Below are 60,948 nucleotides of genomic sequence, written 5' to 3'. Positions count from 1 at the left end.
ATAAGATAAAGGACTAAAACTAACTAAAGCAAGGAGATAAAATAAACGATTGACAATAAGAGAAGGAAACTAGGATTTCAGGTCATCAAAAGAAACAGATAAAAGCAGTTAAGGTCACAGATAAGTCTCATAAATCAGTCTAAGGGGCAACAAATATCTCCTAACGGTCTCAATTCACCCTAAAACACTATTAGTCTAGCTTCCGCCCTTACTAAAGTATTCTATTGTTCACTGCAGGTCTCACACTTCCCAATCGTCAGATCTAGGTCAAGGCTTACGAAACTAATCAGTCGAATAGCGTTAACTCGATCAAGCGACTAATTGTAATCAAAACAGCGATGAACAACATAGAAATGATCTAATCAACAGATCTTAAACCTAATTAGCAAAAATCGTTATTCCATCAATTCCCCTAATCCTAGCAACGAATTACCTAAGCATAACGATAAATCTAATAACAATAATAATGAAACGATTAATTAAATAAAGCATAACGAAAGAAATTAACTAAACTAATTGCATAAATTAATTAAAGGAGAAAAAGAAATTAAGAATAAAACAGTAATTAAGAAGAGATTAAGAACAAGAAGTAAATTAAGAACAAGATTAAGGGAAGAAGAAGTTTACAATTGAATCTAGAAAGAAAAGAATGAGCAACGCCGAACGAAATAAGCAAAGTAACATCACCCCAAAACTGAGCAAAGGGGAATTAGTCTTTAGGTCTAAATTCGTCTCTTATTTATACTCAAGAGCTAATTATTATTAACTATTATTAATAAAAGATAAGACTAATTACTAAGTCTCGCGCAAAACAAATCTCATTGCGAAAGATAAACTCGGTCGATCGACCATAAGACCCAAATCGATCGAGCATAGCTGAACAAAGAACTAACGGAACTCGCTCTCAGTCGATCGACCAAGTAGGTCGATCGATCGACCAAGGGTGTTTATCTGAAGAGTGCATTCTGACGAATTCTCTAGCGCGCAACGATCTTAAAAGAGCTGTCATTTCTTCGTTACTTGGTCAAATCAGGTGTTATACGCGGCGTTGGAAAGCTAAGAGGATAAGCTTTCACCTCCAATTGGAATCAATCGATTATCAGCTTTAGAACTTGATATATTGCCATCTGAAGCAGGCTGCAATATCGTGAAGTGCTTCTTTGCTTGTTAAACTCGTATGCACCCATGCTTTTGCTATCTTTAGGCCTTGAAACGCGCACCAAGCTCATTCCTCGAGCATCTACTTCATGTAAAATGCAATGCTAAGCAGTTAGGGACGGATTCGGCTCGATTTCCGCTGGATTCTTCACATTTCTGCAATATTACACAAAAACACGAAAGTAGACGGAAATAGGGAAAATAGTAGCATAAACTACTTGATTGAGCTCTGAAATGCGTGTAAATGGGGTGTAAAACATCATATTTAGGACACGCATCATGCTTCATTCACTTCATGATGGTTTTGCCCTTTTCAGGGCAAATTACTACATGAATGACATGAAGAGAAGTCCTCATGAGCTACACTCACTACTCGTACAGACCGAGAATGATATGAAATTGAGTGGGAGCATGAAGCAAGATGTTCTCATTATTTCCAACAAGAATAAGGGTAAGGGCAAAGCTCCCGGCGACCTAAATGTAGGTAAGCCAAAGTTTAAGAAGCCAGGAAATGGTAAGAGTGGGCCTGGTGAGACTAGTGGTTCACAAGGCAAGGCAAAGAGCAAGGGCGGTGACATTGAGTGCCACCATTGTCACAAGACTGGACATTGGAGGAGGAATTGTCCTGTGTACCGTGAGGACATAAAAGCAGGCCGCGTCACTCCTGTTGTTATGTCATCTTATATTCATATGATTGAGATTAACCATGCAAGTTTCGGAACTTGGGTACTTGATACTGGTTGTGGTTCTCATCTGTGTAATCATTTGCAGGGCCTAAGAAACATCAAACCCCTCGCAAAGGGTGATGTGGACCTGAGAGTTGGGAATGGAGCACGTGTTGCTGCAGTCTCAATGGGAACATATGTAATCCAGCTCCCTAGTGGTTTTGAGTTATATTTATATAACTGTTACTATGTACCCATTTTATCTAAGAACATTATTTCTGTTTCCGTACTCGAAAAAGACGGTTTTGCATTTTCAATAAAGGATAATAGCTGTATTTTCTCTTTTAATGAAATGGTTTTTGGCAAAGCAGTTTCCATGAATGGAATTTACATCTTAGATCAAACCACAGATATATTACATGTGAATAATAAGAAATTAAAGGTTGGTGACAAAGATCAAACTTATCTATGGCATTGTCGAATGGGACACATAAATGAAAAACGTGTAAAGAAACTCGTCGAGAATGGGACTATTCCCGCATTCGATTTTTCTACATTTGGCACGTGTGAATCATGTCTTATCGGCAAGATGACTCGAATTTCCTTCAAAGGTGTTGGAATGTGCGCTAGTGACCTATTAGGACTTATACATACTAATGTTTGTGGACCTATGTCAATTACCGCTAGAGATGGCTATAGATATTTTATCACTTTCACGGACGATTTGAGTAGATACGGATATGTCTACTTGATGAAGCATAAAAGTGAGTCCTTTGAGAAATTCAAGAAATACCAGAATAAGGTTGAAAACCAACTGGGTAGAAAGGTTAAAGCACTCCGTTCAGATCGGGGTGGCGAATATCTTTCAAATGAGTTTGATCAACACCTTAAAGACTGTGGAATCGTTTTACAATTAACTCCACCTGGAACACCTCAATTAAATGGTGTATCCGAACGGAGAAATCGAACACTACTTGATATGGTTCAATCCATGATGAGTCACACGGTAGTACCTGATTCATTATGGGGCTTTGCTCTTTTGTCAGCTGCTCTTATACTTAACCGAAGTCCGTCTAAAGCTGTCGACAAGACTCCTTATGAAATGTGGAGGGGAACGGTCCCCAACTTGTCCTTTATTCGGGTTTGGGGCTGCGAGGCTTATGTCAAGTGGAGACACGAGGATAAGCTCGGCTCGCGATCGGTCAAGACATACTTTATTGGTTATCCAAAAGGAATGTTTGGTCATTACTTCTATTCGCCTACCGAACATCGAGTTTTTGTTGCGGCTAGTGCAAAGTTCTTAGAGAAAGAATTTCTCGAGAACAAGACAAGTAATAGAACCTTCGAGTCATCGGAGATTCCAACCAACAACCGAGGAACGGATGGAGGAAGTTGTTCCTCCAACTGATGATACGGTTAATATTCCTCAGGAACCTAGGAGGTCGGGTAGAGTCTCTAATCCTCCAGACAGATACATTGGTATGGTCGAGGAGAATGACGTTTTGCTCCTAGAGAGTAATGAACCCGCTACCTATAAAGGTGCCATGACCTGTTCCAACTCAAAGCTATGGCTTGAAGCCATGCAATCCGAAATGGACTCCATGTATGAGAATGACGTATGGGATCTAGTTGATTTACCTAATAAGGTAAAACCTCTACAGTGCAAATGGCTTTACAAAATAAAGCGTTCTGTAGACGCACAACCAGATACTTATAAGGCACGACTAGTGGCAAAAGGTTTCACTCAAGTGCACGGATTGCATTATGATGAAATTTTTGCACCCGTAGTTATGCTACGTTCCATTCGGATAATCTTAGCGATTGCCGCTTTTCATGACTATGAAATTTGGCAAATGGATGTGAAAACCGCCTTCTTAAACGGTTATTTGGAGGAAGAGTTGTACATGGTGCAACCCGAGGGTTTCATAGATCCTGAAAATCCTAAGTAAGTGTGCAAGCTTAAGCGTTCCATTTATGAACTTAAGCAAGCTTCTCGGAGTTGGAATCATCGTTTCGACCAGGTGATAAAAGAGTATGGTTTCACTCGATCGGTCGAGGAACCATGCTTATATATCAAGTCGAGTGGGAGCAAGATTGTTTTCTTGATATTGTATGTCGATGACATACTCTTGATTGGGAATGACATTCCTCTCTTATCTTCGGTTAAAGGATGGTTGAAGAACCATTTCCAGATGAAAGATTTGGGTGAGGCACAACGCATATTGGGAATCCGTATCTACCGAGATAGATCACGACGGACGTTATCACTGAGTCAGGAGTCTTATTTGGATAAGATTCTTGAAAGGTTCAGCATGACCAACTCCAAGAAGGGGAACCTTCCAATGACGTCTGGGATGCAGTTAAGCAAGTCTCAGTCACCCACGACGCCTGAAGGGATTGAGCGCACGAGTCGTGTTCCTTATGCATCAGCAAAGGATCAATCATGTATGCCATGATATGCACACGTCCAGACGTGGTATATGCATTGAGTATGACGAGTCGGTACCAAAAGAATCCAGGTGAAACACACTGGATAGCTGTTAAAAACATCCTTAAGTACCTACGGAGGACTAAGGATAGGGTATTGACTTATGGAGGAGATACTAAGCTATGCGCAATCGGTTACGCAGATGCTAGCTTCCAAACGGATCGAGATGATTCAAAATCTCAGTTCGGGTTCGTCTTTAGGCAGATGCTGCGGTCAACTGGAAGAGTTCCAAACAGAGTGTTGTAGCAGATTCTACTACTGAATCCGAGTACTATGCCGCTTCGGAAGCAGCAAAGGAAGCCATATGGATGCGTCAATTGTTACAAGGACTTACGATAGTTCCTAGTTTGAATGACCCGATCACCATCTATTGTGATAATAGAGGTTCCCTTTTCCAGGCTAAGGAGCCTAAGTCTAGCAACAAGTCTAGACATGTACATCGGAAAGCTCACCTGATCCGTGATTACGTGGAGCAAGAGGAGTGATGTGACCATTATTAGCGCACATTTAGTCCCCTAATTGAGCCTATTTTGCATACTCTTATAGCATTTCATGGCCATTTTATCCGTCAAAACCTTCCTATTTGCTTTTCTATCGCATTTCATATGTTTTGTAGAAAAGGAGATAATAAGGCGGAAATTCCCGTCTTTCGTGCATATTTGGAAGCTTATTGATGATATTAGATGGACTAGTATGAAGAGGAGGCAAGAATGATGACCAAAGATGTAGGAATAAAGTGTATGTAGAAGGACCAAAGGGTTAAAAGTAAGAATGACGAGAGGGAAGGCACTTCATGAAGAAAATGGCTCGGAACGCAAACCAAGAGTTGCTCCTTTGGCTCTGAAAATATGTTAGATGGAACGGCGTCGAAAAAACAAGCGATCTAGGCTTTTGAATCACTCCAATAGGAGTCCGGATGAGAAAATAACGTCCGTTTTACAATCCGAGGTCAAACAAAGAAGCTGTTCAGGAATCCGCCCGTCTTCGCAGGAATCCGCCCGTCTTCCCCTAATCCGCCCGGATTGTCCCCAATCCGCCCGTCTTCCCCTAATCCGCCCGGATTGTCCCCAATCCGCCCGTCTTCTGGCTGGGAAAAACAAGAAATTTCACTGGAGGAGAATCCGCCCGGATTCCCCACAATCCGCCCGGATTCCCCCTCGCCAATCCGAGCGTCTTGCCCAAGGATCCGCTCGGATTCCTCAGCCCAGATCCGGCCGTCCCGACTCCCATCCGCACGGATTGTAGCACAGCACGTTTTCATTCTTCTAGCAGCGATAAGAGAAGCCCTTCTCTCGGACAATCCCGGAGTCTCCTTGCTCAACTTAAAAAGTGTAATTACTAGTTTAGCCCTTAGTTAACCTAATGCATCCCACCTAATTTCCACTATAAATACCCCATCTTTGTAATTAATCAGGCATGAACTTTTAGGGTAGAAAATCCTTCTTTAGATTAGATTAGGAGTAGATTAGAATAGATTACTCTTTAATCTTTCCACAAATTACACATTAATCTCTCTTTAATTATTGTTCAAGCTTATTATTCAAGTTTATTATTGGGTAATTGAAGATTATTGGGTTATTATTGGGAGATTGACAACCTTCCATCAATCAATCAAGTTTCTTCTATTATTCTTGCTTTATTATTTGGATCATCTTAAGTTGGTATAATTCCTTTACTCTTTAATCTTTATTGTTCATTTCTTCATTCTATTATCATGTTTATACTTGTTGTGATGATTGACACCATTAATGACATGTTTCCCATGATAATGAGTGAGTAGTTACTTAGCTAGGATTAGTGGGTAATTGGGGGAAACAAACATGGGATTGATTCATGCTTAATCTAATATGTTCACATGATTAAATTGCTTGCTTGTTGTGATGTCAACTTTATGCACATGTTGTGTTTGATGAAATGCCAAGCCTATGAATCCTTGCATTTACAACCATCTCTTATCTACTCAACTTGACTTGTAAGATATAAACCAACTCGAGTCTTGTTAGACCATGCATAGAATTTGATTAGGAGGAAAGTAAGTCGACTTGTAGGTGTTGTACAATCTAATCGATTCGGCTCCGGGACCCAACTCTTCCTAAGAACCGTAAGACATAACCCAACTCGGTTCCTCCACAACATTAATTGCTTGCAACCTTGTAAACATGTTTGTATGATCAACACCATGAATCCCCCATGACCCCATGATATCCTAGCACTTTTAACCATTTGTTTACATCCTTCCTTTTATTGCTTGTTTTACCTTATTGCTTTTATTAGTCTAGAACACAACTACAAACCCCATCAATTGTGACACTAGCATACATTGAGATAGATGGACTTAGAACCCAAAGCACACCGTCCCATGGATCGACCTCGACTTACCGCTAACTAGTTGTTTGTTGAGTATTATAAATGTGTTTGATTGGATGAGTGACGACATCAACCGGATCAAGGAGATAGTGATTGACAAGATAGCTTCAGATGATAACATCGCGGATCCTCTCACTAAACCGTTGAATTATGATAAGCATGAAGGGCACGTTATTTCCATGGGAATTAAACGTGTTCCTGAGTTGTAGTAGTTGATTATGGATTTGATACACTATCTTTTTCATATACTATTTATAACTTCATCGTTTTATTTCATATTTTGTTTTTCATGTGGATTGTACTGACAACATTGAACGCATACAAAGTGAATCAATTACATTATATTTGTTTTGGTCCGTAATCGCCCATATGAGCTGATAACTCGGCTATTATATATTGTGCGATCGATTGATGGTGGGTTCAACGAGCCATAAGTCAATCAGTTGGCTGATCGATCACAAATACGGGTTATAACGATACCTCGTAGGACAATTTTTGTGACAACGTAATGGAGTCCTAAATGTTTAAAAACATTCGGTGACAGGTCGTGGATTGGACGTCCATTGTGTTCCTAGAGTCGATTCTTTTAACTATCGACTATCTCTTGAGATTAAGGCGCTTTTTGGGTGACTTTGGTTTCTTTCTCATGGTCTCATAGTAACAGGAGGCTAAGCAAATTTTTTTCGGGTCATTTCATACTTGTGCTTATATCTCAGGGATTCGAGTTGAAGAAAATATCCAACCTTTATCAGGTTTAGTTATTTCTCAGGGCCACTCGAGGAGTTGTAACTGAAATGCATGGCCATGCTCGAATGATGATTCGTTTATCAGTTAAGTTACTCTCTAGTCGGGGAAACCACTCTTGATATTGATCACTTGTAAAATACGACCTTTGTGAATACGGATTTTGCAAATTGTTTTACATTGAGTGGGAGAAATTTTAGGATATGAGAATCGGTTATCGCACATACACTTGTGAGGACAAGTGGGAGTTTGTTGGAGCTTGTGTCCTCCACAAATTAGTGTGATAACATTTATAAATCTCTTATAGGTTCACAAGGGTATAATTCGTATTTTATCAGTTGATTAACGATTACTTAATAACGGTTGGCTTGCTAGAAAGTTTGACGTTATTATCATACTGATGGCGGTGATCAACTGGTCCCTAAAAGTCACACCTAAAGGATGTGTTTGAGAGATGTGATTGTCTGAAAATATAATCACATTGATGCCTGACTAAAAGGTTAGTCCAAATATTTGACTAAATAGTTAGTCAATGTGATGATGAGACGATTATTTAATCTAATTAAATAATATTAGCTGAGACGAATTAACTGTGAATTCGTAAATTGAATATAATATGTTATATTTAATAAATGTATATAATGTTAGCTTAAACAAATTAAGATGTTAATTCGTAATTAAATGTAATCGGTTATATTTAATTAGCTAATTATAAATATGTGATATTTATAGTTAAAGTATATATTATACAAGATTATCATAATAAATTTATTACAGACCGGTATTTATAAATCGACTGCAAGCTGTTGTGCGTAGACTTATTAATACGGAATAAAATAAATGACAATTTATAATAATTCACATTTTTATACATTTGAGAGAACAACTTAAAATAAGGAGATTTTTCTTCTTATTTGGGCTTGGAGTCTCTCGGTCAAACCGAGTAAACAGGAAGGAAAATGATCTCCCCTTTGACTCTCTTATTTCGGTTATAATAAGGGAGAGGGATTCATTTTTCCTGGCCTAATTGATATTTGACCTAGTTTTCTCTCATCAAGAAAAACACAACAAAACCCTAAAATTAATTAGTAAATTTTTGGGGATCGATTCTAGCAAAATCAAAAGGGCATTTCTCATATCATCTTGGGTGCAACGATTAGGCGAATATCAATTTTGATATTGTTCTTATGCCATATTTGCAAGGACCAAAGGTTGATTCTTAATCCCTATTCTATTTTGTTTATGCAATTCATTTATGACTAGTTTTCATAGATTATAATTTCGTTATAATCCTTAATTTTAAGGGAAGTATACCGATATTTTCCCACAGACACACCTGAGTATCATGTCCGCCACATTAGTGATATTGACAATATTGTTCTCTGTTCCATCTTCGTCCTCGTTTGTTTGACAAAGGATCCGGAGTTGGACCAATCAGTTCGAGATTTCCTTGGGAGATAAGCCTTTGCAAGGTTGTGGTATAAGACATATTATCCAAATTAGGGAAGGATCTATGGGGTGGTTTGGTTTTGTTTGGTGGTGTATGTGTATTTAAGGGATTGACTTCAGTGATTTTGTTTGGTTTCGCCATTGGCAAGTAGTCGGCTTTCAAGGAGGTTAATTCTTTGCTCAATATCAAACTGGAAAGAAGAGGAAAGGTTCTCAGTTGCTAGCTTGTTCTCAACATCCGAGAGACGAGTGCTCAAGTTTTCCACGGTAGGTGAGCCGTAGGACGAAGTTGCTGATTTCGGCGGAAGTCATGGCGGATGCATATTGATCGGCTTCTTGAGTTTCTTATTGACGATCGATGCATTAGTAGAAAAATATTAATTTGCTGTTCCTTATTTGAGGCGTTTTTGCCAAACCGCCGCTAATACATACCCAAAGTATTTTTTTTAAATGGAAATACAAAATTATTTGTAAAAAACGCCTCAGATATGTTGACCTAAATAATTCCTCAACGATTTCATTTGAAGTAGTTAGGGCTTATGGGTAATTCGAATTTATGCCTTTAATTAGTTTCATTGAGGTGTTTTAGTATACAAAATAAAATGTGGTAGAATGGAGTTGAATGGAGGAAATAATATTCTTTTAATTAAGAAAAGTTAAGCTCAAGTTAAGTTCAGAAAAATTAAGTTCAGCTCCTAAAGATTATGTTCAACAAAATTAAGTTTAGAAAAGTTTAAGCAAATTTAAGTTCAGTTTAAAAAAATTAAATTAAATTCAGTAATTTTAAATCCAAAAGAACATGAGCTTATACAAATAAGCGCAAAAGCCCAATTCTGTACGGAACAACGGCCTTATACGAAGTTGTTCTTGTCTGTATCCATCATGAAGAGACGCGCCGATAACCTTGAAACTAAAACACGCGCTATTTTAATTGGTTAAATTACACGTGCGAGCAAGATCGCTGGCGAATGAAATACACGCACATGTCCTCTAGTTATAATATTTCTTTTATTTATTTATTTACTCCCTCCAATAGTCCAATTTACCATATTCTTCCCTATTTCCTAAAACGGTTATTCAGGGTTTCTTCCTCTTTCTATTTTTGGTAACTTTTTACTCATATTTTATTCATACCTCTCTCCTATTACCCCACCCACCCAACTCTTTTAATCCTATTTTATTATTTACTTTAATATTTGTGCCCCACAATTCATTATTTAACTCTTAATTATTTATCCATCTCTCCTATCACCAAACCCACTCAATTTTTTATCAATATAATACTTCATTTCTTAATTCTTGTGCTCAAAGTAAAGAGGAAGAAAATAGAGGATTAAAGGGAGTATTTTTTTAAAAAAAAAGAAATTATACACTCTACCTACTTATCTTCTCTTCACCCAAAAAAAAAAAAATCTACTTATCTCCTCAAAATATCTACTTTGCTTTTCTGCAAATCCCTAATTTCTTTCTTCTTAACTCACTTACTCCACTCTTCACAATATTTTTAAAAATTTAAATAAAAGTTTTTAAAAAAATCCTTCAAAATTGAAAAATGAAAAATAAATAAATTTGAAAATCCCTCTCATCTGTTATTGTTTGGAGGGAAACTTGAAAAGTTTCAACTCTTTTCAATTTGAAACCAAAAACCTAAATAAACCCCCTTTACTCCTATTCAAATCCTTCACTTCTATTAAATATTTAAATATTAATCCCCCAAAACTAAACAATTCAATTTCTAGGGTTTTGTGTTTCCCTAAAACTTCCTTTTCTCTATCTTGATTTTGTTTTATAAATTGATTGAACTAGTGCTGGGTAAAAAATTAAATCTTTGATAGCTGATAAATTAGTTAAGGTGAGCTTGTTTTTTTTGGATTATTTTAGGGTTTTGTTGAGTTGGATTGTTAGTTGATATACTCCAGTAGTTATGTGCTTTTAATTTGGTTGCATGAATTGAAGAAATAAGTTGTTGATTAATTTATTTGTTTGTGAAAATGAATACAAATGTTGGGGAAATTTGATTTAAGATTTTGTATTGGTGGAGCTGGAAATGTAGATATCTTTCATTTAGATAATTGATTTAGTTTCGGGTTGTTGTAATGCAAATATTTATGTTTGTTATGGAATTTGTGAGGTTTGATTTCTGAAATGCTCGTTCTTGCTGTGTCGTATTGATGTGAGGTCGTCAACTTGGATATGGGATGAAACACAAATTATAGAATATAAGACGTCATTTGTTATTATAATCAATAAATGGGGTATTTAGCATACGGAAGAACCATTCTACAGTTGGAACAGCCACTGTATTATACAACAATTACTGGGGATGGATATAGTGATTAAAATCCGATATGGGCTAGCTTTTGTTTTTGTGTGAGGATGATAATGGTGTTTGTGTTAATGTTGCATACCTGTCATCACTTCCTCGGTTTGCCTGCCTAAATGGAAAAATGGATGCAATTCAACAATCTTACGGTAGTCCCTGTAAGTGGGATAAGGAGTAGCCTTAACCCTATGCTATAATATACAGTATTAATATAGAGTTTCAAGTATCAACCCTTGATGAATATTGGGATGAGAATTGCTTCCACCCACTGCTACTTTGTAATGTAAGACGCGTAGATACTTTACTGAACCATTTTCCTTTGGTCCATCAGATTCCAAACTCAAAAATAGTAAGTCTTTGCCTTTTATGAAAATGGAAGCTGACATAAAACAAAAATAGGACACTGGTTAATTCTATTGTACGAAACAAAGAAGCTTGCAAAATGCTTTGCTGGTACAAAAAGTACTCGTCTAATCATCAAAGCTACATTCATACTACTTTTAGTATAGTGACACTTGCAATACAAATAGAGCGCATGTACAGGCGACTACTGACGTTGTAGACTTTCATTGCGAGATAGTTGCCAAAATTGCTTGACAGGTTTCTCTCAAGTGTTGGCTTTGAAAATGAAATGTAATTCCTACTTGCAACATTGTGAGTTGCTTCACAACTCTTGTTACATGAGTTTACAGTTATTTTGCGTTGCTAACTTGCTATGGTAAAATCCTTTGAACACGTATGCCGTGGTAGTTTGATTGTTTCGTGATAATGGTTTGTTAGAATTTGGCAAAGCTTTATATTTTACATTGTCTTGTACACTCAGATGAGGTCAGGTATTAAGATATGTGCTGAAGGTGTTAGCAGTAAAATCTGTAGTTTTTACTATTCCCCTTGCACTATTAGTTGTACTGATTCACACTCTCACAAGCATTCGTTTGTTCTGCAGTTTTTAACAATGCAGACAGCCTGTTAGTAAGGATTACTGAGGTGAGGTGACGTATAAGTTACAGGAGTCCAGTTTTCAACGATGCAGACAAAGAAAAGAGTTTCTTTTCGAAGTACTGCAAGACAAGCTGTTAGTAACAGAACACTGCGATCTCAGAAGGTATCAGGAAACGTTCAGGCCGTTGAGAAAAAAGCTGCCGGATTTATTACCTCATCTGTTAAAAAATCAACCCGCGGTCGTAAGTTATTATGTTCTCCTTCCAATTGCAATACTCTTGGTGGTGTATTCAGTCCTTTATTTGCATTGTTTTCTTACTAACCTATTATAATAGTATACAGCTATCCCTACTTGAAACACTGGCATCAATCTGCATTTGCACAATTTTTATTGAGCATCTGTATAGTTCTTACTCCTACGAACTAGAAAATAAATTGCATCTAGGGAACTTTATCTGCCTAACATTTGAATATGATGGACTAGTATTGAACCTTGTGACCCTGCTTTAGCATATTCTACCGCATAATCTTTTGTCTAAATCAAAAGATCAATGGCGCATTTTATACTCTATAGTCTTCACTGTAGGACTTTACCTAGACTATGATTCATGTTCGTTGAGTGAATCCCAATAAAATATAACTCTCCGTTCCAACCGGTACTTTACTCTTACTTTCAGACCGGAGTTTTAGGAGATGACAAACAAAAGAGGTTAAACATCTAATTGTCCATCTTTGCCCCCATATTACCCTACGAGCAAATACATCAATGTGCCCCTCCCTTGAAGTCACTCTTTCTCTTCACCCACAGCACACTACATCGCTCTTCCCCACCAGTGAGCCTTTGTCCATCCTCAGCCTGCATCAACCACCATAAGCTCTGCCTTCTTTTCCCTTTTCTCTCCTTACACCATATCGTCTTCCCAATTCTTGTTCATGTCGCTGTTCAAGTATAGGAAGGTTGCAAAGGAAGATGTGGTACAAGGTATTTTGATCATTGGCAAAGGAACCTTTAAATGTAGTTACATTTAGCTTGGGAGATAGATACTGAATAGGAGGCGGCAAATTATGGTTGGGTTGTGAGGTTCAGTGATTTTTGAATGTTTGAGGGACGTATAGGGACTTGTTTGTATGTGGATGCCTGTTGGGGATGTTGACGATGTCAGAGAGGTTTGATTTAGGTTTAGGCTACTTGGGGAAAGTCAGATATAGATATGATTACGGAGTAGCTGGGAATGTTCGACAGCTGAGGGCAATTGGGGAAGTCTGATGGTGGCTGGCAGTTAATATGTCGGTGTTTGTGGTGCTTGGTTGGCTGGTGTACAACTGTATTGGCAGCGTGGAGGGGGCGGAGAGTAAGATGAAGGTGGTTGACCGAGGGTATGATTGTACCTTTAGGTAGCTAACAGTAACCTATTGGAGCAGCCCAAGTATTTAAATATAAACACTTTGGAACATAGGGACTATCTGATTTTGGAATTTGGATTTGAGGTGGTAAGAGTGTAAGACACAATCACAAAATTTTTATGCAGTGTTGAATATTAACTGCTTACGTTCGCATCAAAAAAATTCTCGCTTAAGTGACAAGCGAAGGAGACCAATTAAGGGATTTCCATGATAGAATGGCTTTTTGGTTTCTTTCAAAGTAGGAATAAGGTTTATCATATCAAGTGAAGAAAACAGTCAATACGTGTTGGTTATGATGCCTCTAAACTGTAAAGACGATATGGATTGGTTTGCCTGCAAATATAAGCTCTTCAAGAGGGTAGGAGGATCAGTGCCTTTCTTAGAGGGCTTGAATAAGACATGAACTTAGGTCCTGTAGGTATTTAAATAAGGCGTCATATTCCATATCTATATGCACGAACCTTCTCTTCTAGAGATACAGTAGATTTTCCTTAATTCACCTTTTGTCTATACACTCTTTGAAGACAGGAGAATTACAGACTCAAAGCGGAGAAAGTAATATGAAAAAAAAAAAAATTGTGGAAGTACTCTATTTTTACTTGCCCTTGTTCCTTTCTTTACTACTTCCTCCATTCCATATGGTTGTACACATTTTTCAAAATTCTTGTCACATATTTTGAAAAACGTATTCAATCATATGGAACGAAGGAAGTACATTTTTATTTATTTTGTCTCATTCTAGTAACTGCACCTTGATACAATCATGTTCGCCAACCCCTTCTTGTTTCTGCTGTGATAGTTACATTAGATGAAGGTAAACATTTACTAATTTTGAAACCCTTGTATTTATCTCTTTCTCTAGCTCAATTTTAGTTAATTGATACTGGAAACTGTGGGCTGATGTCACATTGTCACGTGTCTATCTGTGTATGCAATAGATAAAAGGGCATTTGTACATTTATTTGGGTTCTCTAGATCCACCTATTTCTGTGCTTGGTATTTGGTAACCCTGTGAACTAAATATCTGCAATCTTCAATGCATTAGTTTATGAAGATAGTCTATTTATGTATAGTTTAGTTTGTGTTCATATATAGTCTATTTTATCATATTCATGAGAAATTTGTTATAAAGTCACATATATACATGTTGATTCACATTTTTCATTTAACGCCTTCACTACAGGTAGAGGACTTGCTAAGAGAGATGTAACTTGGGCTACCACAAACTTGAATGATAGTTCTGACTCGTTGCAAGATAATTCATCAAATATGTGTTTGGGTTCTGTTGAAGATCAAAGGGCCACTACAATCCTCCAGGTAACCAATCACCTTTGTAACTTTAACTTTTGTGCTTGTTGTTTCCGATTCTACTGCATGATGTCTCTTCTTTTGTATGTGTTCTGCTTACAAACTTGCTATGTAGTTGAATCTGAAAAGGGATAAGCTTGCGCTGCTGTCTTCTTCTGTTATTCCTGCATCATTTATATTTGGCTGTACCTGGTGCGACGTGCTTTTATTTTGATGAGTCTAGTAAAAGTTATACTTATATCAATGCTGGAAGTGAAAGTCATTCCCCATAAGCTGAATTTACTTACTTCATTCTTTTCTTCACCAGCGGTAGATTCACAAATGTTCACTTACTAATGTACTCAAGAATGTTTTTATCTGTATTGTGGATGGCCAATCTTAGAATGTTGTATCTGCCTGAAATCTCATAGGAACAAAATGAGGGCGCTGCAGATTGTGTCTCAGAAACCATTTTTTCGCCATCATTTCATTTATCAAAAGGCATTGAAGAAGATTACATGGATGCAGGTTAGTGTGAAGATTTCGCTTGTTTTTGTTGTTCGGACACCAAACACACATTTCTTGCTGCCGATGCTTATTCACTAACATTTCAAATTGTCTTTCCTAAAATTTCGATATTGTTAGCTGATAACTTTGTGAGACCAGAGTTCTGAATATATTTTTATGCAATTTAGGCATTATTCTCTTAATTTATCCGGTAAGTTAACCACACCCAGATTTTGGAGGTATAAAACAAGATTTTAGGAGGGAAATATGAATCTGTCGACTTTAGTGAGGTTTTCCAGGCATTTGGTAGTGTTAGTAGGTCGGAGTCAATATGTTGGTAGTGATTATGGAAGTTTTTTGAATGTTGGTATTGATTGTGAAAAAGAGTACTTAAGTTGGTAGTGTTTATCAATTTACCCTAAAAAGTATTTTGTGATAGAGTTTGGCGAAAACATTCAGATTCTTTAACTCTGTGAAATGCCTTATCATATTGATGGTTAATTGTTCATCGCAATGATAATGTCATTCAAATACATGGTTCTAATGCACTTTTAGCGATCTTGTCGAATTATACAGACACCAGTGAGGTTTGTCTGTCTTCTGAAGCATCAGCTATATATCTTGCTATGAAGAACTCAAAACTGGAATGCTTAGATGAGCAAGGGCAGGATTCTATAATAGTTGATACATCCATAGAGGAGGAGGAACATGAAGAGTTTGATGATTTCGATCCTTATTTTTTTATAAAGAACTTGCCTGCACTATCATCGGTTGTCCCGACATTTCGACGTATGCTGCTACCTAAACAAACTCGGAGATGCCCGCCCAATAGTCTTGTCTTAGACTTGGATGGTACGTAAGTGCTATCTGTCCTTAATTTATCTGTTTTTTCAAACGTGTTCCCTTGTAACACATTAGAAGTTTAGAACAGTTTGATTTTCTAATATTTTACCCTTACTATAATTCTATTTCTGAAGTTTCCTAGAATCGCTGCCATAGCCATATTAGATGCCCAATAGCAACATGTAAACCCAGTAAATACCCTATTTTTATTCAGGTTTTCTTCCTCTTTCCTTTTTGAGAAAGTTTTTATTCATATAATACTCCTACCTCTCTCCACTCATCAAACCCCACTATATTCTTTATTAATATTTAATTCTAATTATTCCTACCTCTCTCCAGACTCCAATAACCAAACCCCACCCATCTCTTTTATTAATATTTAATCCTAATTATTCATACCTCTTTACAATTACCAAACCCCACTCATATATTTATCAATATTATACTCCTCCCCACCGTTAATGATCAATAGGTTTATGTGGTTTAGTTGGTAAGCCCTTTAGTTGACCCTTGAAAGGTCACAGGTTCGATTCTTGGTGCCCTTATCATAGGAGATATTATTTACACAAATTCTCATTATAGACGGGCACTACCCGTCTATACGTATAGACGGATACCATTTCTTCTCACAAAATATCCATTTGCCATAAAGTGGGAAGCGGTCTTTACCCGTCTATACCAAGACCTATTGTATTATTTATTTTTATTTACAAAGTACATTTATTTCAAATTTAAATATTTCAGAAGAAAGTTCAAAATAAAATACTAATTTTTAAACTTAAAAAATTATTAAAATTAGTTATTTTTCTATTTTTTGGGAGGAAAAAAAATCCTTAATAAAAAAATGCGGTTTAAAATAAAAAATAATGTATCGGAAAAAATTTTGTGCCCCTTTCGATAAATTCCTGCGTCCGCCCCTGGGGATGGAGCAAGTATTATAGGGTAAAATTACAACTTGCCTAGCATATTGGATGTTATTTGGGTGTCTACAGCTTAAAAAAACCATAATTTCCAACATGTGGTGGTTTTGTAACATGCATCATAGCCTTTTTGAAAACCATCTCTCCGTATTTTTTTTCATGGCAGAGACATTAGTCCACTCCAGTCTTGAACCTTGTGATGATGCAGACTTCACTTTTTCTGTAAACTTCAACCAGATGGAACATACAGTATATGTCCGATGTCGCCCTTACCTGCGGGATTTTATGGAGAGGGTTGCTGGTCTTTTTGAGATAATTATTTTTACTGCCAGCCAAAGTATTTATGCTGAACAGCTTCTCAATGTGTTGGATCCAAAGAGGAAAATCATTCGACATCGAATTTTCCGTGAATCATGTGTTTATGTGGAAGGAAACTACTTAAAAGATTTGACTGTTCTTGGTCGTGATTTATCGCGTGTTATAATCGTTGACAACTCTCCTCAGGTACTTTTTTACCAGTCTTTTCTCTATATTCATCTCTTTTTTGTCATTTGTAGACTGACAAATCAGTTTATACGCAGTAAACCCCTTCGATATGGTACATTAATGATCCAAGCTGAACTAAAACCGAGGTAACTTCCCCTCAAAAAAAAAAAAAACCGAGGTAACTTGACATGTAGAAGACTCAACTGAAATTGAACTGGCCCTAAACTAAGATAGAGCATACCTGAGTAAAACTCTGGAATTCGCTACAACTTTGGTATATTTTAGCATTGTAGTCCTTTGACTGACTTTGCACTTCTTTTTCTCCTCCGTTTGTTTTCTTTTTCTTTTCTTTTTTCTGGACTTTATCTCTCTTAACTTTTCTGCTCCATGTGACAGTTCATGTTATTGACTTCTGTTGCTATACAACCCCTCATCTAAAACAAGCTAAATTATTGCAGGCATTCGGTTTTCAAGTAGATAATGGGATTCCCATTGAGAGTTGGTTCGATGACCGTTCAGATGAAGAATTACTCTTACTACTACCGTTTCTTGAGGGATTGGCCAGGGTGGAAGATGTCCGTCCATTCATTGCTCAAAAGTTCAATCTCAGAGAAAGAGTAGCAACAGCTGTTTATCCACCTTCAAATTTTGATAGGAGAGATCCTTTGCAGAGGTGACACATACCATTTCCGGGGGGACTCGTGTTTATGCCAACAATTGTGTGTAAATCTCAATCAGGTACTAAGCTAAATATTAAAATTTGCACATTCTGGTGGACGTTGTAACCTCTTGTCTAAACGTTGTAATTTGTTCACCCTTCAAGGGTGATGCTAAATCACGTCGGTGATCAAAACTGTCAAACTTAATTTTTTTTTTACTGTGATAGTTTTACCATTTGTCATTGGACGTTTTATTCGAATTTTATGCTGATCGGTTTTCTAACCAAAAGTTCGAAGCTAATGTTAGTGTCACAAGTCTTGTTTGAAATCGAAATAGCTCATTACTACTATCTACACCTTATATTTCCTATTTTCCTACCCTATCATCTCACAACCACTTAAAATTGCGTGTATTTACAAAACGTCTTAACCTTAGGACGGGTGAGAGCAGCAATAACAAATGCATTTACTTTCACAAAAGGTTTCTTCTACCTGAGAGCAGCAAGAGAATATACAAAGTGGAGTCATTAACAACCCAATCAACTAAAAAAATACTCGAAATATGGAGAACATGTTACCAGCTTACAAATATACAAAAATATAGTACAATCATTAAGTAGTTGGAAAGTGTTGGAACATTAATATACCTAAAACATTTCTACCAACTAACCAAGAGCATGTCAATAAGGACCATCATTAGTCGGAGGAGGGCGGGCAGCAATGCGAACGGGCATGGGCCGACCTGTACCAGACCCACCACAATTAGAACAAGCTCGCCTGCCTGAACCACCACATGCGTTGCAGCCTACATCACCATCGGACCACCGGGAACAGAAGCAAGTGACCCGGCCAGAACCATTGCATGTTGGACACCTTGGAAATGGACCTGCCATTGGCTGCTGGTCCATTACTTGCTTTACTAGGGCCACACCGGCTAGCACACTTAGCCCTGTCGCCAACTGGGTCAACACCGTAGGACTCATAATAATTCTGTCTTACACGAGAATTTGAGATAATATGGCTTAGAATGGAGGGAATGAAGTTGTACACGTCTGTTACGAAGGAAGGTGTTTTGAAAGGAAGAAATTGGCAAATTGTATGAGATTTTTTTTTTTTGATATCGTCTTGTAAATTGTAGGGATGTGGTTTTGGTTATTTGAGTTTGACTTTATCTGTTGCTGGAATTTGGTTGGATGATAAATGAATGAATAGGCTTGTTTGTCTATGAAGTTTCTGTGCACTTCTAGTTGTTGGTTCTGTCGTTTTGGGCTTATATTCGGTCCGATGCGATGTAGGCTGCTACACTTGTGATGAACCACTTTACGCTTGTTCTTTTGGGACAATTTGATTCTAATAAGTTGATTTAGTTGATTCAATTGATTGATTATTCAATTCGATTGATTGATTGATTCGATTCATTCAATTCGATTCATTTCAGAGTAGTTTATTTCAACATTAATATTATTATTATTATTTTATATTCTTATTGTTATCATTATTATTATATTAATTTATTTACTATTGTTATTATTTTATTAAAATTTATTTTTAATATTTATTATATTACTACTTATATTTATTATATTTATTTATTATTATATTATTATAATTAATGGCAATATTAGGGTATTAATATTTATTATTATTATTATTATTATTATTATTATTATTATTATTATTATTATTATTACTACTACTACTATTATATTATTATATTATTATATTAATATATTCATTTTTATTAATATTATTAATAACATATTTATTATTTTATTATTAATTAATTAGTATATTACATCTATTATTATTATTATTATTATTATTATTATTATTATTATTTATAATATTTATATTATACTTATCATATTCGTTTTTTAGTTACTATTATTAATATAATATATTATTTAATATATTATAATACTATTAATAATATTTTTTATATTACTAATATATTATTATTTTTAGTATTTTTATTATTATATTAATATTTTATTTTTTATATTACTTATTAGATTATTATTATATTATATTGATATTTTATTATTATTAATAATAATGAATAATATTATTATTATAAAATTTATTATTATTATTGGTATTATTATTATCATTATCATTATTATCATTATTATTATTATTATTATTATTATTATTATTATTATTATTATTATTATTATTATTATTATTATTATTATTATTATTATCTTTTTATTTTATTTGATTCGATTGATTCGATTCGATTGATTCGATTCTATTAAGTTGATTCGATTCACTCATTAAGTTGATTCGATTCGATTCAAACAATTTCAATCCAAAAGAACACGACCTTTGTTGAATTTCCGTGTCACCAACTTCAACTTGGATTTATTTTTTCGAGTTATGTTCTTTTATGGATATGATTTATTCAATTATAAACATGAATTATCATTATCTCCCTTTTATTTCTACACCCTAATTTATCATTTTTGTTTCAATTTAATAAAATTACATAAATAATGTTTAAGTCAAACTTAAGTGATCTAGACAACAGTTACGGTCGAAGTGTTCACGTCCCTGGCTCACGCGGCGTCACGCTCAATATACCACTCAACTAAATCAAGTACCTGCTATTTAATCTGCTCCCCAATTAACCGGAAATATTAATTGGTTTACCACAGGACGCCATCAATTAAAGCAGATATCATTTTATTTTGACACAACAAACACACGTCAACAAAAAGGTCGGGTAGGATAAACAAACAACAGTTATAGGAGGAAACAATAAATATGCATGATATGCAAATGCAATGCAGCTACGCTTATCACCCGAGACACCCGTTCGTCCCTGGCCCGGGGAAACCCTCAACCCGAAGTTGAGTCAACCAGGATACACCTGAGTACACCAGAAACAAGTCTGCAGAACCAACCTGGGCTTTAAACCAGAATAAATCTGAGGTCACCAGAGACAATTCTGCATTCGCAGTACCAACCTGGGCCTTAAACCAGAATAAATCTGAGGACATCAGCGACAAGTCTGCATTTGCAGCACCTTCCTGGGCCTAAATCACAATAACTGATAACCAAAATGTATATAACATGCCAATGAATGCAACAATGATAATATACTTTCATGAAACAATCCACAATAACATGCCAGATGAATGATATAAGCACAGAAAAGCACAGTTGAGTAGATATCCTACCTGGCAAGCAAATACTCCAAAAAGAAATCCAAGAAATCAACTAAAAGTACTCTTCCACAAAACCGTCACCTAACATATTAATAAATTACAATTACTAATTATTCTAATTCACAAAACAATTAAACTAATTACAACAATACGTAATTTAGTATAATTTAAACCCGTCTTAAATACACACCCAAACACCCCTCCCATGAACACACGGTATAAGCCGTGTTTAGATTACCCACAAACTCCCCCATTTAATACCAACACACACGACCACCATCAGCCATAAGCACCACTGTGGGCCACCACCATGTCACACCCAACCCTGGTGGACCACGGCTCTGACCAGCCCTCACAATAACCTCCACACGAGTCCCCTAACTCATGCCCTAACCAACTAACAACAACAACCCAACACTGTGACACCCCCATACACTAAGTGCCTTACCAGGACTACCCAGTGCATGTGAATGCTACCATCTCGGTTACCCGAGGCAATGTATATCAAATAGACAATAAAGAAACGTACTTTATTAAGTAAATTTAAAGCGATACATGTCCAATACCAAAACTGTTAAAGAAAATACAACTGTTTCCCAAAAATGTCAAACCAACTAAAGTAAATAAATGTTTAACGACACAGCGGAAGACTTCTAGACATCTCGTGATGACTCAACCCAGCTATCCATGCGCATCCATCTCATACCTGTTCAATAACTGCTCACCACCCCCGAATGGATCACCACAGTTTTCAAAACATTTAAACGGGGCTAGTTACTGATTACACAAAAACAATATAACAAAAACAATACAACAATCACCCAATCTCCATCATAACTCCACACACCTGACCACATACTAAAGTGTGTAGTCCTGCTAGAATACCCATCTCAACAAGTATTCCACACCGCCAGTGGGGGACTGCAACCGTTCCCACCTAAGGCCCGCTCATCTCATCCGAGCGATAACCCATGTTCCTTAATGTGCACATCCCCTCTGTGGCGGGTTCCACAGAGGGCGAATCAAGGGCGTGAAGCCACTCCCGCAAGTGACTCCACTGAGCCGAGGACGCACCTCGAGTACCACAGACAAACAATCACAACCAACTACATTATACAACAACAATCACCAATTACCAATTCCAATACGATATGAACCAACAACAATAAACAACCATCAACAACATCATATAATCAATAACCGAGTAGGAAAACCCTACCTGGAATAAGCAACCACGAGACCGTCACAAGCAGCTAATCAGTAATGCTCCTCTACGAAACCTCCTCCTATAAACACATATTCATACAATTACCATCTAAACAACATAATACTACCAAAACCCCCAATTCTACCCAATTAGGGTTTTAAACAAACTCAACGAAACAGTTTAAAAATTATACAAGAATCTTACCCTTGACGCGACGAACTCAACGACTTAAAGAACACGACGATCCAACAACCTTAGCCTTTGGGATTTGCTAATAACGCGAAGAATGAAACAACGTACTCTTTTCTCTCTTTGAAAGGTTTTTAGAAAAGTGAAAAGTGATTAAGAAAGAAGACATAACCCTTAAATACTAATCACACATTATTAACAAAACCCGGCTAAAATAACCCGTAAGACCAACTTACTCGATCGAGTGCCCTTTACTCGATCGAGTGTCACACGTACTCGATCGAGTACCCATCAGGCAGACTACTGTTTCGTATAAAAACATACTTACTCGACAGAGTAAGCCCCACTCGATAGAGTACCCATAGACATAGAAAACCGTAGTATTACAGTCTTCCCTCCTTAAAAAGAAATTCGCAACCCATATACAAAAACAAAACATACTAACTCAAAACACGACACAACAACGCAACTAAAACTCAAAACAAAACTCCCTACCGCAACTCAACCCGACTCAAGGCAACTACTAACAATGCAAAACTAACATAAAACCACACAAAAACCTTATGCGACCATCTCCTACCCCCCTAAAAGAAACATGGTTACGTCCCCGTAACCACACATACCTGATCAAAAAGAGACGGATACCGCTCCCTCATAGCCTCTTCCGCCTCCCAAGTAGCTTCCTCAACCTCATGGTTAGACCATAGAACCTTAAGCAACATTGTTTCCCCGTTCCTAGTTTCCGAACCTTGCGATCAAGAATCTGTTTTGGCACCTCAAGATAAGACAAGGACTCATCCAACTCTATGTTCTCCACCTCTAGCACATGTGAAGGATAGCTCACATACTTCCGTAACTGAGATACATAGAACACATTATGCACCCTATCCAAAGCCGCTGGTAACGCTAACTGGTAAGCAACCTCACCCACACGATCCAAAATCTCATATGGTCCGATAAACTTCTGGCTCAGCTGTTGGAATCCATTAATCTCATTAATTTACATATTCATATATGTGACATTTTAATTTAGTCATAAAATTAAAACTAGATCTTATGCATGCAAACTTGAGCAAGAGTAGAGAAGAAATTATCAATCTTACATTGAGATTTCGGATATTAGGGCACAAATGAGTTCTCCTTCTCACTTGTTCTTGAGCTTTCCTAATAACGGATGAACAAAAGGATCCAAAATAGAATCCCTCCCAAAAGTTTATACCCAAGGAAAGACCCCTAATAACTAATATTATTTTGTACTAGAAATAATACAAGTCTTACTTAAAATTTTGACACAAAATAAATCTGTTCTCTCTTGTATATTTCAGCCAAGAGAGGAAGGATTTGGGAGATTTTATTTCTCTAAATTTTACAATGTGTAGAGAGAAGAGAAAATTTCTAACACTAGAAATTATATTATGTAATGTAATGAATAATTATAGAGAAAACATTGGTATTTCTCTAGTGGGAAAACCGGTTGGGGTATGGGTAATAAGGGAGCCAATGCATGAAAAATTGCTCTTCTCAAAACCTAGGTTTGCATGGCTACTAGTTAGATTTAATCATTGTGTTTTCCACTTAAGATAAAAATACAATATAAATCTTATACTCCATCCATTATTTCGGCACACTTAAAATAAAATGGGTAGTCCACTTTATTTTGTCATTTGTCAATTTTGTCACATGTTACATGTTACATGACATGTCACAATGTAATGTATTTTTAACATATTAAAAATCAACATACTCATAAAATATGTCATTTACAAAATCGACTAGTAATTCGTAATTACTTGTACCAAAACGGTTTATCAAATTATAAATTACAACGTCTTGTATTTATAATAAATTATTCATTCAATTTCAATTTCAATTGTTTCGTAAACAATAATTTTATCTAAGTAATAAAACAATTCGATTACTTAGACCGTATCTAATTTAATCGAATTATAATAAGACACGTTAATATCACTCACAAATCATCCGTCAATTTTAAGCAATTTAATTAACTCGTATCGGCATACGATTAATTAAATAATCAATTAAGGGTATTTCCCTATAGGTATGACCTAAGGGGATCAACTGATCACCACCGTCGCATGACGTAATGTCAAACTCTAGTCGACCAATCATTACCGATATGTGTGGACCGATTGATCAAATATTACATCCCACATGTATTCTTAAAATGAGATTTAAACATGTGATCATCATGATCAACAGTTGTGATCGCATTATTGTCGGAGGACACATATTCCAACAATCTCCCACTTGTCCTCGATAAGTGTGCGTCACCAATTCTCTTGTCCTATTATTATCTCCCACTCAATGCAAGGTGTCTTTCAGGTCGTACTTGCAAGTGATCATACCAAGAGTGGTTTTCTCGATCTGGAGAATAACTGATTGACCGGAATTATATACCATAGATACCTTCCGAGCGTGGCCACGCATTTCCAGTTCATTACTCCTCGAGTGGCCCTGAGATATTGTTATAACCCTGAAAAGGGGTGGACAATTCCTATCGCACTTATTCCCTTCGACTAGCCACAGCCATCATAACCCAAAATATGCCCATTTGACCCCATTTACGAAGGTCGTAGTAACATAAATCAAAGTTAATCTGAAACCGTGCCACCTTAGGCGAACAGTCTTTAGTCAAAAGAATCGACTCATTAGAATACTATAGTAGCTCTCGTCACGACCAGGCTATATAAATTTGCCAGAACTCTATAAGCGGTCATTAGCCCGACAAAGTGTTCCTAACAGTCTGCCTATGTGATCGACTAGTCATCTCACATGACTCCATGGCACTTGAACTTGCCATCAATCGCACCACACTCTAGTCACTTCGAGACGTCACCTCATATAAGTGACTATGGGCGAATACAATGCTAATCCATGTTCACTTTAACGGGGTTCAATTGTCTTTACAACCCGTTTGGATGTAACAAAGTATAAGATGCGTTAATAATAACTCAAACGACAAATGCGGACATCATATTCGGGTAGTCAATACCATATTACTACCTTGTGATGTATATAAGTGTGAAAACACTCGTTGATTGCAATAAAAGTTTAACATACCATGTGTCCATGTGTTCATACCTTTTGTATTGCACTTTCCTTTATATTCATGTTATCTCTCATAGCATGAACCTTACCAAGTGTACACATCTAAGTTCCCAACCTAGGTTTAGGTTCTTTATCTTGAAAGAACTTTCTTGTTGTTTATCACATAACCAATGAATTATGGTGGATGATATAACTTGCACTGGTCAAGTGTTCTACCCACTCACAATGCACTAGGTATACGTTTTGTAGGGTCTTGCAACAATTGTCAAGATGATTAGCCTAGCACTTCTCACAAGTCCTAGCATATTAGAAAATACTAGTTTTGAGTAACTTCTTACTATAACTAAATATCTTTCCAACTTCTTATTTCTCTTAAAACTTAATTAGCTTAGGATCTTCATAAATCCTTATATGTTTTTGAACTTCAATATGTGCAACTTCTTGTCACATAACAAAGTGTTCTGTCAAATACTAGAATAGCTCATTAGTTCTTCTTGAGAATTCATGACAATTTTTCTATGGCTTACCAATGACTCATCATGCTCTTAAGCATATGATTCATTATAGGACATGTGCATGATTATTCTAATGGCGGAAACATTAGTAATTTCTAATCATGTGATCAACCATTCTTAGGTTCAATGAATGACCATGACTGCTTATGGTAATTCCATTTTCATCGATATGAATAACCTACGTTTCTCGTTGATTTGATGTGTATATCTCAATACCTATCCAACATCCCTTGGTGTGATTGGATTCATCATAGTCCATTTTCATCCAGAATTGAAAACTCAAATACTTCTTTGTGAAAGATAGTACTAGCTCGTCATTCTCAATGAGTAATGAGTTATAAATTTTACAGGATGATTGCTCCCACTAAATTTCATGTCTTCACATGATAATTTCAAACTCCCACTCAATTCCACATGTTTCGTAATTGACTACTCAATCGAAACATTTCAAGAATTGAAATATATTTTGCTTTGCCAAGTTATTAAGATTAAAACCATATATATTCCCAACATATCCTTTCAAAATACCTATTTTGAAAAGATTTCAATCTTAAACTTATGGAAAGAGATTTTAATCTCTAACTCATTCATTTTTATAATGATGCGTAGAATGTCATTATTTAAATGTGAAATCCCATTTAATACACGTCCTTCTCAAAATACCCTTTTTCGGAAGGAGGTTTAACCATTTCATTTTCATAATGAGGTTAAGTAATGACACTAGCGTGGTTAACAATTAACTTAGCTTTTGTAGATATCGGCATATCTTCCTTTGCAACTTTTAATCATAAATCTCATTTATATTCGAAGATGCAACTTTGTTTCATTCAGGCCTTAAGTAAACATCAATATTGAAACTCTTATTCATATGTAGTTCATAAACTAGCAAAATCTCTTGTTGACACTTTTCTTTAGTCATTTTCTTTCAAAACTTTCTTTTGGTCTCCTCGTGTAGTTATCTTAAGAACATATTCTTTTGATTACTTTACTTGGCCTCTTTTGTCATGTTGATCTCATCTATTCGAGACCATATATCTCATCTATCCGTGTATACTATCTATTTTGGTATACAAATCATTCTTTCTTTCGTAGATCTCATTTACTCAATCATACAAATTTTTCTTTGTATTCTTCGTGTCGTCATTTTTCTCCCACTCTATCTTTAAAATAAATACACTAGATATTTAAAGATAGCTTATGAGACACAAATAATGATTTTGAAGTAGAGGGAGGAATTTCTCATAGATTGACTAATAGTGTTTAGATTTGATGGGTTTACTTGGTAATTGACATTCCTTTAGGAGAGTTCAACAACTCAATCATCACTATATAATTGATCATACACAAGCTTCAAGCTTGTGGACATATAATGAATCCCATCATTATAATTGGCTAATGGATTATTTTAAGTAGATGATCATATGTTTTTATGTGCAAGCATATAAAGACGAATTATTAGAACAAATAAATACGATAAAAGGGGTGACTTGGGTTGCAAGCCAAGCCACCATAATCCAAAATACAACCATTGTTTAGAAAGGATCAACCATTTCCATGTCGAACACGGAAATCAAAATAGTTCTAAAATTCATAACATTAAAATAAAGACAATAAAAGCCAAGCTTCATCGGTAGCTACTCCTAGCTCCTTCACGATTTCTCAAGCTTGCTTCTCCTTTCCCTTGTCTTTGCTTGGAGGAGGCCCTATTTACAATAAAAAGGGGATACATTATCACAACTTTGTATCAAAATACCATAGTTGAATTAGAAACATAAAAGAAAGGATAGTCATTTACCTACTGGAGTGATCTTTCCAGCTTTGATGTCACCAAGATACTTGGAACAATTCCCCTTCCAATGTCCAACACCATTACAATAATGGCATTTATCAAGAGGACCCTTCTTGGTTTTGGAAGTGCTAGCTTCAAAAGTCTTAGCCTTGGTGGACATGGGAGCTTGCCTCTTACCCTTTTTCCCATTCTTCTTGAACTTCCCCTTCCTCTTAGTGCTTATATTAAGCACATCCTTAGGTGGGTTAACATTTAACGCCATGTCTCTTTCGGCTTGCACAAGTAACTTGTGCAACTCTTCAAGAGACACGTCCTTGTCTTGCATATTGAAATTCACCCGGAATTGTACATATGCTTTGACTTTGAATAAGGAGTGAAGAATCCTATCAACAATGAGCTCCTTGGGGATTTCAACCTTTTGAAGTTTCAATGTCTCGACTAGCTCCAACAATTTGAGCACATGAAGGCTAACCTTTTGGCCCTCCTTAAAATCGAGATCAAAGAATGCCGAGCCCGCCTCATATTGGACGATCCTCAGTGCTTGCGAAAACATTGTCACAAGTTTGGAATAGATTTCATAAGCGGTACCCATTTTAAAGGCTCTCCTTTGGAGATTCGCCTCCATAGCAAAAATCAACACATTTTTCATAGCGGCGGACAATTTGTGGTAAGCCTCATATGCTTTCCTAGTGGCGGCACTCGACCTAGCATTAGGTTCGGGTGGAGAGCCCTCGGTGAGGTAACAAAGCTTGTCGTCACCTTGGGCGGCTAATTTGAGTTGGGCATCCCAATCGGAGATATTTGATCCATTCTTTTCAAGTTTACAACGATCCATGAAGAATCGGAGCCATGAAACATTAGTGAGAGGTGCGGCGTTGGTGTTTGGTGCGGCCATTTGTTATGAGAAATAAAAGTGGACTACAAAACAAAAATAGAAGGAATAAAACACTTGTCGTTTTCAAAATAATAATAATAATACTCGTAAATTTTAATTTAAACAAGTTTTATTGCATTTATCTAGTGACCTCTACCCAACTTGATAAATGATTTCAAGACCCAAATTCATATTAACTTAGGCATCGGTAGAGCCGAATACAACCCTTATCAATATAACTCGGTGAATTAACTCTTTAATCGATTCTACTCTTAGAATTCTTGGTCGATAAATTTACATTAATATTTATCTTTAGCACGAAACACATCCGGCAACCGTCGAGAATACTTTCGTTGAGTATAACCCAAATTTCGAATAAATGTGTCCATGATCCAAATTTACATCAACTTGGGCATCGGTAAAGCCAAATACAACCCTTATCTTTATAAATTCGGTGGGTAGACATTTATCACCCACTTCCCCTACGTAGCAAGGTTTGTACCCCGGTAAGGCCGAGTGCACTCCCTCACGAAATAGGTTTTCACGGTTTCTACTTTTTGGTAAGGCTAAGTCTCAATTGTTTATTTAAGCGAGAGGTCATGTCAATTTATTATCTATCACGTTTTAAGTGAACTAAAGCGGTGAACTACGATAATTGTAATTGACACGGTCGATAAACTCGATTTAAAATGCATGTTTAGTTATGGCGATTTAGCGATGCATGCAACATATAAATAAAATGCAAAACATAAATAAAATCCTAGTATGGCCTTCCTAAAATAGTAAATCAAATAAACTATTACACATTCGGAAACCAACTCCTTTGGTCCCTTGAACTTCGGTCTTGGCACGCATTTCAAGGCAACACTTTCTTTGATGGATCGCTTTCTCGAGTGGCACGTCTTCAAGGTACTCCGGAATAAATAAATTACAAAATGAATTACATAATTTCCTATTATACATTTGTAATTAAAATAAAAATAAATCTATTAAATTACAAAACGGTGATACGAGATCACAATAATTACAACCGAATCGATATTCCCATACATTTCGGGTAATACCAATTAAAATTAAGGCCATACTAAGTAAAATTACATAATTCAAAATTACATAAAATTAAAATATGACAATCATAAATAAAAGGCAGCATTATAATATGCATGAGCATGCCAAATTTTATGCTAAATCGTCTTTAAGAGCCAATATCGTATATTAATCGTTTTTTTTACGGATATGCGCGATTTAACCTTTTAAAATCACAATAATTACATAAATTCATATTTATGTACAAGTTAATTACCCTAACCATCTTAGGACTCAAAATTAGTCTCCACTAACATTTTGACAATAATTAACCTAGATTTCTTAATATTGTTCATAAATGGACCTAAAAATTACAAAATTGCTATAAACTTCAAATTAAATCATAAAAATTTCAAATAATTTCAAAATTTGAAATTTAAACTCATGAACATTCTGGAAAAATTACCATGACACTCATTGTTCCGGGTGTAATTCCAGAGCAGATGTTTGTTACCACTCGTAGCTAGTAGAATGATGTCCTTGCTTGAATCCTCCTTGCGGTCTCCTGAAACGATGAACAAACTGAGGGCTCGGCTTTGGCCGAGCGTACTCACTCCGACGCTCAAGTCAGTGAACTTAGAGAGAAGATGTTGTAACTTGGCTAAGAATATATTGTAGAGAGATAAGGAAGATATTACCAGATGAATAGTGGTTATTAGGTCAATTTTTTGGATCCTCTCCTCAATGAAGGTTGAGGAGTATTTATAGGCATTCACCTTTTGTCACGTAGTGGCCAAGTGGCCAAGTGGCTATCAGGTGAAAAAGACCGTTGTACCCTCGGCCGATGGACCTGGGGCAGGCTCGCCGAGGGTCTTGGATATGAGTACGCGGTTTGTGTCCCTTGGCTAGTTGTCCGGCCGAGACCCGGGTGACAGCCGATGGGCTCCATCGGCTAGACTGTCTAAGTCGTTGACCTTGCTGTGGATACCCTTGACCTTGCTCAATATGTTGACTTGGTCAGCGGTGCAGAATATGCCCCATCAATTTGCCCCCAGCGTAGTCAATGCCGTGGTATGGGCTCCGATGTATGTTGAGCGTATATTCTGCGTAAGTATTTTTGAAAAATTTCTGGTATCGGCTTCTTCTGAAGCATCGGCGTGGTTCTTGTTATGCCGTACCATATATCCCCCCTCCACATGGATGCGTAAAGGGTATCCGATGTGGGAAGTAAATGAAGGCGGCGAGGCCGGCCGGGCTGAGAGTGCCGGTTATTTCGATTGCCTCGGCCGGTGCTTCCCTACGGCTTGGTCGATTATGTGGCCGGCGGAGAGAGCGGTACCTAGGAATTTGTTGAGGGAGATGAACAGGCGAAGAGATGTGAATGGGCGTGTTGAATACGCTTGGTAACTGTAGCATTGATTGACATTCTACCGTTGCAACGATTGACATTCCGTGGTTGCATGTCTGACACGTGTCTGTTCGCTGATTGGTTGACGCTTCATGGGCTGTGCCCTGATTGGTCCTTCTTTGTGGGCTTTTTCCTATAAATAGGGCAGTTATTCCGTGATTTTGGCCACCAAATTTATTTTCTCAAATTTTTCCTCCAAGATCTTCATCTCTCTAAACTTCCAAGGCTTTCCATTTCTTCTAATCTTCGGTCCTCGATCCGGCGAGTGTTATGACGAGCTGCTTGATGACAAGCTCGCGGCTAAGGAGAAAGCCGTGGCGGAGAGGGCCAAGGAGGCGGTGAGGGCGAAGATTGAGAAGGAGGCGGCCGCGGAGAAAGCTGCTCTTGCTGAGAAGGCTAAGGCGGCCAAGGAGGAAGCTGAGAGAATGAGGGCGGCTGATGACGCCGAGGCCAAGGCTGAGGCTGCTAGGAAAGCTGTTGGGTTGCCCATTGAAGAGGATGCAGCTACCGCTGTTGACGGTGAGCAGCGACAGGTATAGGGAGGAGGGCTATCGTCACCAGGCTCACCCGGCGTCTCAGATAGCTTCGGCTCCTCACTAATACCGTAAATCGCTTGATGAGAACAAGTTTACTGAGATCTGCTTGACTCCTCGGGAGCCAATTGTTAAGCCCCTCCTCCCTGCCATCTTTTGGCGCTTCAAATGATACTTGTAATTTTTGCTTTTCTTTCCTTGTATTTTGTACAACTTTGGTAGGTTGTGTTTTGGTTTATCCCAATGGGGACTGTAGTCATCTCCACTGTGAATGTTTATTATTAATAAGAGTTCGTTTCTTTTGCCTTCGGCATGCCGAGGTCTTTACTCGTTTTTGTCTGAGTTGCCCTCTTACGTTGTTAATTGAGCGTCTCTTTTTGTTTCCGCCTTGGCTTGGCCGAGCGCTTTAAGAGTGTGCATCTCAAATTGCTTTTTAACGTTTTTAAGGTATTTTGACTGTTTATCAATCTATGACGCGCCGCGATCGCCGCGTGTCGCTTCGATGGAGATCGCGCTCTTGTCCGATGCACGACGATGAAGAGTCGGCGTCCGGATAGCGTGTTACGCGGCGTCTACCACTTTAAGTGATCGCCAAGCGTCTACTATTTGGGGTGACGCCACAAAGCACTACATTTCTTCATGGAGACCGCCGCTCTTGTCTATGACGATGTGAGTGGCGCTGGATAGTGTGTTACGCGCGTCTACCACTTTAAGTGACTGCCAAGCGTCTACTATCCGGGGTGACTGCCACAACACTACATTTCTTCATGGAGACTGCCGCTCTTGTCGAATCGACAGTATGAGTCGGCGTCGGCTTCTGTCTTCATAACGACTGCCGCTCTTGTCGAATCGACAGTATGAGTCGGCGTCTGGATAGTGTGTTACGCGGCGTCTACCACTTTAAGTGACTGCCGAAGCGTCTACTATCTGGGGTGACTGCCACAGCACTACATTTCTTCATGGAGACTGCCGCTCTTGTCGAATCGACAGTATGAGTCGGCGTAAACCTGTCTTCATAACGATCGCCGCTCTTGTCGAATCGACGGTGAGTCGGCGTCTGGATAGTGTGTTACGCGGCGTCTACCACTTTAAGTGACTGCCGCGTCTACTATCGGGGTGACTGCCACAAGACTACATTTCTTCATGGAGATCTAGCTCTTGTCGAATCGGCAGTATGAGTCGGCGGCTTCCTGTCTTCATAACGATCGCCGCTCTTGTCGAATCGGCTGATGAGTCGGCGTCGGCTTCTTTCTTTATAACGATTTGCCGCTCTTGTCGAATCGACAGTATGAGTCGGCGTCGGCTTCTTTCTTTATAACGACTGCCGCTCTTGTCGAATCGACAGTATGAGTCGGCGTCGGCTGCTCGATGGCGTCTAGCCTGAAAAATGAACGAACTGATGAAAGACGGTCGTTTTTACATTAGATATAAACAAGCGTCGGGGTGCCCACAGCTGCTTTGGACACCTCCGCCGCTACACAAGGTCTACTAGTTCCTTAACGTCCTTTCAGCGGCGCTCCTTCCCTGTTAGCCGTCAGTTGCGTCCATGAGGTTGCCTTCCTGTCGTAAGGATGGACTTTTCCCCCTCTCCGATTGCTTTGCCACTTTGAGGGATTGCATGTTGCATCCTCTGGCAGATATCTGGACGTTGACCACCTCGTCCTTCTCATCCTTGGAGACGAGCTTATGCGCTTCCCCCCGGTCCGAGACGTACATTAGTGTCAGGGCCCGGATGGACATCACTGCGTCGGCATCGCTCATAGTAACTCGGCCTATCAGGACGTTGTAGGCGGACGAGCCGTCAATGACGACGAACTCGGCTAGGACATTCTTGGCCGCATTCCCCTCGCCGAACATCACCGGTAGTCTGATTGAACCCAGGGGTACCAGGCCACCGGAGAAGTCAGTATAGCGGATGGGTGCAAGGGCTCAAGTCCTTGATTCTCGGTAGAGGTCAGTGGAAGCACTCCATGAACATGATGTTCGTGTAGGCGCCTGTGTCTATCAGACACCTCTTCACTAGGTGGTTGGATATGTCCAAGTTGACCACGAGTGGGTCGCTGTGAGGGGCGATGACCCCCTCGTAGTCCTTCCCTCCAATAGTCATATCGGGAACGCTGGAGGCGGGGGTCGCTGTGTTGGGCACGAAGTTGATGGCCTGATATAGCTCGTTCAGGTGCCGTTTGTGCCCATGAGATGACCCACCGTTCTCGTTACCGCCGATGACTACATGGATAACTCCTATTCGTTGAAAAACGGATTTCTTATCTGAGCCGCTGGCGTCAGCCTTCTGGCCTTTGGCCACATACTTGTCGAGGCTCCCCTTCCGGATTAGCTCTTCAATGGCATTCTTAAGATGCCGGCGTTGTCGATGAGGTGGCGGGCTGCTACCGTGGTACTCGCAGATCGCTCGAGTCACCGTCTCCTTTTTGGCTTGGGAGGCCGTTCCCACTTCTCGCCCTCGCCGCTCGGGCGAAGACCTTGGCGGCCGATGCGACTAGAGGGGTTTTGTCATGGTAATGCCTTTGGTAAAACATTCCCGAACTCCCCCGGCGCCCGTCGAGTCCTGTTTCTTGGCGGATCTATCCGGTCGTGATCTATTATTGTCACGCGCTTCTCATCGGACCGTGACTGTTATTGTCACGCGTCTCTCATCCGGCTATCATCCCGGCTTTTCCTCTCGAGGGCTCGGCCTCGCTGGGCCTACCCGTCTTGTGGTAATCTTCCACCTTGATGGCCTGGTCGGCCATCTTCCTTGCGGCGTCCGAGGCCCGAGGCCCCGTGTTTGATGAGCTCGTCTTTTAAGTTTCCCTTTGGGAGGCCCTTCATCGGTCACGAAAGCCGCCGATTCGGGATTGATTTCCCGAATCTGCTGGACCTTGCCGTCGAACCTCTTCATATAGCTTCGTAGAGACTCGCCCTCCTCCTGCTTGATAGTTAGGAGGTCCGATGTCTCCATGACCGTCCTTTTGTTGCAAGAGTACTGGGCTAAGAAGGTGTCCTTTAGGTCGGCGAAACAAGATATACCGAACCGTCGGAAGCCCCTTGTACCGCTTTTGAGCCATCCCATGCGAGTCGTTGGGAAAACTCGGCACTGGACCTCATCAGTGCTCCCATACCGACATGTAAGACTCGAAAGCCTCGGCGTGGTCGGTTGGGTCATTGTCTCCTTTGTATATGAACGTCGGCAACTTGACTTAGTTGGCACGGCGGTGTCAAGAACATAATCACCGAGGGGTTTGTTTGACCACGTGTCGGATGACACGCGGCGACCGACTCCTCGCATTCCTAGCTCGGCTTCTCTCCTCGTAGCGGGAAGGACTCCTTCTCCGGCTTGGGCTTCTTCTTCGACTCTCCTGAGTCGGGCTTCGCTGGTTCCCCCGGGGTGTGCCTCGTCGGCGTTGCGGCGGCGATGTCCTCTCCCGAGTACAAGAAGGACTTATGTCCACCACGTCCACCTTGGGCTCTTCCGGCGTCTTGATAGGGTCTGCTTCTCCCAGTGCTCCGTTCAAGTTTCTTGGAGTCACGTTAAGCCCCCCGGTCTTCGGGCGGCTTCCGCCGCTCGTGTCGGCGTGCCTATGTGAGCCGATGTACTCCCAATTAGGTCCAGGAGTGTCTTCAGTTTTGCTACGTCAACCACCTGTCCCATGATGGTGACCTGGTTGGCGGGCGGCGGCGTGTCCGGTATTATCGGCATTCCGAATTCCGGTTGGACTACTCTGCCGGTGGAGGGTTGCACTTCTCCAGAATGGTGAAATGTATCATCTTGGTGTAGCTCGGTTTCGTCGGTCACGACTACTTGGTGTTTCGACATCTTCTTAGCTTTTTTGGGTGGGGTTTTTTTTTGTGTTTTTGTTTTTGTTGTTTAGGAATGAATGTGACTAGCTTCTAGTGCTTTTCCCACAGACGGCGCCAATTGTTCCGGGTGTAATTCCAGAGCAGATGTTTGTTACCACTCGTAGCTAGTAGAATGATGTCCTTGCTTGAATCCTCCTTGCGGTCTCCTGAAACGATGAACAAACTGAGGGCTCGGCTTTGGCCGAGCGTACTCACTCCGACGCTCAAGTCAGTGAACTTAGAGAGAAGATGTTGTAACTTGGCTAAGAATATATTGTAGAGAGATAAGGAAGATATTACCAGATGAATAGTGGTTATTAGGTCAATTTTTTGGATCCTCTCCTCAATGAAGGTTGAGGAGTATTTATAGGCATTCACCTTTTGTCACGTAGTGACCAAGTGGCCAAGTGGCTATCAGGTGAAAAAGACCGTTGTACCCTCGGCCGATGGACCTGGGGCAGGCTCGCCGAGGGTCTTGGATATGAGTACGCGGATTTGTGTCCCGGCTGGCTAGTTGTCCGCCGAGACCCAGGTGACAGGCCGATGGGCTCCATCGGCTAGACTGTCTAAGTCGTTGACCTTGCTGTGGATACCCTTGACCTTGCTCAATATGTTGACTTGGTCAGCGGTGCAGAATATGCCCCATCACTCATAATGTTCAAAACTTAGGTTAAAAATTTTGAAAATTTATCGAGAAAAACAATGTTGCGGTTTATCGGTTTTAACAATTATGACCATAAAAAATATGAGAAAAATATTTTTATCAACTTTTCACATTTAGATCTGAAATATATGATAAAATGCAACATGTGAAGTTTTTCCTTTAGTCATGAAGTATGTTTTAACATTATTACTAATTTTAGTCTCTATTTATGTGATTTTTCATCAAAAATTTATAAATCATGCATAAAGACTTCATTATAGCCAAATATTTTACACAAATCTTGTAAAATTTCATGTGACAACATAATAAGTTTACATGACCAGATTCGAAATATAACTCATATTACCCTATTTACCCATTTAAATACGATTTTAACTTGAAAAATCCATATTTCGAGCAAAACAACTCATTTTATCATGAAAATTTTCAGGCCATAAGTAGATAGTATATGTGAAAACATATCCAAAAACCACTGAAAAATTCAAAGTTTAGCTATTTTTCGTCCAAAAATGACATTTTTATTATAAAAATCACATTTTAATGCCAATATTATATAAAATGAACAATAAAATCCATAAATAAACCAAAATGTCCTAAAAATCACTTAGGACCAGAAAATTTTAACATGCAAATTTATTTTAAGGTTTATCTTCATAAATCCAAATTAATTAGTTTTGTATGTTAATCATATAACTCGGAATAACTATAAACCGATTTGCATGCAAACAACCTAAGGCTCATGATACCGCTTGTTGGAATCCATTAATAATTTACATATTCATGTATGTGACATTTTAATTTAGTCATAAAATTAAAACTAGATCTTATGCATGCAAACTTGAACAATAGTAGAGAAGAAATTATCAATCTTACATTGAGCTTTCGGATATTAGGGCACAAATGAGTTCTCCTTCTCACTTGTTCTTGAGCTTTCCTAATAATGGATGAATAAAAGGATCCAAAATAGAATCCCTCCCAAAAGTTTATACCCAAGGAAAGATCCCTAATAACTAATATTATTTTGTACTAGAAATAATACAAGTCTTACTTAAAATTTTGACACAAAATAAATTTGTTCTCTCTTGTATATTTCGGCCAAGAGAGGAAGGATTTGGGAGATTTATTTCTCTAAATTTTACAATGTGTAGAGAGAAGAGAAAATTTCTAACACTAGAAATTATATTATGTAAGGTAATGAATAATTATAGAGAAGACATTGGTATTTCTCTAGTGGGAAAACCGGTTGGGGTATGGGTAATAAGGGAGCCAATGCATGAAAAATTGCTCTTCTCAAAAGCTAGGTTTGCATGGCTACTAGTTAGATTTAATCATTGTGTTTTCCACTTAAGATAAAAACACAATATAAATCTTATACTCCCTCCATTATTTCGGCACACTTAAAATAAAATGGGTAGTCCACTTTATTTTGTCATTTGTCAATTTTCTCACATGTTACATGTTACATGACATGTCACAATGTAATGTATTTTTAACATATTAAAAATCAATATACTCATAAAATATGTCATTTACAAAATCGACTAGTAATTCGTAATTACTTGTACCAAAACGGTTTATCAAATTATAAATTACAACGTCTTGTATTTATAATAAATTATTCATTCAAATTCAATTTCAATTGTTTCGTAAACAATAATTTTATCTAAGTAATAAAACAATTCGATTACGTAGACCGTATCTAATTTAATCGAATTATAATAAGACACGTTAATCTCACTCACAAATCATCCGTCAATTTTAAGCAATTTAATTAACTCGTATCGGCATACGATTAATTAAATAATCAATTAAGGGTATTTCCCTATAGGTATGACCTAAGGGGATCAATCGATCACCACCGTCGCACGCACGACGTAATGTCAAACTCTAGTCACCCATCATTACCGATATGTGTGGACCGGTTGATCAGAAATATTACATCCCACATGTATTCTTAAAATGAGATTTAAACATGTGATCATCATGATCAACAGTTGTGATCGCATTATTGTCGGAGGACACATATTCCAACACCAGCTTCCCTTTCTTACCAAACCTCATAACCCCACGCATAGGAGACACTTTCAAAAGAACCTTGTCCCTGTTGGGAAATGTGTCCTCAACAATAGTGCGATCACATGATTTAAATATCATTATTAAATCTCATTTTAGAATACATGTGGGATGTAATATTTCTGATCAACTGGTCCACACATATCGGTAATGATTGGTCGACTAGAGTTTGACATTACTTGTCGTGCGGCGGTGGTGATCGCTTGATCCCCTTAGGTCATACCTATAGGGAAATACTCTTAATTGATTATTTAATTAATCGTATACCGATACGAGTTAATTAAATTGCTTAAAATTGACGGATGATTTTGTGAGTATAATTTACGTAACTTATTGTAAATATGATTAAATGAGATACGGTCTGAGTAATCGAATTGTATCATTGCTCAGATGAAATTATTGTTTAAGGAAACAATTGATTTGAATGAATTATTATAAATACAATTTATTGTGATTTATAAATTGGTAAAATGTTTTGGTACAAGTAATTATGAATTACTAAGTCGATTTTTGTATATGACGTATTTTTATTAATACGTTGATTTTTAATATGATAAAAATACATTGCATTGTAACATGTCATGTAACATGTAACATGTGACAAAATTGACAAATGACAAAATATAAAATGGACTCTCCATTTTATAAGTGCCGAAATATTAAGAGAGGGAGTTAGTGGAAATTGTGTTAATTGTTTAAATATAAACACAATGATGAAAGCTAGCTAGTAGGCATGCCAACCTAAGCTTTTGAGAAGAGCAAAATCTAAAGGCATTGGGCATGCTACCCAAGGCCATATTTTCGGCCACCCTAAGGAAAGAAAATGAGTTTTTCTTTTTCTAATTCATTCATTCATAGAATACAACAATTTTCTAGTGTAAGAAAATTAAAAAAATGCTCTCTACATCTTATGAGATTTCTAGAGAAATAAAATCACAAAAATCCTCTTCTCTCTCAACCGAAATTTATGAGAGAACAAAAACATTTTGTGTCATATTTTTAAGTAAGACTAATAATAATACTAGATCACATTATTTTTAGTCTTTAAGATGTATTCCTTGGGTATATGCTTTTGGGAGGGATTCTACACTTGAATCCTTGTTCTTCCATTTGGAAAGCTCAAGAACAAGTGAGTAGGTGAACTCACTTGTGCCCATAAATCCGAATATCACATGGTGAGATATAGATTTTTCCATCTCTTTATTTAATGTTTGCATGCATAAGACCTTTATTAATTTTATGACAAATTAATTTATAAACATATATGAATATGTTAGTGTATGTGAATCTACATTTCCTTCAATTGGTATCAAGAGCCCAGGTTGTTTGCATGCAAATTGGTTAAAAGTTTTTCCGAGTTATATGAATAACAAATAAAACTTGTAAAATTTGTGTTATTATGATATATCACGAAATTATTACATGCATGTTAATATTTCTGGTCCTAAAGTGTTTTAGGATATTTTGGTTAATTTTTCGGATTTTTATTGTTCATAATTTACAATAATGGCATTTAAATGTGATTTTATGAGTAAAAATGTCATTTTTGGTCTAAAAATAGCTATACTTCGAATTTTCACTTGGTTTTTGGATATGTTGTCACATATATTATTTTGAGATAACCTGTAAATTTTCATAATTTTTGGACTTGTTATGCTCGAAAAATGAATTTTTCATAATTAAATTCGGATTTAAGTGAAAAATAGGTTAATATGAGTTAAATTTCGAATCTGGTCATAGAAAATTAATATGTTGTCACATGCAATTTTACAAGATGTGTGTAAAATTATTGGCTATAAAGAAGTCTTTTTGCATGATTTATGAATTTTTGAAGAAAAATAGCATAAATAGTGACATTATTAGTGGAAAATTAATAAAACATAATCTATGACTTAGGAAAAACGTCTAATGTTGCATTTCATCATATTTTTCAGATCTAAAATTGAAAAGTTAATGAAAATAATTTTTTCCATGTTTTTATGATTATTTTATTATAAATCGATAAACCGCAACATTGTTTTTCCGGAAAAATTTCGAAATTTTTAACCTAAAGATTTTGAACATTATGAGTGTCATGGATTTTTCCAGAATGTTCATGAATTTAAATTTCAAATTTTGAATTTATTTGGAATTTTTGTGATTTATTTGAAGTTTAATGGCTTATTTTGTATTTTTGGTCCATTTATGAACAATTTTGTAAATAAAAGTTAATTATGGTCAAAATTATTAGTGAAGACTATATTTTGAGTCCTAAGAGGTTAGGGTAATTAACTTATGCATAAATATGAGTTTATGTATTTTTGTGATTATAAAATGTTGAAATCACGCAAATCCGTAAAAACCGAGTAATATATGATATTGGCTATTTAAAGGCGATTTAGCATAAAAATTGAGCATGTTCATACATATTATAATGCTGCATTTTCTTTATGATTGTCATAATTTTCATTTATGTAATTTTGAATTATGTAATTTTACTTAGTATGGCCTTAGTTTTTAATTGGTATTTCCCGAAATGTATGGGAATATCGATTCGGTTGTAATTTTTATTGTGATCTCGTATCACCGTTTTGTAATTTAATAGATTTATTTTATTTTAGTTACAAATGTATAATAGGAAATTATGTAATTTATTATGTAATTTTATTCATTCCGGAGTTCCCAAAGACGGATTACTTCAAGAATGGCGATACATAAAGACGGTGTTACCTCGAGATGCGTGCCACAACCGAAGTTCAAGGGACCAATGGAGTTGGTTTCCGAATGTGTAATAGATTAATAGTTTTTCTATTTTAGGAAAGGCCATACTAGGATTTATTTATCTTTATGCTTGCATTTTATTTTATGTCGCATGCATCGCTAAATCGCCATAACTAAAACATGCATCCTTATTTTATCGAGTTTATCGACCGTGTCAATTAAAATTATCGTAGTTCACCGCTTTAGTTCACTTAAAACGTGATAGATAATAAATTGACATGACCTCTCGCTAAAACAATCAATTGAGACATAGCCTTACCAAATAGTAGAAACCATGAAAACCTATTTCGCGAGGGAGTGCGCTCGGCCACACCGGGGTACAAACCTTGTTACGTAGGGGAAGTGGGTGATGAATGTTAATCCACCAAATTCATGTTGATAAGGGATGTATCGGCCACACCGTGCCCAAGTTAATGTGGGTTTGGATCATGGACACATTTATTCGAAATTTGGATTGAACTCAACAAAAGTATTTGATAAGGGATGTATCGGCCCCACCGTGCCCTTGTCGATGTGTTTTGGGCTAAAGATAATTGTTAATGTAATATTATCGACCAAGAGTTCTAAAAGTAGAATCGATTAAAGAGTTAATCCACCGAGTTATATTGATAAGGGATGTATCGGCCCCACCGTGCCCAAGTTAATATGAATTTGGATCTTGGAATCATTTATCATAGTTGGGTAGAGGTCACTATGTAAATGCTATACTTGTTTTTCCAAGTATTAATATAACGATAAATGTTAAGTTTTCCACTATTCCGTTATTATATTGTTCTATTTCTTTACCACAATTCATATACGATATCATTTCGATTTTTCCAAAATCTCCATTAAAACATCGTAACTAAAGACAAATTTGAATTTTGCTTCTAAAAACCTCAAATGAACCATTGCTAAGGATCTCTTGTAAAGAGTATAGAATAAAGTTATTCATTATCAAACAGGTTTTTGATTTTTGACTAACACATCTACTTACAATGGATTATTTTTCCATGTGCTTAATTGAATTAAGTACCTTGAAGCGATAAATTGTTTTGGTGATTAGATTTTCAGAATTCGTACAACAACAACAACAACAACAACATCAGAGCCTTAATCCCAAAATGATTTGGGGTCGGCTGACATGAATCATCCTTTCGAACCGTCTATGGGTGAACGCAAGCCTCAAAATGCGAATAAAAAAGGGGAGATGAAAAACAAAAAGGAAGAACGAAAAATGTAATGGAAAGGCAAGGTAAACTTAGGGGTTTTAAAATCGAATTCCGTCTTTCTTTTATAAAAACTTAAAATTTAAATCGAGAGAAGATTAAAACGATTTTTAAAAACCGAAATAGAGTTAAGGATCCGGAATGAACCGGGTAAAATCTATAAGAAAGTGGTTGGTGAAAAAGTGTAATAAAGGAGAGAAAAATAAATAATTTAATTTCTTTAAATTAAATAAAAAAACATTAAATCTGTCAAAAAACACCAGATACTAAAAATCCACATGTATCCTTTCCCTCCATTGTGCCCTCTCCGTCACCATACTCTCCTCAAGCCCCAGAACTCTCATATCGTGCTCTATCACTCTCAACCATGTCTGTCTCGGTCTTCCTCTGCCTCTAGGGACCTTTTCTGTTCTCCAAGTCTCCAGCCTCCTAACTGGTGCGTCCATAGGTCTCCGTCTCACATGGCCAAACCATCTTAGTCGGTTTTCCATCATCTTGTCCTCTATTGGCGCCACTTTTACCTTTTCCCTAATCACCTCATTCCTTAACCGATCTTTCCTTGTATGTCCGCACATCCACCTCAACATGCGCATCTCCGCCACACTCATCTTTTGAATGTGACAATGTTTCACGGCCCAACACTCGGAGCCGTAAAGTAGGGCAGGCCTAATTGCCGTGCGATAAAATTTTCCCTTTAATCTTTGGGGCATATTTTTATCGCATAGAAACCCTGAAGCACTCTTCCATTTCAACCATCCCGCTTTAATTCTGTGAGCCACATCTCCGTCTAACTCCCCATCTTTTTGAATAATAGATCCTAGATATCTGAAGAAATCCGAACCCTCGACAACATTCCCATCGAAAATAATACTCCCCGCCTCTGTCGATCTCAACCCCGCCACCTTAGTGAACTGACACCTCAAATACTCAGTCTTACTCCTGCTCAGCCTGAACCCACGAGTCTCTAAAGTCTGCCTCCACAATTCCAACTTTCTCTCCACCCCCTCTTTTGTCTCATCAATCAACACAATATCATCAGCAAACATCATACACCAAGGGATGTCGTCCTGAATATCCCTTGTCAACTCATCCATAACTATAGCAAAGAGAAAAGGACTAAGTGCGGAACCTTGATGCACCCCGATGGTAATAGGAAATTCTTCCGTTCTCCCAACATTAGTGCGAACACTTGCACTAGCCCCCTCATACATGTCCTTTATGAGGTCAATATATTTTCGCGACACACCCTTTCTCGCCAAAGCCCACCAAAGTACTTCTCTTGGTACCCTATCATATGCCTTTTCCAAGTCAATAAAAACCATATGTAAGTCCTTCTTCTTGTCCCGATGGTATTCCATCAACTGTCTCATGATAAAAATCGCATCCATAGTCGATCTCCCAGGCATAAATCCAAATTGGTTTTCCGAGATGTCTACACATCTCCTAAGCCTTTGCTCCATTACCCGCTCCCATAACTTCATCGTATGACTCATGAGTTTAATTCCCCGATAATTGGAACACTCTTGAACATCACCTTTGTTCTTGTACAAAGGGACAAGAGTGCTTCTCCTCCAAGCCGATGGCATCTTGTTGCTCCTCCAAATCTTGTTGAAGAGCATGGTTACCCATTCGATCCCTTTCTCCCCGAAGCACCTCCAAACTTCTATGGGTATACCATCCGGTCCCTCTGCTTTCTTTGACCCCATCTTCCTTAACGCCTTCTTAACTTCACTCTTTTGTATTCTACGCACAAATTCCCGATTAACCATGCTTGGTGTTACCTCTACATCCCCAAAACCTTGTTCCTGATGTCCATTGAATAAATTATCAAAGTAAGAACTCCATCTAGCCTTTATTTCGTTATCCTGAACCAGAACCTTGTCGTCCATATCTTTCACACACCTAACTCTCCCAATATCTCTCGTCTTTCGGTCTCTTATGCGAGCCAGTTTATAGATATCCTTCTCTCCTTCTCTCGTGTCCAACCTGGCATACACTTCTTGGTTAACTTTTGCCCTCGCATCCCGTACGGCCTTTTTAGCGGCTCGTCTAGCCTCCTTGTACTTTTCAAAGTTCTCATCACTCATGCATTTCCCCAGAACCTTATAGCATTCACGTTTAGTCTTTATCGCTTGTCTCACCACATCGTTCCACCAAGATGTGTCCTTACTTGATGGTCTATTCCCTTTAGATTCCCCTAACACCTCCCTCGCCAAATCCTTTACAACATGCTCCAATTTATCCCACGTTGCATCAATATCTTTCTCCTCGCAATCCGACCAAATATCGTTACTTCCAACCTTATCCAAAAACGCTTGTTGGTTTCCCCCTTGTAGCTTCCACCACTTGATCCGTGCCTCACCGATTGTCTTTCTCTTCCTCAAGTCTCTCTTACCCCGAAAATCAAGAACCACTAGTCTATGTTGTGTTGCGGCACTTTCCCCGGGTATGACCTTACAATCGGTGTACTCTTTCCTCCACACATTCCTTACCAAAAGAAAGTCAATCTGACTAGCATTACCTCCACTTCTATAAGTCACCAAATGAGAATGTCTTTTCTCGAACCAAGTGTTCATTACACCCAAGTCATATGCCAAAGCAAAATCCAATATGTCACTTCCTGCTTCATTTCTCTCCCCGAACCCAAAACCCCCATGAATGTTCTCAAAGCCAACTCGACTAGTACCCACATGCCCATTGAGGTCACCACCAATGATCAATTTCTCTCCAATAGGGACTCGTTCTACAACCTCTTCCAAATCCTCCCAGAAGGCTCGTCGAAAAGAAGCATCCAAACCTACTTGAGGTGCGTAAGCACTTATAACCGTCACCACCTCATCCCCGACTACAAGCTTAATGCTCATTATCCTATCACTCTTTCTCGATACCTCTACCACATCATCAATGTAATCTTTATCAATGACAATACCCACTCCATTACGACTTTTGTCTTTACCTGTGTACCAAAGCTTATAACCCCAAGGCGCTATCACCCTTGCTTTATCTCCGACCCACTTTGTCTCTTGTAGACACATTATATGCACTCTCCTCCTTTTCATAACCTCCCCTATCTCAAATAATCTCCTCACAAAGAGCCAACATTCCAAGTACCAAAACGTAACCTACTACCCTTCCTAAAGTCATGTCCTGATCTCTTTACCCGCTCTTGACCATGCTTCCTAGATCCAAACCTATTTGACACCACACCCATACTTCGAGGTGGCGCGCCGCTTTTGGGCGACGACCTAACAACCCTTGCATATTTTTCACTACACCCGGGTCTAGAAGATGTAGCGCACCCTTGCCTATTTGACACCACCCCCAGATGTAAAGATGGCGCGTCGCTTCCGGGCGACGACCTAGCAACCCTCACATACTTTTCACTACACCCGGTCTAAGAAGTGCGGCGCGTCGCTTCGAGGAGACGCCCAACGATGTTCAAATTCGATTCATGTCCATAAAATGTGACTAAGTTTTTATGCTGGCTGCCACAGACCTACCGCAACCCTCCTCCTTTATCCGGGCTTGGGACCGGCAGTGAATGCCCGAAAACACTCACAGGCGGAGTTATTTTCAGAATTCGTAATTGACCAAAATAACGCAACCACTTCAATGAAAGTTTTAAGACTAAAACGAACAAATGGAGAGTAATCTTCATGAATTCAATTTTTGCTTCTCAAAGCAAAGACTCATTGAAATGAGTGGGAGCATTCTCTTAAACCGTTAAGATGAGGACGAGGTTCAAGAAGTAAAAGATTATAATGGAATTGATACAAGGTAATGTTGAAAGTAAAGTCGTTGAGAATGACGATACTAAACCTATCAATCCCGACCGATAAAGTTTCCATTATCTCAAATGTTGGACACGAGAAAGGAAACTACCCCAAATTATTGAAGAATCAACAAGTTAGTTGTGGGACATCTAATGGGACATTCTTCTTTAAATGTTTATTTGATTAAACATAATTTTTGCTAGTACCACTTCACAATATTAGAAACCAATGGAGGTTTTCATCATTGTACTTGATACATAGGATGATTAGAATATGACGACTAGCAACAATCATATTGAGAGATAGAGTCATTGTGTAATCAATCTAGTTTTGTGTTTGGAGTTATACTTAATTGTGACTATTAAGTACATAAACTCTAAATAAGAATACAATTTGTTAAAGATACAAAAGAGGTTTCACTTTTGTGACCATATACACCATGATTTGATGTATGGCTAGCCCATCATCAAGGTGATTATATTCTAAACCAAACTAGAATGATATATCATGTAGATGATGTAAAGACTCAAATTGGTAACCCAAGATTAAACCTTAATATTTTGGAATGATGAACGCAAAGAGTTAACGAGTACTCTTGAAACCATTAGATTGTTAATGGTATATGCGTATCTTGTATTCAAAGCAAGATGTCTCGTGCCTTTTGGTTGAAAAGGAGATCGAGGTTGTATATCATCGATCCAATATAGGTTGATCATTATCTTTTACCAACGATTTAAGTTGACACTAATATGTTCACTTAATAAGGTAAATAGAAAATCTTTAAAGAAGTTTAAAGAGTTAAAGAAATCACGATTTAGTCGTGATGGGATTATCAAAGTGAAGACTTTGATATAAGCCAAAGTAATGTGATATAGTATCACAAGTTAATCTCTCTTAGCACGCATCATGGAATAATGTGTGATTAGATAAGAAATCAAACGCTATTCGATATGATTTGGATTTCAATCAAGTTACTTTGAGTTACTTGATCATTTTGGGGATTTTATCATTTTTGTCTAAATTATTTTTCCACTAAATCGAATCATATGAGATATGAAATGGTAAGGGTACCATATTTGTAAGTTTTCACAAGAAACAAATGCTCATTTTTCCTTTTCAATTATCACGAGTACGACGGGTTTGTGGCTCGTGAAGCTGTCTTTCTAAAATACAAGTTTATTTTTGAAGACAGAGTGGGAGAAATTATTCAAGAGCCACAAAGAATGTTATGTAGCAAGAAACTGGTCTTTCTTGGCTACATGAGACGTTTTGTGCAAGACGTTGTTTCTTCAAAACCTAGGAGGTTAAATTCGTCACTTGTTAAAAATGATGAATTCATGCTACTTTTAAGAAAGTAAAGAGCTTATAACTTACAAAAGAAATTGGTTGATTCAAGTTGATTACTTCTAGAAAGTAATGAACATATGACTTACATAAGAGTGTTCAAGTCACAACTCAATACAAGGCTTAGAGCCATGAAAATCCGAAATAAAAAGGCTTGATTAGTGACAAAGGGTTTTGCACTAATAAAGAGATATTTCAAAGCAAGATTGGTTGATTAGTGACAAAGGGTTTTGCTCTAATTGAAATGCTTAAGTCTATTTGGATCTTCTTAGGGATTGTGTTTCATTATGAGGTTATGAAATACATAGCGAGTGAATCTAAAACCCACTTCTTCAATAGAAGGAATGTATTCAATACATGTCTTGAGTTTAGTAGATTCTTGCAATCCTAAGATAATGTGAAACTTAAGAGAGGGTCTTAAGTAGGACATCAATGAGTTAGAATCAACATTTTGATCATGTGATAAAACATTTCTCGATAAGTCGAGAAGTTGTGTTTATACATGGAGTTTAGTGGGAGTTACGGAAATTTTAATTAGTCCGATATGTGGATGACATATTGATCATTGAGAATGATTTAAGACTTTTGGAGTATTATAATACATCTTGAATATCCGGATTTATGAAGATAAATCCACATGATATTAGCATCAGTAAGAAGTCTTATGTTGATAAGATTCATGACTAGTTCAATTAAATTGAACATATTTGATTGATTCCATTTGCTTCCGCTTTGGGATCAATTAAATGAGTAATGATGTATAACACTTCATATGCTTTGAGTATGATGAATTGTTTTCAAAATCGAATTTAAGTAATCCTTGCCAAGTAAGCCATATAGATTACCCTTAAGTGCATGCTGAAGCATTAAGGAAGTAAAGCAAAGTGTTTATGATGCAATTTTGTGTAAGGGTGTTACACAAGTGACAATTGACAATTGAGGTTGCGCATGGTTTCCGACAAAACCATAATCAAAACACATTAGGATGGTTAATATACCATTGTGGCTAAGTTAATTAAGAAGTAGATTTTCTAGAATCGTTCTGGACAATAAAGAACAATAAGAGATATTTATAACGGAAATTGAGTACACTTGCAATCATGAGATGTGCAAGAGGATGAGTCCCACACACTGTGAAAACAGTGGGAGCTATTCTTAGGCTAGAGGACCTATGTCTTGATTGGATCTCGACACGTACTCAGAAAGTTTTGTGATGCAAATGTATACATTACAAAGGAAAACGAGTATGTAGTAAGGTTGAGTAAGGTACAAGAAGTTGATAAAACCTACTAACCAAAGCCTTCTCAAAGGCTAAACATGATGAGTCATGTCATTTCAATTGAATTGAAATGAACAACTACGTACAAGATCAAATTAGATTATAGAATATGAAATAGTAATCGGGCATTGACTATTCATATGTGATAATCACATTTGTCGTTCGAGTTTTACTTTAAAACTCTTTTATTATACTTTGTTACATCCAAACGGGTTGTGGAGACAATTGAACCCCGTTAAAGTGAACACGGATTAGCATTGTATTCGCCCATAGTCACTTATATGAGGTGACGTCTCGAAGTGACTAGAGTGTGATGCGATTGATGGCAAGTTCAAGTACCATACAGTCATGTGAGATGACTAGTCGATCACATAGGCAGATTGTTAGGAACACTTTGTCGGGCCTTATGACCGCTTATAGAGTTCTGCAAATTTATATAGCCTGGTCGTGGCGAGAGCTGCTATAGTATTCTAATGAGTCGATTCTTTTGACTAAAGACTATTCACCTAAGATGGCACGATTTCAGATTAACTTTGATTTGTGTTACTACGACCTTCGTAAATGGGGTCAAATGGGCATATTTTGGGTTATGATGGTCGTGGCTAGTCGAAGGGAATGAGTGCGATAGGAATTGTCCATCCCCTTGTCAGGGTTAAAACAATATCTCGGGGCCACTCGAGGAGTAATGAATCGAAATGCGTGGCCACGCTCGGAAGGTATCCCGAGTGGATAAATCCGGTCAATCAGTTATTCTCCAGATCGAGGAAACCATTCTTGATATGATCACTTGCAAGTACGACCCAAAGACACCTTGCATTGAGTGGGAGATAGTAATAGGACAAGAGAATTGGTGACGCACACTTGTCGAGGACAAGTGGGAGATTGTTGGGAAATGTGTCCTCAACAATAGTGCGATCACATGATTTAAATATCATTATTAAATCTCATTTTAAGAATACATGTGGGATGTAATATTTTACAGTCAACTGGTCCACACATATCGGTAATGATTGGCTGACTAGAGTTTGACATTACTGTCGTGCGACGGTGGTGATCAGTTGATCCCCTTAGGTCATACCTATAGGGAAATACTCTTAATTGATTATTTAATTAATCGTATACCGATACGAGTTAATTAAATTGCTTAAAATTGACGGATGATTTTGTGAGTATAATTTACGTAACTTATTGTAAATATGATTAAATGAGATACGGTCTGAGTAATCGAATTGTATCATTGCTCAGATGAAATTATTGTTTAAGGAAACAATTGATTTGAATGAATTATTATAAATACAATTTATTGTGATTTATAAATTGGTAAAATATTTTGGTACAAGTAATTATGAATTACTAAGTCGATTTTTGTATATGACGTATTTTTATTAATACGTTGATTTTTAATATGATAAAAATACATTGCATTGTAACATGTCATGTAACATGTAACATGTGACAAAATTGACAAATGACAAAATATAAAATGGACTCTCCATTTTATAAGTGCCGAAATATTAAGAGGGAGTTAGTGGAAATTGTGTTAATTGTTTAAATATAAACACAATGATGAAAGCTAGCTAGTAGGCATGCCAACCTAAGCTTTTGAGAAGAGCAAAATCTAAAGGCATTGGGCATGCTACCCAAGGCCATATTTTCGGCCACCCTAAGGAAAGAAAAGGAGTTTTTCTTTTTCTAATTCATTCATTCATAGAATACAACAATTTTCTAGTGTAAGAAAATTAAAAAAAATGCTCTCTACATCTTATGAGATTTCTAGAGAAATAAAATCACAAAAATCCTCTTCTCTCTCAACCGAAATTTATGAGAGAACAAAAACATTTTGTGTCATATTTTTAAGTAAGACTAATAATAATACTAGATCACATTATTTTTAGTCTTTAAGATGTATTCCTTGGGTATATGCTTTTGGGAGGGATTCTACACTTGAATCCCTGTTCTTCCATTTGGAAAGCTCAAGAACAAGTGAGTAGGTGAACTCACTTGTGCCCATAAATCCGAATATCACATGGTGAGATATAGATTTTTCCATCTCTTTATTTAATGTTTGCATGCATAAGACCTTTATTAATTTTATGACAAATTAATTTATAAACATATATGAATATGTTAGTGTATATGAATCTACATTTCCTTCAGTCCCCAACCTGAAACTCTATGTCACAGCGATGTAAGTCTACATAACTCTTTTGTCGATCCTGGGTCGTTTTCATCTTTTGTCTGATCAGCTTAACCTGTTCTATCATCTCCTGTACCATCTGTGGTCCTAAAACCACTGCCTCAGCTCTATCATCCCAGCGAATCGGACTCCTACACCTCCTCCTATACAAAGCCTCGAACGGTGCCATCCCAATACTCGTGTGGTAGTAGCTGTTATAAGAAAAATCAATCAGATCCAACCTATCCTCCCAGCTACCACCAAACTCCATCACACAAGCCCTCAACATGTCCTTTAAGGTCTTGATAGTTCTCTCTGTCTGCCCATCTGTCGCAGGATGAAAAGCTGTACTCATCTTCATGGTAGTTCCCATCAAATCCTGCAACTCTCTCCAGAACCGTGATATGAATCTCGCATCTCTATCTGACACTATATCCTTAGGCACCCCATGCAAACAAACCAAATGCTTCCTATAAGCCAAAGCTAATTGTATCTTGGTCCAAGTATCTTTCATCGGAACAAAAATGAGCTCACTTGGTCAAACGGTTAACTATTACCCATATCTTGTTGTTACCCTGTTGACTCCTCGGCAAACCCACAAAGTCCATAGAGATAGACTCCCATTTCCCCTCAGGTACCTCAAGAGACTGAATCTTACCTTGTGGTCGTCGCTCCTCTCCCTTAACCCTCTGACATGTCAAACATCGAGCCACAAACTCAGCTGTTTCGTTCTTCATCCCAGGCCACCAGAAAGTTTTCTTCAAATCTTTATACAACTTGTCACCACCTGGATGTACTGAATATGGTGTGCAATGAGCCTCTGGGGTGATCATCCTTTTCAACTCCTCATCATTAGGAACACACCACCTGCTATCAAATCTCACACTGCCATCTATATGAATAGAGAACCGAGACACTGTCCCTTTCTCTACTCTAGCTCTCCACTCCTCAATCTTAGGATCCAAAGCCTACTTCCTGCGAATGTCATCATAAAGATCTGGCTCCACTGTCAAGTCCCCTATAGCATTCCCTTTCTGTATCATATGTATCCCCAACTTCCCCACCTCATCTGTCAACCTCATCAAAGACATAGCGGTGCATAGAGAATGCACACTCTTCCTGCTCAGCGCATCTGCAACCACGTTTGCCTTCCCTTCATGGTATATAATATCCATGTCATAATCCCCTATCAGCTCCATCCACCTCCTCTATCTCATTTTTAGCTCCTTTTGAGTGAAGATGTACTTGAGACTCTTATGATCAGAAAACACCTTAAAGGTCACCCCATAAAGATATTGTCTCCAAATCTTGAGAGCAAACACAACTGCACCCAACTCCAAATCATGTGTCGGATAGTTCTCCTCATAAGGCTTCAATTGCCTAGAAGCAAAGGCAATTACTTTCCCGTTCTTCACTAACACACATCCCAATCCATTCTATGAAGCATCTGTATATTCCTCAAAGTTCTCACACCCTTCAGGTAAGGCTAAGACTGGAGCTGTGGTCAAACACTCCTTTAATGTTTGGAACGCCGTCTCACAACTTTAATTCCAACAAAATCTGTTCTCTTTCCTCATCAACGCTGTCATAGGTCTGGCGATCTTTGAAAAGTCTTTCACAAACCGACGGTAGTACCCTGCCAAACCCAAGAAACTCTTGATCTCTTCCACATTCTTCGGTGCTTCTCACCGAGTGACTGCCCCAGAAAGGCAACCTCCTTGAGTCAGAACTCACACTTAGACAACTTTGCATATAGCTGATTGTCATGCAAAGTCTGCAACACCACCCTCAAGTGCTCCTCATGCTCCTCCTTAGTCTTGGAATAGACTAAGATATCATCGATGAACACCACCACAAACCGATCCAAAAACTGACTGAAGACCCGGTTCATCAAATCCATAAACACTGCAGGTGCATTAGATAACCCAAACGGCATCACAACATACTCATAGTGACCATACCTCGTTGTAAAAGCTGTCTTCGGTATGTCCTCATCCCGAATCTTCACCTGATGGTAACCTGACCTCAAATCAATCTTGGAAAAGACTACTGCCACGTTCAACTGGTCAAACAGATCATCTATCCTTGGCAAAGGATACTTATTCTTCATTGAAACCCTGTTCAGCTCTCTGTATCGATACACAACCTCAAACTCCCATCTTTATTTTTCACAAACAGAACTGGCGCTCCCCACGGTGATACACTAGGTATAATGTATCCCTTATTAATAAAATCATCCAGCTGTTTCTTCATCTCCTCCACTACTTAGGATTGGTCCCGTCCCTGGTTTTAGCTCCACACTGAAATCTGTCTCCCTCTTTGGGGGTAAACCTGGTATCTCCTCCGGGAAAACATCTGGAAACTCTCCCACCACTGATATCTAATCAACTATCGAACACACCATACTATGGTCTCTCACATGGCATAGGATCAAAGGACACCCCTTCCTCAAATAAGACTTTAAGGTCACCGCTGCAATCACTTTGACTTTGGGTTTGACAACAAACCCACGATAAGACACACTAACTCCCTTAGGACCCCTCAAAGAGACTCTCTTTTGGTGACGGTCTATTCTAGCTTTATACTTACCCAACCAATCCATGCCAACTATCATCTCAAAACCGTCCATATGAAACTCTAACAAGTCCACTGGTAGGTCAACCTGCCTAACTATCGTAGACACATCCTTATACAACCTCCCACAAGATACAGACTCACCCGACGGTATAAAAACTTCCTCTTTTACAGACTCAAACTCTCTCAAACCCAAAAGCTTAGCATGACCCGACGATACAAAAGATTGTGACGCCCCCGAATCAAACAAAACAAAGGTAAAGACACCATTAACAAGAAAAGTACCTGTGATTACGTGAGCATCATCATCACCTGCCTTCTTATCCATCATGAAAAGCTTGCCATTGGTCTTCTGTCCACCTCCCTGGACTGTACTAGCAGAAGTAGACGGCTTAGCAGCCGATCCCTGGTTGTTGTTCGTTGCTAGTTTCTAATATTAATTACCGCCATTGCTGTTAGCCCCATCGTTGTTGTTGTTTTCACCACCCTGATTGTTCCATGACCCAGCCGGCCTGTTACTAGCATAACTCTGAGACGGACCCTGAGAGAAACTCCCCTGTGATGGCCTCTGGAAACGTCTGCCCACAACACTGGTGCACTCATGTCTCTTGTGGCCCATACCGCCACAGTTAAAGCAAGATATTCCCCAACTGCTACTACCACCACCACCTCGGCCACGCCCATAGGAAGCTCCACCACTGAACCCCGACCCCAATGAGTAAGCCCTCGTTTGGTTATGGTTGCCCCTCTTATAACTAGACTGACCACCACCCTCGCTCTCAGCCTTCCTCTTCTCGGGACCACTCTCCCTATTCTCCTTAGCCATCTCTACCAACCTCTCAGCTCTCCCGACACGCTCATACACTTCCTTAACATCAGTAAGGACTCCTACACACAGCTTCTCCATGATCTTATATGTCAGACCCTTCTCAAACCTTAAAGCTAGGTTCTCCTGGTTCAACCCCATATCCTCAGCATATCTAGATTTTTCATTGAACTTGTGGTAATACTATGCCACTGTTATCTCCGGAGTCATTTTGAAATCATCAAACTCCTCTCTCAGTTTGCTACGGACATGATCAAGCACAAACTCTCGGCGCATAGCTCTCTTGAACTCATACCAAGGTATAGTTATCTTCCCTTGTCTCACATACAGATATAAGGCACACTCCCCCACCTTATCCCCCATTCTCCGGCTGCATCTCTCAAGTAGAACGCAACTTGTTCCACTCTAAAGTCCTCAGGGCAATGAACCACATTAAGAATATTCTCCATCTCTCTGTGCCAATTGTCGAACAAAATTGACGCTCCGATGCCCAAGTATTCTTTCGGGTTGAAACGGGCTATGGTGACACTCATCTTAGCAAAATCCACCCTAGCCTCTTTATCCTTCCCAAATGATACATGCAATTTATATAGACTTTTTAGCCTCTTATTGCACGTTTTTCTATGCCATTTATATTGCTTTGTATTGCAAAATGCCCCGAATTGGATACTTTTGTTTGTTTTGTCTTAATTTCAGAAATGGACTTACAAGTAGTGGAATCGCACCTTATTCGTACCTCTTAGCATGCATTTTGAGGAGATGGAGATTTAGAACAGAAGTCGTACCTCGGGAAGCGTGAAGGTAGGTCCTAGGAAGCTAACCAACGAGTGTCAAGGCTGTTTTCATTGGAAGATGCTCGATCGAGAGCATTTAGAGGTCGATCGAGTGGTTTGGCACTCGATCGAATTGGGCTAACTTAGAAGTGTCCGATCGAGATCCCCAGTTGCTCGATCGAACGGTTTTGCTGAAGATTCACTCGATCGAGTAGTTTGAAAAGGCTTGATCGAGTGACTAGCTATATTACACGGGCTTCTTAATCCGTGTTTAGGTTTACTTATGTTAATAATTACTTCCCTATATAAAGGAAGTCGAGATTAGGTCATAAGGACGTTTTACATCTCATACTATACGCTTAATACTCTCTTTACTTCTCTTAATTACTGCTGCTACTTTGTTCTTTACGCCGGAATCGCTATTTGGTAATCTCTCTTTCTCTTAACCTTAATCTAATCCGTTGCTTACTTTTATTAGTTCTTCTTTATTATCTCTTAGTTTCTATTCTTTTGTTATCACCGTTAGTATAGAATTCATCTCTTTACTCTCTTTATCATGTCTCTTATTAGCGCATTCATCGTTATTGTTGTTAAATCTGATAGCATGAGTAGCTAAACCCCTCTATGTTGGGATTAGGGGAGCCATGGTAGTAAAGTGATGATGTTGTGAATAGGCTAGATGATTAGTTGTGAGAACATGTGACCATAGCAATATAACTGTAATATGTTTAGTTGAGTGCGCGCTTCTAAACTTCTTTAATATGGTTAAATTCGCTCCTAGATCGGAAGATTGGAATGAACAGACCTGCTATGAACAGTAGACTACCCTAATAAGGATGGGAGTTAAGTTAGTTGTAATCTAGGGCGGATAGCGGACTGGAAGGACCTTTCCCTTGCCCTTCTCACAGTAGATTGTCTAGACTATTTATGACTGAGTTGATGAACTGCCATGGTGAACCGAAATCCTGACATATTTCTCCTTATCTGATCAATCTTAGCCTTTTCTTGCCTTTATTGTTCTTGTCTTTATTTCTCTTGCCCTTTGTCTTCAGTAGTTTAGAAAACAAATTTAAAACCCCCCACTTGTGACTAGACAGACGTACTTAGCAGATGGATACTTAGCCTCCCTGTGGAGATCGACCCTACTTACCGCTAGCTTCTGTTAGTTGTACTTATGTATTTATTTTTGGTACCTAACGACGGTATCAAATTTTGGCACCGTTGCCGGGGAGGCAATTAGCCTATTTGTCTGTTTTTGTTTCGTTTTGTCTCTTAGTCTCATGGAATTTTTAATTCCTTGAGGCAATTCTTATTTATTTTCTTCAGTGTTGTTTATGCCCAGGTCTAACAGGTCAGAGTTAGTTCCAGCTGATCCTGAACCAGAAAGGACCTTTCGTTATAGACATAGACTGTAGAGGAAGATTTAAAAGGAAGCCTTGAGTACTTTTGAACCCGAGCTAGAACACTTTTTATTTGCAGAAGACCCGTCTTGTGAAGAAGATAAATCTATTTCTGCCGTTAGTCCAGTGAAAATGCCTAATTTCACGAGTCACTCTGAGCCCACAACTGCCTCAATCCCTAAAGGTTTCAAACTTGCGACCGAGGATGGGAACACGTTTGATATTCAGCTGTCTTACAACAATTTGGTCAAAAGAAATCTGTATCGGGGCGTGGCGGGTGAAGATCTGCGGAAACATATGGAAGTTTTCGTAGACTATTGCTCCACCATTCCCGCTACTAAGGGAGTGACCCAGGACAAGATTAAGGAGGTCCTATTTCCTTTCTCTTTGACCGATGGAGCCCGTGAATGGCTCACAGATCTTGACAGAACCGCGGCTGGGATCACCAACTGGGAGACCCTAGCCCTTGCCTTCTATAAAAGGTATTTTCCTCCACAACGAACTAATAAGCTGAGAGGAAAAATTACAAGTTTCAAGCAAGCACCGGATGAGAACTTCTATGAAGCTTGGTACCGGTTTAAGAAGTTGGTGCGGTCTCTTCCTCATCATGGTTTCGATCAGTGGTTCTTGTGCAACCAGTTCTATAATGAGTTGTATGACGACCATCGTGCTATTTTAGACGCCTCATCAAATAGGCGATTTCAGAAGAATAATGATGATGACAAGGGATGGGGAATCATTAAGGAGATGGCTACCTATTGTGCTGAGTATGGGAACCCGAGAGATGGTATTCGGACAGTTAATTCTGTTGATAATGTAGTTGTGGCTCAGCTTGAAGCCGTGAATACCCGTTTCGATAAGTTGGAGTTGCAGAATGCTGGTGATCAATAGACGGTTCACTTGTTGACTAGACAAGAAACCGTTTCATGTGAGAGGTGCGGTAGTAATGACGGTCACACTGCTATTGACTGTCTAACTGAGAAGGAGCAAGTTCTTGCCTTTCAGCAATATAGGCAAGGAGGTTGCTATTATAACAATCAGAGTGGAGTCCATCCTAATTTGAGATGGACTAGTCAGAATGTGCTGAACCCTTCACCTCCACAGCAGCAGCAACCATATGTTCCTCCTCATAAAGCTCAACAAGGCTTTCAAAAGCCTCCATCCTTTCCACCGCCGCAACAAGGTGCTTCTTCAAGTGGTGTTAGTAAGATGACCGAGCTGAAGTCAATGATACAAGAATTGACTGTTCAGTTGCAGAAGAGTGACCAACAAAAAGATGCATCGATCAAGTCACTCGAGTGCCAGGTAGCTCAACTCGCGGCTAACCAATCTTCAAGGAAGCCGGGTCATTTACCGTCTCAACCGGACAAGAACCAACATGAGACAATTAATCTGATAAATTTACGAAGCGGTCTTTCTTATGAAGACCCAAAATGTCAACCGATGAGGACATATCAGACCCGAGACCTGTTGTTGCTGAGAGTGAACAGTCGTCAATGGACGAATCTATGCTGAATCCAAGGAAAATCCTCGATCGACTCATTTCTGGAGGTCGATCGAGAGGAAATGCTGGGAATATTAATCGATCGAGTGAAGCTGATGTTCGATTGAGTAAGGTTGATTTTGAAGACTTCGATCGAGTGGAGGAAACTCCTCGATCGAAGGAAATTGCTGAGAAAACTGCTCGATCGAGTGAATTCATATCTCGATCGAGTGATGCTGAAAAAGAGGACTTCGATCGAGTTGTTGATGGTGCTCGATCGAATGATATTGCTGATAAAAGACCTCGATCAAGAGGAAAAAGGAATCGATCGAGTAGAAATGATGAAGATCGTGTTGAGACATTGGCAGAAAGAAACAAAGGTTTAGAAATTCCTATCACGGTTCCCTTTTTGAGGCAATTGCAGAACAAGAAGGCCGAACAACAGTTCGGGAAGTTTGCTGATATCCTGAAGAGCCTTCATGTTAATGTTCCTTTCGCCGAACTGCTTACCCAGGTACCCTCTTACATGAAGTTTATGAAAGAAATCTTAACGCGTAAGAGGCATATTAGTGACCATGAAACGGTGGCTTTGACTGAAATATGGTCCGCCTTAGTTCAGAATAAGACACCACCCAAACAACCAGACCCGGGTAGCTTTTCGATTCCATGACATATAGGGACCCACTTAATTGACAATGCGCTGTGTGACTTAGGAGCTAGCGTGAATGTCTTATCTTTGACTCTCGCTAAGAGACTGGGTTTGACCAAATTTAATTGCACCAATATGACTGTTCATATGGCCGACCGTACCATATCACGGCCACTAGGTGTCTTAGAGGACATACCTATGAAAATCGGGAGATTCTTTATTCCTGTTGATTTTGTGGTCTTAGACATACCCGAAGACTCTTATACTCCTATTATTTTAGGACGACCATTCCTATTTCCTGCTCGCGCGGTAATTGATGTCGGGGGGGGGGGGGAGAAGACCCTTACTTTCCAGGTAGGTGACGAGGAGCTGAGATTTTATTAGTCCAAAGCTCGTAGGGCCCCTATACAAGTCCAACCTTGCAATGCCCTACCCTCTACAGACCCAGACATAGACTCTCCAGCTGATGATATTGAATATTGTGCTGCTATAGTGACACCTCCGCCTCAGACTGAGAGTAAAAAGGAGGACCATTCTGTTGTTTTCCTTGCTGCAGGTACACACAGAGTGGATACTGGAGATGCTGTCGGCCATGGTGCAGTGAAAGTCCAATTAAGTGGTGGGGATGCTGCAAATGATGATGCCAACAAGAGTGCCAAAGGAAAGAAGAAATTAAAGGCGTATGTAGATGCGAACTATTCTCCCTCTATCAGTTCAAGTTCGAGCTCATGGCGATTTAAGAGGATGGTCCACGATGCTGAAGGGACCTCCTCCAGTCAGAAGCGCTCTTTTGGGCTATTACGGTGCTTTAGAAGATGAGCGGGGAATGCCCCGTTGTAAAACTTTGTAATTTGAATTTCCGTTAAGACATTTTAATTGCGTTTTAGACTGGTAGACAATAGCGTAGTTAGTAATAGCATGAAATCGAATATAGACTGTGTATTTTGTGAATTTGGTATTTGCGGGAAGCATTTCTACGTGTTTTCATGCAGGTTTGGGGAAGATTTATTACATTGGGACGCGTGCCAAAGGAAAACAACTCGATCGAGTACTTTTTGTAATCGATCGAGAGGATTGCCCAGACGAGGAGTTCGATCGAGCTGTTTATGACATTCGATCGAATGGTTAAAAAAGGATCGATCGAGAGGCATTTTACTCGATCGAGTGGAATGGATGAAGAAGTCCTCGATCGAGTGGTTTCAAATCACTCAATCGAGTGACTACGCCTTATATCACACATGGAGCTCTTTTCTTCCTTTTTCTATTTCATTCTAATTCTTTCTCTTCTTTGCTTTTGTGCGATAAACCTCCTAAAAACCCCTAAATCTCCATTTTTCCCCCCTTTTGCCAAAATCACCACCCACATTGCATTCCTTACTTGTATTTCGACAAAAGCCCTCATCCTTCACCTTCAAATTCGTCTTGTTTGCGGTTTACTTGGGGAATTAGGGTTTGCTCGAGTCGGGTTTTAATCCGCCTATTTCTTGCGTTTTTTTTGATTTCTTTGCATCTTTTGTGGGTAATCAATCAAGTAAGTCTTCTTATCCTCTTCCTTGTTGTTCAATTGCTGTTTTTCGACCTAATTTAGGGCTAGTGTTTCGAAATTTCGATTCAATTTGGGGAAAATCGTGTGTAATTGATTAATTGTCTAATTAATGTACTTACTTGATTGTTAGGATAGATAGCAACACCATGCCCTCTACTACTGTTACCCCATCCCTTTTCTGAGACGGTGGTCCCTGCTGCTGCCACCATCACTAGCCCTACTGTTGTTACTACTTTTACTGCCGCTACCACTACTGCAGCCACGATCCCTTCCATGGCGACGACCCCTACTGCGTCGTCACCATCTGTCACTGCTGCTACCTCTTTTGCGCTTATTCCCAGCCGACCAGTCATAGGTCGCACACCTGGACTGCCTACTGCTGCTGGCCGAGGGAGGGGTCGAGGACGAGGTCCTCCTACTGCTGGACGCAGTGCTGCCACGTTCCGAGTAGATGACTCCTTGGAACCGCTTCCCGACTTTCCTGAGGTACGTTTCGTGAATTCTATTAATCGTAAACACTTTAAAAATTTAATGCGCTGTGACATCGCTTCTACTAAATTC

At 38.6% G+C, this 60,948-nt stretch overlaps 2 protein-coding genes and 1 non-coding gene across 3 annotated transcripts; 1 reads left to right on the top strand and 2 right to left on the bottom strand.

The window, feature by feature from the left end:
• Window positions 1–10,282: 10,282 nt before the first annotated feature.
• LOC141623479 (uncharacterized) lies at window positions 10,283–18,531 on the top strand. Its single transcript, XM_074439583.1, has 7 exons — window positions 10,283–10,723; window positions 12,141–12,378; window positions 14,724–14,857; window positions 15,259–15,355; window positions 15,911–16,186; window positions 17,264–17,601; window positions 18,042–18,531. The coding sequence occupies exons 2-7, from the start codon at window positions 12,222–12,224 to the stop codon at window positions 18,258–18,260; spliced, it is 1,221 nt and encodes a 406-aa protein (XP_074295684.1). The 5' UTR covers window positions 10,283–10,723; window positions 12,141–12,221; the 3' UTR covers window positions 18,261–18,531.
• A 250-nt stretch (window positions 18,532–18,781) lies between these two features.
• LOC141623480 (uncharacterized) lies at window positions 18,782–19,347 on the bottom strand. The gene has a single exon (XM_074439584.1). The coding sequence runs from the start codon at window positions 19,223–19,225 to the stop codon at window positions 18,923–18,925; it is 303 nt and encodes a 100-aa protein (XP_074295685.1). The 5' UTR covers window positions 19,226–19,347; the 3' UTR covers window positions 18,782–18,922.
• A 37,869-nt stretch (window positions 19,348–57,216) lies between these two features.
• On the bottom strand, window positions 57,217–57,323 carry LOC141625055 (small nucleolar RNA R71). Its single transcript, XR_012534855.1, has one exon. It is a non-coding gene; the product is annotated as a small nucleolar RNA R71 (small nucleolar RNA).
• Between the last annotated feature and the right edge of the window lie 3,625 nt (window positions 57,324–60,948).

Source organism: Silene latifolia, chromosome X (assembly GCF_048544455.1).
Source record: "Silene latifolia isolate original U9 population chromosome X, ASM4854445v1, whole genome shotgun sequence".
NCBI classification, from domain to species: domain Eukaryota; kingdom Viridiplantae; phylum Streptophyta; class Magnoliopsida; order Caryophyllales; family Caryophyllaceae; genus Silene; species Silene latifolia.
Note: the sequence above shows the minus strand (reverse complement) of the source record. Positions and strands in the feature narration are given on the sequence as shown.

Excerpts from the sequence above, each read along its gene's own strand:
- LOC141623479 (XM_074439583.1), top strand. The coding sequence starts at position 12,222 with ATGCAGACAAAGAAAAGAGTTTCTTTTCGAAGTACTGCAAGACAAGCT. Across the intron at positions 14,858-15,258 it reads GGGCCACTACAATCCTCCAG|GAACAAAATGAGGGCGCTGC; the intron begins GTAACCAATCAC and ends GAAATCTCATAG. Across the intron at positions 15,356-15,910 it reads AGAAGATTACATGGATGCAG|ACACCAGTGAGGTTTGTCTG; the intron begins GTTAGTGTGAAG and ends CGAATTATACAG.
- LOC141623480 (XM_074439584.1), bottom strand. The coding sequence starts at position 19,225 with ATGAGTCCTACGGTGTTGACCCAGTTGGCGACAGGGCTAAGTGTGCTA.